This window comes from Lontra canadensis, unplaced genomic scaffold (genome assembly GCF_010015895.1).
Source record: "Lontra canadensis isolate GAN:19392208 unplaced genomic scaffold, GSC_riverotter_1.0 scaffold25, whole genome shotgun sequence".
NCBI lineage: Eukaryota > Metazoa > Chordata > Mammalia > Carnivora > Mustelidae > Lontra > Lontra canadensis.
The window spans coordinates 23,147,791-23,216,598 of NW_022631019.1; the positions used below are offsets into that span (position 1 = coordinate 23,147,791).

At 52.7% G+C, this 68,808-nt stretch overlaps 3 protein-coding genes, 1 long non-coding RNA gene and 1 pseudogene across 5 annotated transcripts; 3 read left to right on the top strand and 2 right to left on the bottom strand.

The window, feature by feature from the left end:
- The first annotated feature begins 340 nt into the window (after window positions 1-340).
- On the top strand, window positions 341-10,241 carry TINAGL1 (tubulointerstitial nephritis antigen like 1). The gene is made up of 12 exons (XM_032864016.1): window positions 341-409; window positions 902-1,225; window positions 2,220-2,283; window positions 6,097-6,189; window positions 6,388-6,502; window positions 7,599-7,722; window positions 7,809-7,959; window positions 8,088-8,277; window positions 8,386-8,431; window positions 8,690-8,813; window positions 9,559-9,604; window positions 9,696-10,241. Exons 2-12 carry the CDS (start codon window positions 910-912, stop codon window positions 9,834-9,836), a joined length of 1,410 nt encoding a protein of 469 aa, XP_032719907.1. The 5' UTR covers window positions 341-409; window positions 902-909; the 3' UTR covers window positions 9,837-10,241.
- Window positions 10,242-28,874: 18,633 nt separating this feature from the next.
- On the top strand, window positions 28,875-29,266 carry LOC116871398 (annotated as a pseudogene).
- Window positions 29,267-37,847: 8,581 nt separating this feature from the next.
- On the top strand, window positions 37,848-47,337 carry HCRTR1 (hypocretin receptor 1). Of its 2 annotated transcripts, XM_032864017.1 has the most exons (8): window positions 37,848-38,013; window positions 39,113-39,437; window positions 39,618-39,796; window positions 41,127-41,370; window positions 41,803-41,918; window positions 43,412-43,644; window positions 44,753-44,874; window positions 46,519-46,709. In XM_032864017.1, exons 2-8 carry the CDS (start codon window positions 39,233-39,235, stop codon window positions 46,707-46,709), a joined length of 1,290 nt encoding a protein of 429 aa, XP_032719908.1. In that variant the 5' UTR covers window positions 37,848-38,013; window positions 39,113-39,232. The 2 variants fall into 2 exon arrangements, with proteins under 2 accessions (XP_032719908.1, XP_032719909.1); XM_032864018.1 differs by lacking the exon at window positions 37,848-38,013 and having other exon boundaries at window positions 39,233-39,437; window positions 46,519-47,337.
- Window positions 39,049-42,406, bottom strand: LOC116871321. Its single transcript, XR_004383369.1, has 2 exons — window positions 41,853-42,406; window positions 39,049-39,139 (listed from the first exon to the last, which is right to left on the bottom strand). It is a non-coding gene; the product is annotated as an uncharacterized LOC116871321 (long non-coding RNA).
- A 2,173-nt stretch (window positions 47,338-49,510) lies between the features above and the next one.
- Window positions 49,511-66,614, bottom strand: PEF1 (penta-EF-hand domain containing 1). The gene is made up of 5 exons (XM_032864019.1): window positions 66,490-66,614; window positions 57,452-57,767; window positions 52,825-52,980; window positions 52,196-52,339; window positions 49,511-50,551 (listed from the first exon to the last, which is right to left on the bottom strand). Exons 1-5 carry the CDS (start codon window positions 66,511-66,513, stop codon window positions 50,322-50,324), a joined length of 870 nt encoding a protein of 289 aa, XP_032719910.1. The 5' UTR covers window positions 66,514-66,614; the 3' UTR covers window positions 49,511-50,321.
- Window positions 66,615-68,808: the final 2,194 nt, after the last annotated feature.

The window sequence follows — 68,808 nt, forward strand, 5'->3', positions numbered from 1 at the left end:
AACTCCGAGCTCTGCCACCTCCAATCTCCCCTTCTGCGCTGGAACCTCTCAGCCCACTGGGAAGTCCTTACCCGTGTCAGAGCACAATCCTTTCAGCTTCAGTTGGAGTTCCGGCGCCACCTAAGGCAACAGCTGTCAGGAGAAACCGACCAGGGCGAGGACAGTCACGTGCTCACAGTTCCCCTCCCTCGTCCCAGCTCGGGAGTGACGGGGCTGCTCCAGGTGTGAGCCTGCAGGTCCCCTCCCCCTGCAGCCCAGGCCAGCCCGGCGGGGCGGTGCTGCGGGCAGGGGCAGGGCGGTACAAAAGGCGGTCCCGCCCCGCACTCCTCCCTTGACTTTCGAGTGTCCCGTGGTGGCAGGAACCTGGAGGTGGAGGCGCGTGGGGAAGCCTGAGCACAGCCGTCACCAGGTAGGGACTCTCTCTCACGTAGAGGGGAGGTATTCAGAAGGAAGGAACAGAGAGGAGGGGGCAGGCGGAGGGAGCAGGGAGGGCTGGCAGAGAGGGAGAATGGAGGGGGGCAGAGGGACACAGAGGAACACAAGCCAGGGGGACCCCTGTCAGGAATGGAGGTTGAAAGAGGGGCAGAGGGACCCAGATGGGAGAGCAGACCGCAGTCCGGGCTACAGGTGCTGGGGTGTGTTGAGCCCGGCACCAAGATCACCACAGTCCCCACCTCCTGTCCTTGAAGGTCCCCAGGCAGGTCAGGGAGGGGCTCCGTTTCTCCCTCAATCCCCTTCCTGCCTGGGGACGCAGGAATCAGGGTCCTGGAACTTGCTGAACCCCCGCTGAATCCCCTTGGATTCACAGCCCCAGGAAGCTGGGAGATCAGTGCCCCGGGTGACAGGGAAGGTCTGCTGCCCACCACCTCTGACCCCCGACATCTGCGCTTCCTGGGCCCAGGAGGCACCATGTGGCGATGTCCACTGCGGCTGCTGCTGCTGCTGCTGCTGCTGCTGGCTGTCGAGTTGGCCCTGGGTGCCCGGCGGGGTCGTGGGCGCCGCGAGCTAGCTCCAGGCCTGCACCTGCGGGGCATCCGGGATGCGGGCGGTCGGTACTGCCAGGAGCAGGACCTGTGCTGCCGTGGCCGTGCCGACGACTGCGCCCTGCCCTACTTGGGTGCTACCTGTTACTGTGACCTCTTCTGCAACCGCACCGTCTCCGACTGCTGCCCTGACTTCTGGGACTTCTGCCTCGGCGTGCCACCCCCCTTTCCCCCCATCCAAGGTGGGCACCAGATGGCCAGGAGGGTGGTTGCTTTGCCAGCCCCAGACTCAGCAGGGCTCAGGAGCAAGGTGGAGGCACTGACATTTCCAGGGGAGGCTTTGTAGAATCTGGGAGAGACCTCGCCCCACTGTCTGCCTATGCCTCTGAGAAGTCCCGCTCTGGTCTAACTTGAATCCCTCCAGCGAGACTGGAAAAGAGAAGATCCTTGGTCAGTGGGATTCCCAGCTCGCCCAGGAGAAAGACAGTCTGCTGCCCTTTCTCCCAGTCCTGTCTCCTTGCCAGACAGGGAAGGTGCCGGCCCCGCCCGCTGACTCACCCCGCAGGCCGATAAGCCCTCAGGGGGGTTAGTTGGGCTCATCCAAGCCATTCCTCTGCCTTTGCTCAGGATTCTCTTTCCGGAGGTGGCTGGTCACACCTGGGAGGTGGGTGCGAATCTGTTCCTGCTTTCAGCCTGCGTCACCATCCTTTCCCCTGCCCTTGTGTCTGTCCCACAGAGGAATCATTTGAATCCCTTCCCCCAGTTCTGAGGGCCTGTGGGTGAGAGATGGAAGACCGGGGTTGTCATCCCAAAGTGCTGTGTTATCTTAGGGGAGTCCTTTGCCTTCTCTGAGCCCTGGCTTCCCCATGCCCCTCCCACTCCCCCATCTCCAAGTTTCAAGTCATTTAAAGGGCAAAGGATCCGAGGAATGTTGTGGCTGGCGTCCAAGGGAAGCAAAGAGGGTCCGAGCTAGGGTCACTGCAGAACTTCCCAGGTAGCTGTTGGTATGTGTGTGACCCTGCAGGAGAGGTCTTCGGAAGTTATAGTTTGACCTTAGCTTCAGTGAGGGCTGGGCCATGCGTGCTTGTGCATATGTGTGTGTGTGTGTGCGCGCGCGCGTGTGTGTGTGTGTGTGTTCGGGAGGATTCGGGATACCTGACTTCTGAGGACCTGGCCCTCTCAGCCCGTCATCTCTGGTCTTTGTTCCACTTCTATTCTCCTCTTCCCTCCTCCCAGGATGTACACACGGGAGTCGCATCTATCCAGTCCTGGGAACCTACTGGGACAACTGTAACCGTTGGTGAGTGTTTGGGGGGCTTGGAGGGAACCTTGCCTTGTGGACCCTGTGGCCCCCCAGATTTGGTTCCAGTTCTTTCCTCGTCGCTTACTTGCAGAGCCTCAGTTTCCTTATCTGTAACATGGGGATTTTTACCCTGACCTTGTCAGCTTAGCACTGACTGTTGTTTAGAAAACACTAACAGCATTCCCCAGGAGTAGGCAGCCACGGATGCCTGGCCCCGGATATGGCTCCTGAGCTGGGAGCCGTCCCCTGTCCCTCCTGGCTCGGGCTGGGCTACTATCCCTCCCAACCTTTCTCCGTGTCATGGGAGAATCTAGAAGAGGGGGCGCCAGGAAGGAAACCTCTGACTGCAGCATCCGCCGCCCTGGACAGGATGAGGGTCAGGGATGACTGAGCTGGAGGCCAGCCAAACTGGAGCAGGGCCTTCCCAGGAATGTGGTCCCTTTCCCTCTCCTTCCCCTCCCTACCATTCCACCTGGAGGATGAAGGGTCAGGGGTGCCCCCCCACTCTAGTCTGGGTCCTGAGATGGGAAGTGGAGAGGGGTTGGATAGGAGGCCTTGAGTGCCTGATTGAAATAATGGGGACCCCGTGGCTTTGAGGAGGTGGCCCTGCACCCACTCCACCCCATGCCCTCTTTGCCTGGGACTGGGAGGCCCCAGAGAGGAGGAAATTTTTGGAATGCATTACACATAAGCTGTTTCCATTGCCTCACCCATATGAGGGGTGCTGGGTCACAGGGAGAATGGGGACTCGTGAGGTTCTGCTGAGAGAATGCATGTGCATGTGTAAGTGGGGTGAGCGTGTGTGAATCATACACGCGTGTTCAGAAAGACTGAGCACGCCTGCATGATCCTGCCGCTCCTGATAGGATGCCTCTGGGCATTGATGGGTTAACCTCTTTCCCACTCCTGTCCCTGGGGCCTGGCCACTCTGGGCCCCTCTGGAATGCTGGGACCTCTGCCACCAGCCCAGTCTAGACCTGCTTGGGCAGCCCTGGGGGCAAAGGGGGAGGTGGCAGGAAAGGAGTGACCAGCCCACTGCCCGCACTGGGTGGCCGGGTTCCCTGCGCCTTGACACCTGAGTGAGGGTGTGGGGCAATGCCTATGGGCCGTCCAGGCTGTGTGAGACCTCGAGGAATGCTTCGAGAGTCAGAGAAGGAAGGGGAAGGGGAGGAGAGCCTCCCCTCCCACGCAGCCTCCTCCAGCCCTCCTCCAGCCTTCCTCCAGCCCTCCCCGAAAGTGCCCCGCCCACTCCGGGGACTGAAGAGCTCAGCCATACTGGGTTCGTTCCCCTTGAGGCTCCTTAAAAGGCAACAGGGGAAGCAGGCAGTTTAGCAGAGTTATGAGCTTGTAAAAGCATCAAAGTCACAGAATTCCCTGTTCGTCGATTAAAGACCTACTATGTGCCAGACACTGCACTGGGGCAGATGGTCCTTGTCCTTGCAGTGGAGCTCTGGTCTAATGATGAAAGAGCCCCCACACAGAGGAACAGCTTACAACCCATGACAAGTGTGACAGGGAAAGGGAATAATGGGGGACCCTGGTTTAGAATGCAGTGGCGGCAAGGTAAGGCCTCTCGGGAAGGGAGATGGTTACGCTGATAGCCGAGAGGTGGGCAGACAAGGAGGGAACAGGGGAGAGCAGCTCATGGGAAGGCTGGGAGGTGGGACAGATCTCACTGCAGCTGGAGCTGTGACGTGGGGACAGAAGCCCCGAGGAGGTGCAGACCACGTCGTCTGTGGGTCTCATAAGCCATGCCGGAGCCACTCAGAGACACACGATCTGATAGATGTCATTGCGAGATCTCTCTGGGGAGGGACTGCAGGGTACACAGCGGATGGCAGTGAGGCAGGGAGCCTGGGTAGGAAGCCATTGCCACAGTCCAGGTGACAGGTGATGAGGGACTGGAGGAGGGTGGTGGCAGTGGAGGCCCGTGGGTCCAGAACCTTCCATGATGCACTGTCCCAGGATCTACTTATGGCGGCGCAGGAGCTAGGGGTACAGCACACGCCTCGAGTTCTGGTTTGAACCCCCGGGTGGCTAAGGTGCCCTGTCCTGAATTGAGGATGTTAGGGGAGGAGCAGCTTTGAGGGAAGGCAGTCTGGGCCATTGTAAGTTTGAGATACACCTAGAGGAGATATGAGGAGGCCCTGAGGGCAGGAGCCTGAAACTCAAGAGATTGGGAGCCTGGGGCTTCCCAGAACGGGAACCCTAATAGCAGATAACGATTCTTGAGCACCCAAGAAGGGCCAGGCCCTGGCTAATGGCTTTACCGGCTTCACAAAAAGCCTGCCATTCAATCCCTGGAAGGGGGGATGATTCCTGTCCTCATTTTTTTTTTGTAAGATTTTATTTATTTATTTGACAGACAGAGATCACAAGGAGGCAGAGAGGCAGACAGAGAGAGAGAGGAGGAAGCAGGCTCCCTGCTGAGCAGAGAGCCCGATATGGGGTTGGGGGGAGCTGGATCCCAGGACCCTAGGATTATGACCTGAGCCAAAGGCAGAGGCTTAACCCACTGAGCCACCAAGGTGCCCCATCCTGTCCTCGTTTTACAAACAAGAACTTCAAGGGGAGAGTCTGAATAAGTTCCCTGAGGTCACATGACTTGTCAGTGAGGGCTTATCAACGAGGGTCTCCTCAGCGAGGGTCGGAGCCCAGGACTTGAATTTCAGGACCCCTGCTCTTAGTCCCCTCACGACCCTGCTTCAGTCACTCATGTATCCAACAAATATTTCGTGGGTGCCTGCTGTGGGCTGGGTTTAGTTTTCTAGGCACCAAAGTTACCAAACAAACCCTGCGGCCAGGACCTTAGTGTCTATGAGGAAGCAGGTATAAGGAGCGTGGATAGCCAAATACATAGTCTGTCAGGTAGCCATGACACGCTAAGGAGAAAATGAAACAGGAAAGCAGGAGAGGAAGGCAACCAAAGCAGATGTCCCTGAGAAGGTGACTTCTGAATGTAGACTTGAACGAAGTGAGAGGGAGCCTCGGGAATGTGGAGAGAAAGGCAGCTCAAAGGCCCTGGGGCCAGAGCACAGCTGTGGCGAACAGTCAGGGGAGCAGCCTGGCTGGGGTGTCAGGAGCCAAGACTTAGAGGAGGGGGTCAATGAGGGGACAGGAGGACAGATCGTGCAGGGACTGTCTTGTGAGCATGGCAGGGAATTTTGGCTCTTAGTCTGTGATGGGAAGCCAAAGGAGGGACTTGGGCCGGGGGATGGCGTGATAGGACTTGGGTTGAACAGGGTCACCCGGCAGCTGTGTTAAAAATATTCTGCCGTGGGGGTGTAGGGCAGAAGCGGGGAGAACAATGGGGAAGCGGCAGCAGAATCCAGGGCAAAGGTGACTGGCCCATGATGGCTGCATGAGGGATGAGACGTGGTTTGGATTCCGAATGTGTTTTTAAGGCAAAGCCAACAGGATTTGCCAATGAAGCCAATCAGCATGTGGGGGAAGGAGTCAAGCAAGGGTGACTCCCCAGCTCTTGGCCTGAGGTTCAGGAAGGACTGTAGGGAGAGCAGGCATGGGAGTAGGGGATCAGAAATTGGGTCCAGGATGTGCTGTTAGCCCTCCCAGTGGTGATATTGTGTAGCAGCAAGATTCTTGGATCTGGAGAGATCTGAGCCACGGATACAAACTTGAGAACTGTGAACTTGCAGTTGACATTGAAAGCCATCAGGCTGAACGGGATCAGCTAGGGGTTCTTCCATAATCGCTAGCACAGAATCTCAAGTCATGGTGACTTCTGAGGCCCCCTCCCTCCCGAGGATGCCCAGCCCCCCCTCACCTCTTCCTTCCCTCCTGCTCTTTTAGCACCTGCCAGGAGCAAGGGCGGTGGGAGTGTGACCAGGAGCCATGCCTGGTGGACCAAGACATGATCAACGCCATCAACCAGGGCAACTACGGGTAAGAGGCCCCGGAAAAGTCCCCACTGGGCACAGACAAATATACCTTCCCGCGAGATGCCTGTGCTGTCAGGCACACCCACACTCAGATCTCATGCATGTGGACACTTGGCCAGTCTGTGTCTCTCCCACCTACATGCACGGACATCCAGAAGCCCTAGTCATGGCAGGTCTGTGACTTCCATCCCTCCTCTTTCAGATGGCGGGCTGGGAACCACAGTGCCTTCTGGGGCATGACCCTAGATGAAGGCATTCGCTACCGCCTGGGTACCATGCGCCCTTCTTCTTCTGTCACCAATATGAATGAGATTCACGTAAGTCCATCCTTGCCCACAATCCTGCCATCTCCCCATCGCTTGGGACCCCAGGAATCCTGGTACGCTGCGTCCTACTCCTCTAGGGGCCTGGGACTAACCCCCTCCAATAGGCTGTGTGTTCCTGAACAAATCACTCACCCTCTCTGGGTCTTAAGTTCTTGCCCATAACAAGAAGTATGGTGCGAGAAGAACTAATGCTCAGATTCTGAGTTTTGTGGTCCCAGCACGAGCCCCTTGGTGGCCTCCCCAGCCTGGGAAAAATGCTATTCCTTCCAGTACAGCTGGGTCAGACCCCATGGGGCCAGGAGGTCACCTTGGTATTTTGGGAAGAGAAGGACAGATAGTCCTCTGGCTAGAGAGCCAGAATTCTCGGAAACAAATACTGACTCTGTGGAATGAGGGAGGAGGGGGCTTCTCCCTTCCTACCAGTGGAATCCTCTGTGGGGAGAAGGGGAAACCAGACCTGGAACAGTCAAAGGGTAAGGAAGGGGAACTTGCGCAGGTCAGGGCTGGGGCACAGGCTGCAGGGTCTGTGCCTCCATGGCGGGCAGCGTGGTGGGCAGGGAGGAGGCCGGCCGTCCTTGGCCAGACCACCCCTCCCCGCAGAGGGACTTGGGCTCAAGGCTAGGATGACCAGACCCTGCCCCTGCCCTCATTCCCCTGGGCTTCTGCTATTTTCTGCCTCCTGCTATTTGCCTTGGCCGCCTGCCCGGTCACAGGACCTTATTCCTTCTTCCCTCCCCTGCCCTTTAGGGCCTGAAGCCCAAGGTCCTGGTAGGAAGAAGGAAGTGTCAGATCAGAAGGCACAGAGGAAGAACGAGGCAGGGGTTAACAATGGAGAGCGGGTGACCTGGGCCTGGCTGCTTCCCTGCTGGCCTCATCTGTACAATGGGACTAGTCACCCCCACCTGACATGGGGGAGGCACTAAATGGTGCTTGGCTCCTCCCTGCGTGGAGCTTGCTGGAATCCCTCAGCAGCAGGGTACTCAAGAACAAACCACAGAAGGCCCTCAGTGGCCCTTCGAAGCAATGGGCCCTGAGGGGTGGGCCGGGTTAGGTGCAGGAGGCAGATGGAGTGACTCTTGCTTTGCAGACAGTGCTGCGCCCTGGGGAGGTGCTGCCCACAGCCTTCGAGGCCTCTGAGAAGTGGCCCAACCTGATCCATGAGCCTCTGGACCAGGGCAACTGTGCGGGCTCCTGGGCCTTCTCCACGGCAGGTATGGCCAAGGGCAGAGACCAGCGTGGCGGGAAAGGACGGCCAAGGCCAGGGCCCCCTGACGTCCCCTCTGCCTCCCCCCACCAGCCGTGGCGTCCGATCGCGTCTCAATCCACTCTCTGGGGCATATGACACCTGTCCTGTCGCCCCAGAACCTGCTGTCTTGTGACACCCACAACCAGCGGGGCTGCCGCGGGGGGCGTCTCGATGGCGCCTGGTGGTTCCTGCGACGCCGAGGGTGAGCAGCAGAGAGGGTGGGCAGGGAAGGGGACGTGTGGCTGGGGCCTCAAGAGGGCAACCTGCAGGATGGGCCAGGGCTGTGCTCATCAGGCTCACCGCCATTGCTCCCTCCTGCTTCTCCTCCAGGGTCGTGTCTGACCACTGCTACCCATTCGTGGGCCGTGAGCAGGACGATGCTGGCCCGGCACCCCGCTGTATGATGCATAGCCGGGCCATGGGTCGGGGCAAGCGCCAGGCCACTGCCCGGTGCCCCAGTAGCCATGCCCACGCCAATGACATTTACCAGGTCACTCCGGCTTACCGCCTCGGCTCCAACGTAAGTTTGTGCTTGGTTGAGGGGGCAGAGGCGGGGGAGCTGGAAGGTTGGCCAGAGGCTAGAGACTCACCCTGATGGAGACTCTCCTCCCCACTCCCAACCCTCCAGGAGAAGGAGATCATGAAGGAGCTGATGGAGAATGGCCCTGTCCAAGGTAAATGTCCTTCATCCTGCCCCCTGGTTCCAAAAGCTTGTGTCTGCTTGAGACTGGGCACACCCAACAGCACAAGTGGTCTGCATTGTACTGGGCAGGGCAGCAAATCCACTGGGGCTGGGAGTCAGGGGAACCCAGTCCCCTCTCCCCAGGCAGCACCCTGTGGGGGCCACTTAGGGTCTTGGTATAGGTCTGGGTGTGCATCTCCAGACCTGTGCTGATGGGCTGAGCTGGCCCTACTCTGACCCTGGCCCACAGCTCTCATGGAGGTGCACGAGGACTTCTTTCTGTACCAGAGTGGCATCTACAGCCACACCCCAGTGAGGCTTGGGAGACCTGAGCGGTACCGCCGGCATGGAACCCACTCAGTCAAGATCACAGGGTGAGGGGCTCAGGGGAGCAGAAGAGGATGGGGGAGCAGGGCTTGCACTAGGAGCTCTGAGCTGGCCTTGAATCCCTATCATCTCTCTCTGGGAAGCCCCATTTCAAAGAGGAGGAAACCAAGACATAAAAGGAGGGGCTTGCCAGTGGTCACATGGAGAGGTGGGGGCCTTTAAAGGTTTTCTAGGAACTGTTCCTTCCTTACACACTGGGGTAAAATAACTCCCTTGAAAGACAAACACAGATCCCAGGGGTGGCTCAGCCTCTCCCCATCATAGCACCAACAACATCATAGCACAGCCTCTCCCCATCAGAGCACCCCAACTCTGCCTGCCCCACTGATTTCTGTTCATCTGATGAAATGTCCTTTGCAGTGGGAGTGTGGGGCCTCCAAAGTACCCATCTTCTTGGAGTCCCTTCCTCCTGGTTCCCGGCTCCCACCCATCCCTGGATCTCCAAGCAAGGGAGGGAGGGAAGGCAGATGTGCGAGGTCCCAGAGAACTGGTCCCCAGGATGCCGCCCCTGCAGCGGGGCCCAAGTTCTCCCCCTTTCTGCTCACCCCCTTCAGTTATCCTTTCAGTGCCCTCCCCCACATGGGTGTGAGTACGCAGACTTCCAGAGGTGGAGACTGAGGGAGGTAGAGAGAGGGGTCTGGAAGGGACCCCTGGGGTTCCAGCCCCTGAAAGCAGGTGGAATCAGCTCCTTTCTCCCTCCGTGGGCTCTACCCCCCCCCCCGCCCCCGCCAGGTGGGGAGAGGAGACGCTGCCCGATGGAAGGACGCTGAAATACTGGGTGAGTCCCTGCGCTGGGTGCCCTGCGACCGCGGCCTCCCTCCCCCTCCCCCCACCCCACGGCCCCCCTCACTGCCCCTCCTCATTCCCAGACGGCGGCCAACTCGTGGGGCCCAGCCTGGGGCGAGAGGGGCCACTTTCGCATCGTGCGCGGCGCCAACGAGTGCGACATCGAGAGCTTCGTGCTGGGCGTCTGGGGCCGTGTGGGCATGGAGGACATGGGGCACCGCTGAGGCCCTGGCACGGAGCCCGGCCAGCCGGCGGAAGAGCCCCTGGGGGGCAGCACCGCTCCGCTCCGCCCCGCGGCTCCCGACGAGGCCACAGGGCGCAGGCGGGCGCCTGGGGTCTAATCCCCGCGCGAGGGGCGGTTCCGCTGATGCAGCGCCCGGCCTGGGAGCCGAGAGCAGGCGAGGCTGGTGGAGCCCCCAGACCTCCCAGTGGTGACTGTGCAGGGCCTGGCCCCGGAGGAGCGGGCCTGCAGATCCCAGGCCGCGGCATCCCCGCTTAAGACCACTGAAGCCAGGACACCCCCAAGTCTCCAGCCCCACCACCCTATCCCACCCCACCCCTGTACTTCTATTCTCCAAAGATATTTATTTTTCTTTTCACTGTTTTAAAAATAAAAAGAGTACTGATCACTGTGGTACCTTGTAACTTTGGGGAGTGGAAAGCCAGCCCAGAGATGGTGTGGCTTACTGCTAGACAGCAGAAAGTACCGCCTGAGGCCTTGCTGTTTGGCAGGGGGTGGGCAGATTAGAAATCTTAGCCTCCATTCAGCCCTAATTGCCAGGGGCCCTGGGCGCTGACCCACTTGGAGGTGGGGCGTGGATGGCATGTCCTTTGGCCCCCAGAGAGACATGGGCCCGTGGGAACCACCTTTCAGACGCTGAGTCAGCGCTGCCTGGTGGGGGGAAGCCCTACCCACCCATCAGCTGAACTGGCGCCGGTGCCCAGCAGGCAAGGGGGGCACAGCCCCACAGAGGCTGGAGCCTCTGTCTCTGCAGATCAGCCTCTCCAAGCCACCCAGGCAAAGCCTGCCTCCCCACCCCCACCCCCACTGCGTTCCCAGGCCGGACTGGATGGGCCTCTCTGAGCCCTCTCTCTACCCCACTTCCCCAGGCTCCCAGTGCCAGCAAAATAAGCCCAGTCCTCAGCCCACCTTTCAAGGCCATCAGGACCCACAGTCCCAGCCTCCTCGCCAGGGCTTCTTTACCCTGTATGCGGGCAACTCCGGAGTCCTCACTGCTCCCCACATGTCTGGCACATGTGCACACCAACAGGCATTTGCACATGCTGTTCCCCAGTCTAGATGCCCTTCCATTCCACCCACCCCTTGTCCCACTGCTTCTTAAAAGCCAGCTCCAGGATTCCTTCATTTGGCCAGTAGCCTAGGGGGCTGCTCATGTGCCAGGTGTTGTGCAAGGGACCCATGCTTTCCCAAACCACCCGCTGCGCCTCTGCACCCTGCCCCCAGCAGGGCCTCCGCACAGCCACCCTGGACTCATCTGGCCCTGCCCTTCACCCAGTATTTCACTTATCTGAGCACCTTGCCTTCCTCCTCTGGGCTGTCAGTTCCTTGAGGGCAGGGACTGGGTCTGGTTCACCAGGGGTCCCAGTACCCACACCTGGTAGAAGGTGGCATTAGCGTTTATGGAATGGTTGAGTGACTATGTCCTGTTCTTCCCCCTCCACTCGGCTCCCAAGACACCCCCCCCACCCCCCCACCCCCGGCCCAGTCCAGCCCTCCCAGCGCTGACATCCCTTCCTCTCCAGGAACCCCGGGAGGCTGTGCCTGGTGGTGGGGGCTCCTCGGGGCCTCCCAGTGGTCCTCGGCCCCCAACCCCAGGGGACCGGAAGGCAGGGGGCGCCCCCCAGGGGGGCAGCGGGAGGTCCTCCTCCTGGGCAGGCAGCCCCTCAGGGCTGGCCGCGTCCCGGGATCACCTGAAAAGAATGCTGGGCTCCCGATAAGCGTCCGCCTTTGTCTCATTTCCTGTTTGCCAGGACGTCCCGAGCCGGCTCCCCTGGTCGGCCCACCCGTCCCCTCCCCGAGGAGCCAAGGCCGGAGGGAGCCCTGGGACAAGGGCGCGCGAGGGCGCGCGGGGAGTCCCGGGTAGTGGGGGCGGGGCGGCACCCACCCACCTCTCCCCCTGTGCGGCTTCGGCCTCCGGGGACGCGCCAGGCTGCTCCCACCCCACTGGAAAATCCCCCGTCCAGCCTGGAATTTTCTACAAGGACCTTTGGCGGAAGCAATGCGGGGTGGAGAAGGGAGGGGAACAGGGGCGCGGCCCCGTCCCGAGGCTCCGGGTCTGTCAACCCTGCCCGGAGGCGCGGTCCAGAGCGGGGGGGCCGGCCCAGCCCTTCCTCAGTCCTGCCTGTGGCCAGAGGCCCACCCGGCCACCCTGGAGCTGGAGAGGGTGTGGGGGAGGGCTGAGCGAGTGCCTCAGTAACCTCCTGAGCGAGTGCCTCAGTAACCTCCATCAGCCACCTCTCTGCGGTTGGGAACAGGGGAGGAAAGCAACTTCTAGGGCTCCCAACCCACACCTGCCCTTGGGTGGTTCACGAAGAAATCCTGGCTTCCCAGTCCCTTGCTTTGTGTCCTGAGGCTAGTCCCTTTCTCTCTCTGGGCCAAGGGCTCAGGTCTTTAGACCTGGGTTTGAACCCCTGCTCTGTTGGCCATGCGTAATCTCACCATCTCAGAGCCTCTGTTTTTCTCTTTAATGGACAGTACTCATCTCCTGGTGGTGTTGGGAGGATCACAGGAGATGAAGGGTGCCAAGCATTTATCACAGTGCTTGGAACTTATTAAGGGCTCAATAAATGGCAAGAGCTATAATCATTTTAAGGATGTTGGGCTTGATAATGCAAAGGCTTTTCATAATGAGCTCAATAAATATCGAGGGCTTAACCACAGCCTTCTGTTAGCACATTGTTCTGAGTGCTTTACATATATGATCTCATTTAATCCTAGAAACAGACGAACTCCTATTTCCTTATTTTGCAGATAAGGAACAGAACCATAGGAGAGTCTGAAGGTTGGTCACCGCAGGATTCAAACCCAGGCGGTCTGACTCCTCACACTAATCCTTGTATTAGTAGTGTGGGGGATTGGTGGTGATAGTCCAGTGTCCCTCCCAAGTCCCTTCCCTGTTTGGAAAACTCTCATTCATCCTTTAAAACTCCGCTGAAATATTCCTCCTCTGAAAAGGCTCTCCTGGCCCCATCTTCCCGCCCATCAGGGACTCCAGCATGCATCCTTGGCAGAGACAGAGTACATGCTGACAACCTTTGCTTCCACAAAGGGATGAGGGAGGACATTTTTTTCTTAGCCCCATCCTTTCTTATCTACTAAACGTCCGGCTTGGCCATTCATTCTGGTATCTTGTGGGGCTCTGTGGGCTCTCAGGGCACCTGACCATAGTCTCTCCCTGGAGCTGCTGAGTTACATGGCTTCTCCAGTCCGGATGCCTCATATCTTCCTGGTATCTTGCCAAAGCCCTGTCCTTGCCTGGTGCCCATTAAGGGAAAGGAATTCATACTTACTGAGCCTGCTGTGGGCCAAGCGTTGGGCTGGGCTGGGCATCTCACAAGCTTTAGTTCATCTGATGCTACACACATCTCTGGGAGAAAGTATATCTTTGGATATACTCAGTGCCAACCCGAGGTGACTCTCAGAATCTAAGGGAGAGGCGAACTTCTAGACTGTGAGCAGAGCTCACGGGTCCAAGCACAGCAGGAACCGGGGACCCGAGTACTGCTGGGACTCCTGACTGTCCCTCTCTCTCCTCTGCCTTTCTCTCTACAGACTAACGGCCATGAGGAAGGACACAGGGCCAGTGACAACTCCTGAGCCTTTCCGCCCAGAGGCATTTTCTCAGTTCTGATTCAAAATAGAACAGAACAGGGAAGGCTTCTGATTGGCCTGGCCAGAGGCAAGTGTCCACCCATGGGACAGTCACCGGTGGCCGGGGGACAGGATCATGGGAGCGGGGACTGTCCTTGTGGCAACAGTGTTTGGAGAAGTAGGAGATCCCCAAAAAGGAGAGGGCTGCTGTTCCAGGGGAAGGGAGCAAAGCTGAGCAGATAGCAGAACACTGTCTGCCACCACTGGGGAGTGCTGTTACCGGTATTCGACTGACAGGGAAGTCGAGGCTGGGGTCGGGGGTGACTTGTCAGGTCAGGCAGCAGAGAAGTGGTTGAGCTGGATACAGACCACACCGCCTTCCAATGGATTTGTAGATCAAGCTAGAGAGATACACTTTGTAGTTCAAAGAGGGATTCCTACCCCTCCTTCTCCCTCGCTGCTGAGCCCTAGGGGGTAACTTCTAGAATTCCACCCGCTTACTGAAAATTCTGTGACACTAATCTAGGAGGCAGTCTCTTCCCAAAGTGAAGTAAGGCTGAGTTCGAACAGCCCCTCCAGAGCAGGGTCCTGCCCCCTGTTCCAAGGGGCGCAGCCTGGCTCACACCTCATGGCAATGAGATGGTTAACAGAATATGTCACTTTGTAGATCAGAGTGCCAAGTGAGCCATGCTGGACATGGGCACAATGGTAAGGACTATTATTACCCCCATTTACAGGGAGGAAACCAAGGCTGGGGGCCGGGTTGGGGGGTAGGCAGAGGGAAAGTGAAGTGTCTCGGCCAAGGACACATTGCTAGGAAGTGGCAAAGAACTTCATTTGTCAGGGTTTTGCCTGACACCCTGTCCTTGTGCCCGCTTCATCTCCTACCCAAGCAGGCTCTGTGGCCTCCAGCTCTGCACACATGATGGGGACATGAAGTTTGGGGCTCACAGAAGCTACTGGTCAGGGGCTCCTGGAGGGAGGAGAAGAGAAGCGGGTCATGAACACTCAGGTCGGCTTGGCCTGGGGCTGCGGGGAGGTGTCAGAGTCTGCAGAGTTGAGCCAAATCACTGTCCATCCTGGAAAGTCAAGTCCAAAAGCTTCCTCTGAGAAGCCTTCCTGGCTCTGTGCAGTCTCTGAGTTCCCACCACCACCCCATTTTCTCCAGCACAGTACCCCTTCTTGACTGTAGGCTTCTCCAGAACAGGGCTGTGCCTTGCCCTCTGTGCTCTCAGTATCGCCCCAACCACTACTGGGCACGGAAAAGACCCAGGAGAGTGAAGGAATCCGTGAATGAAGGGATGGACACTGGCAGGGCCAGGAGGTCCGGTCACCCTTGACAGCAGGGCCCCCTAGTGGCTGAATCCACACATTGCCCTGCCACAGCCCAGAGAGGGAGAGAGAGTAAAGAAAAGGAGGCCAAGCAGACTCCTGGAACAGAGCAGCTGCTGTGTACTGTGTATTTTACATACATTCCCTCATAACTACCCTGTGAAGCCTGGAGACTGGCTCAAGAGCACAGAGAAGGAAGGGGCAGAACTGGGAATGGGCCTCAGTCTTGTTGGCCTTCTGCACCTCTCCCCCAGATGCTGTGCCCCTACCTGGCCAGGAGAGGCTTTGGCTCTGAGGGTTCCCTGACCTGTGGCACCATCCTCCCCTCCCGTCTCCACTCAGGCCATCCTGTCTCCCCCCAGCAACACACACCTCCCTTGGAAAGCCTCTAACTCAGAGCCAGACAGACCCAGGCTCAAAGTCCAGGTCCCCTGGACTCCCTGAAGTTCACTTTCCACTCTGAACCTCAGTTTCCCAGTCTGTACAATGGGAACAGGAATCTGTGCTATCCCTGTGACCCCTACACTGAGACTTTCCCTAAGATTAAGGAAATGAGGGAAACAAGCTAGGCCCACTGAGAGTCAGACAGAAGAAATTGGTTTGTCATGAATCAGGGCAGAGATACCCGAAGTCACCATAAAGGGCCAGGCTGATGCAGTCCTGCCCCAGCCGACAGGCATTAGATGAAAGTATTGACCAATCTAACGTAGTAAAGCATCCTCAGACCAAAGTGAGTCCTCATGACCTCAAGATACTGTGTCCAGGAAGAGGCAGCTCTGGCCATTGGAGCAGTAGCCACACCCCGCATGTGTTGAAATGGACAAGGTGGGTGTTACCGATGGGCTTTGAGTCGCTCCTTTCCCCACGGCAGGGCAATGCTCTGGAGACCTGGATGCCATGAACCCAGGGTCTCAGCCTCCATCGTCCTCAAGAGTAGGCAGATGGACCAGTGAGCTAGGAGTGGGAGAATAGGGAGAGAGGCGGCCTATGTCCAGCACGTGTCAGCGAGTGCACGCCTGCCTAAAGGTATTCCCAATCAATGACTTAAAACAGGATGCCAGCCTGCATCACTCAGGGCCCCAACAGGAAACAGATGGCATGCTCTAATTAGGGAAATTGGGCAGAGCTTATTTCCAAAAGGACGAATGACAAAGCAGGGTTTAGGGGAGTCACAGGAGAGAGTGGAAGAGCCTGGGGGAGCAGCAGGAAGCTTTCACCCTAGTACAGGTCAGAGGTGACCAGTACTCAAGTGGAAAGAACTTCTAGAGCAAGGGTGACCTCAGGCAGAAGGAGCTGGGGAATAAATAGGCCAAACCCACTCTCTTCTGTCGGTCTCATCCCCTGCTGGGGCCCCCATGTACCAAAACCCCACAGGACTCCCAGCTGTGGACTTTTTTTTTTTTTTTTTTTAAGATTTTATTTATTTGACAGACAGAGATCACAAGTAGGCAGAGAGGCAGGCAGAGAGAGAGGAAGGGAAGCAGGTTCCCTGCTGAGCAGAAAGCCCGATGCGGGGCTCGATCCCATGACCCTGGGACCATGACCTGAGCCGAAGGCAGAGACTTTAATCCACTGAGCCACCCAGGCGCCCCTCGGCTGTAGACTTTTAAATGAACAAAAATACACCTCTCTCTTATTTAAAGCACTGTTTTTAGAATCTTTGTAAGATCAGCCCAACCCTAACCCACACAAGCATAAAAGAAAACATTTGCCAAGAAGATATAATAATCGTGAATATATGTGTATCATGAACTTCTATTTATTTTGGTGAAACATATAGAGCAAATATGGTAGAATGGTCAGGAGAAAGTCATGAATCTATAAACAAAGTGATAAGTGTTAATTAAACTTTCATAAAACCAATGGCTCAGGGAGCAAAACATTAGTAAGGATATGGAAGTTTAAACAATATAATTAAGGAGCTTCCTCTACTGGGTAAACAAACCGTCACAGCCCCCCCGCCCCCAATACCCATTGTTTTCAGGCTCAGATGGAAGATTTAAAGAAATACCACATAGTTGGCATAAAGAAAGTTGACAATGTTTTCAAAGAATCAGTATCACTACCTGTTCTCTAATCCCAATATCATAAAATCAGAAACCAACAATAAAAAGTTGGCCAAGGAAATCCAATGCGTTTTGTAAATTAAATGCTCATTTCTACATAATTCATGAGATAAAGAGAACCTCATAATGGAAATTACAAGATTTTAAAAACTGAATAACAATAAGGCTAAAGTGGAATTTGGAGGGAAAATTCTAGCCTGAAATGCATTTATTAAAAACAGCAAGGATTGACAACAATGAAATAAGTGTCTGATTCGAGACTTTAGGAAAAGGACCATCAGAAAACTCGAAGAGAGCAGAAAAAAGGGAATAATAAAGATAAAGCAGGAAGGACAGCTATGGAAACCAACAGAAAGTCAAATTCTTTTAAAAAGGCTTAGTAAATTCTTCTCAAAGCCTCAATATAATAAGGAAATTATTAGCACACACTATACAATATTGGGAACAAAAGGAAGGATGGGACTGGAGATGCAAACAAGGCTTTTTTATTTTTTTTAAAGCTTTATTTATTTATTTGACAGACAGAGATCACAAGCCGGCAGAGAGGCAGGCAGAGAGAGAGAGGAGGAAGCAGGCTTCCCGCTGAGCAGAGAGCCCGGATTCAGGACTTGATCCCAGGACCCCGGGATCATGACCTGAGCCTAAGGCAGAGGCTTTAATCCACTGAGCCACCCAGGTGCTCCAACAAGGCTTTTTTAATTTAATTTTTTTTTAAGATTTTATTTATTTATTTGACAGACAGATCACAAGCAGGCAGAGAGGCAGGCAGAGAGAGAGGGGAAGCAGGCTCCCCGCCTGAGCAGGGAGCCCGACGCGGGGCTCGATCCCATGACCCTGGGATCATGACTTGAGCTGAAGGCAGAGGCCTTAACCCACTGGGCCACCCAGGCGCCCCTAAGAGGGCTTTTTTAAAAAGCACTTAAAAACACCATGGGGAGCGGGCACCTGGGAGCAGGGAGCCTGCTTCCCCCTCTTTCTCTGCCTGCCTCTCTGCCTACTTGTGATCTCTCTCTCTGTCAAATAAATAAATAAAATCTTAAAAACAAAAAACACCATGGGGATCTTCAGTTCTGGCAAGATCTCAAATGAAGATAATAGGAAAAACCCAGGGAATGAACCCAGGAGGAAGAAGTAGCTTGTGAGAAGTGGAGAGCAAAAGGAAGACAAACAAACAAACAAACAAACAAGATTAGACATGAAAAATTCAAATGACCATGGACTTTATAAGAACAACTTTACAGGCTGACTTGAGGAACAGAATAAACAAGGTAAGACGGAAAACGAAGGAACAACCACATCATAGACAGGAAGCTGTGATCAGGGTTCAAAAGTATTCTAAGGTCCTTGATTCTTCTGGAAGAGGAGAGTGATTAACTTTAGACTTTATTAAGCTGAAGTGTGCATGTTAAAAACCTGAGCATGACTAATGAAAGAACAGAAATAGAATGTATTCTAAACCCGCCGAGAGGAAACAAAGGGAATGAAGACAGTCCGATCCGTCCACCTCCAGGCAGGAAATGACAAATAAAAGAAGCAAAGGAAAAGCTTGGTGTGGCTGCCAGTTTCCAAGATGGTCCCCGTGATCCCTACCTCCCAGGACCTGTGACCATGTGAAGTCCCCTCCCATAATGGGCGGGTGAGACTCAGTGACTTGTCCCTGTGTCATAGAATATGGTAGAAGGGCTGGTATGTCAGTTCCAAGCAGGACTGGCTTTCTGGGAGTACAACCCATGCTCTCACAAAGGACACTGTCCCCAGAAGGTCTCCATGCTTAGTTTCATGTTCTGCTCTCGCTGACTGGAAATTCCTAGTAATTTTTTAATGAGGGACCCTACGAATGATGTAGCCCATTTTGCTTCCAAGATCAGGTTATAAATAGGGCTGCCCGATAAAATTGAGGAAGACGGGTCAAATTTAAATTTTGAACAAGCAATGAGTAATTTTTTGTATAAATAGATCCTGTGCAAATATTGAAATATTATCTGAAATTTAAATTTAACTGGGCATCTTGTATTTTTATTGGCGAGATCTGGCAACCCTAATAGAAAAGAACCACGGCGTTCATGACCCTAAGAAATGAGGTGAGATGATCAGTGTTGTTTGTTTTGAAATGCTCAGTTTGGGGGCTAATAATACACGTGGCCAATGGAAAACACAAGAGGATTTAGAAATAAAATTTTAAATGCCGGTAATCACAACAAACGTGAGTTATCAGAGGGAAAGAAAACACATAATCGAGCTCTACACACGATGTTCATGAGAGACATGTCTAAAACAGAGCTATAGGGATGCCTATAAAAGCCTATAAAAGCCTCTGCCTTTGGCTCAGGTCATGATCCCAGGGTCCTGGGATTGAGCCCCAACTCGCCTCAGGCTCTCTGCTCAGCGGGGAGCCTGCTTCTTCCTCTCTCTCTCCCTGCCTCCCTCTCTGCCTACTTGTGATCTCTGTCTGTCAAATAAATTAAAAAATTTAAAAATAAATAAAAATAAAACAGAGCTATGGAAATACTGAAAGCAAAGATATGAAAAAAGACACCAACAGTGCGCCCGAAACCTTTTGCACTTTGCTACTGAAGCCCAATTTTTTTTTTTTTAAAGATGTTATTTATTTATTTGTCAGAGAGAGTGAGCACGGGCAGACAGAGTGGCAGGCAGAGGCAGAGGGAGAAGCAGGCTCCCTGCTGAGCAGGGAGCCCGATGTGGGACTCGATCCCAGGACGCTGGGATCATGACCTGAGCCGAAGGCAGCTGCTTAACCAACTGAGCCACCCAGGCGTCCCCCAATTTTTTTTTTTAAGGGACTAAGCAGAAATCTTTTGGTCCCGGAGAAGCGTCTGTCCCCCATCCCCAGTTTATTTCTTGTGATGTCAAAGTACCAGCCGCAAAGGATGAATCATGATTTGGTCGAAGCCAATCGTAGAGCCTCTTTTCTCTCTGTTGGTGATTAGGGAAAAGATGCTCATGGGCCGCAGATCTGGAAACTGGGATGTAAAGGGGAATCTGGGCACTGCTTTCTTCCTTTCTCCTTCTGCCTCGTGCATGGACACAATGCCTCCGCGTGCAGCAGCCCTTTTGCAATCTTGACACACCCATGAGCACAAAGGTCTGCAGGCGAATGCTGATGGAGATTAGACACTGAGCAAGCCTGGGTACCCGACGGCATCATAGGGCAGCTGAGACAATGCTGTCAGCAACCTGTCTTTGGAATTTTTTTGTTTGTTTGTTTTTTAAAGATCTTATTTATTTGACAGAGAAAGATCAGAAGTAGGCAGAGCAGCAGGCAGAGAGAAAGGGGGAAGCAGGCTCCCCGCTGAGCAGAGAACCTGATGCAGGGCTCCATCCCAGGACCCTGGGATCATGACCTGAGCTGAAGGCAGAAGCTTTAACCCACTGAGCCACCCAGACGCCCCTGGAATTTTTTTTTTTTTTTTTTTTTAAAGAAAACATACCCCAGTGTGTTTCAGCCACTGTAGCTGTGTTTTGTTACGTGCAGCCAAAAGCATTTCTAATAGGCACCGCAGGCAAATACTAAGCTGAAGGGAGCTGGTGTAGTTTTATAAATGTCAGACAAAATGGACTTTAAGTCAAAAGGCATCATCATGGAAAAGAGGGTCATTACATAATGATTAACAAGAAAAATGTTATCAGGGAGATATAATTCTGAAATTTTTTGAACCTAACAGTCTAGCCCTCAGATTATATAAAGCAGAGTCTGGGGAGCCTGGGTGGCTCAGTCGGTTAAGCGTCTGCATTTGGCTCTGGTCATGATCTCAGCATCCGGGGATCGAGTCCCAAGTCAGGCTCTCTGCTCAGCAGGGAGTCTTCTTCTCGCTCTTCCTCTGTGCTCTCTCTCAGATAAATAAATAAAATTTAGATAAAATTAAAAAAATACATAAAGCAGAGTGAGCAAACTTCTATAAAAGGACAGATAGTAAATATTTTAGACGTTGTAGACCATCCTGCCTCTGTCTCAACTACGCAGCTTTGCCATTGCAGTAAGAAAAAAGTCACAGAGAACACATCAACAAACCAACATGGCTGTGTTCCAATAAAACTTTATTTACAAAAACAAGGAGTGGCCCAAATTTGGTTCACAGACCATATAGTTTGATGACCCCTGATAGGAAGGGAAACTTGAGACAATTTCAAAGAGACACAGATGGACCCACAATCCCCCTGAGAACCTTATCTTTCCTTTCTCCATAGTTACTAAATCAAGTGGCCGTAAGATTAGTAAATGTGTAGAATATTTGAATAACACATTTAAGAAGCTTGATCAAACAGAAAAATTGGCATTCTCTTCATCCAGTGTGAGAACATTTACAGAAATTGTTCCCATACTAGGTCATGAAGCAAGTCTGCCAAGGAGTGAACGGATGTCATAGAGACCATTTTCTATGACCACAATCCACTGAAATGAGAAAATGATAACGAAAAGGTAAACTTACGTTTGAAAATTAAAATCAAGCCTCCAAATACTTATTGGGACAAAGAAAAAAATACAAGATATGAGAGTGTTACATTTTGAAATTTCAGTGCAGCTGAAACAATCCTTGAGGGGAATGTGTATTCTTCCGGATGCCCACATTAAAGCTTGCACCTTAATAAAAAATCACGCATTAGTGACTTGAGCATTCGGTTTACGTTGCCAGAGAAAGACAACATAATAACACAGCCCCCCAATAGCAGGAAATAATAAAGATAAGAGAAAAAAAATCAATAAAACAGAAAACAAAGAACCAACACAGATGATCGATAAAGCCAATGACTAATAAAACAGATACATCTGTAGCCGGGCTGATTAAGGAAAAAAGAGAAAAGGCCCAAATAAATAATGAAAAGAGGGAGTTAATGAGAGAAAGATTTTTTTCAGCATAAGAAACAACTTTGTACAAATAAATTGGAAAATGAGGATGCAGTGGGTAAGTAGCTACAAAATAAAACTGATCCAAACTGACTTAAGGAATGGAAGTGAGAAATAAAACATTAAAGAAATAGTTGTTCATATTATTCTTTCAAATCTCTCCAGGATCTGTAGTGATCGTATCCTTTTCATTCTTAGTATTTACTTATTTGTGTCTTTATCTCTATATCAGACTCAGAGGTTTCACTATTTTATTAATCTTTTCAAAGAGCTCACTTTCGGTTTCAGTAATCCTCTCAGTTGTATATTTGTTTTCTGCTTTATTCCGTTTTGCTCTCATCTTCATCATTTCTTTGTCCTGTTTTCATCAGGTCTGATCTTTGGTTCTTTTTTTTTATTTCCTAAGTGAGAACAAAATAGAGACTTTTTCAGCATCCTTATCCGTCATCACTCCCACCATCCCACTATTTTGACTTCTGTCCTGGTAGATTAATTTTGTCTGCTTTTTAAATTTTTAAAAAATGTTTCATTTATTTATTAGAGAGAGAGAGCAAGCGAGTGAGACAGAGAGAGTGAGCTGGGGTGAGAGGCAGAGGGAGAGGGAGAAGCAGGCTCCCCTCTGAGCAGGGAGCCTGTCGTGGGACTCAATCCCAGGACACTGGTATCATGACCTGAGCCGAAGGCAGATGCTTAACCAACTGAGCCACCCAGGCGCCCCAATTTTGTCTGCTTTTAAGTTTCATGCAAAATAGAATTATAGAGTATTCACTCTTTCTGTCTTCTTTCACTCAACACTCTGTCTGTGAGCTTTCTCCGTGTCGTCACCTGTTATAATAGTGGTGTGTATGAGCTTGTGTGTGATGCGTTTTGGTGTCTAGCAACCCATCGTATGAACTTACTACAACTTATTCTTGCATTCGACTGCTGGTGAATGTTTGGGTGGTCTCCAGAAGTAATTTTTTAAATTTCCAAACTTGTGGGAATAATTTTTTGTTATCACTTCTTTTTTTTTTTTTTAAGATTTTATTTATTTATTTGTCAGAGAGAGAGAGGGAGAGAGAGCGAGCACAGGCAGACAGAATGGCAGGCAGAGGCAGAGGGAGAAGCAGGCTCCCTGATGAGCAAGGAGCCCGATGTGGGACTCGATCCCAGGACGCTGGGATCATGACCTGAGCCGAAGGCAGCTGCTTAACCAACTGAGCCACCCAGGCGTCCCTCTTGTTATCACTTCTTAAAAGCATTTTGATCTGAGAATATGGTGTGTGTGACTGGTGTGTAAGACCTGCTTTATGGCCTGGAATGTGGCTCAATGTTCGTTAAATGGTCCACGTGTGCTTGGGAAGAATGAGCCTTGGGGATTGGCTTCTCTTTATGTCAGTAAGTCAAACTTGTTCACTCTGTTGTTCAAACCTTCCATGCCTTTCCTAATTTTTTATTTGTTAATTTTATTTTTTTAAAAGATTTTATTTATTTATTTGACAGAGAAATCGCAAGTAGGCAGAGAGAGAGAGGGAAGCAGGCTCCCCGCCGAGCAGAGAGCCCAACTTGGGACTTGATCCCAGGACCCTGATATCACGACCTGAGCTGAAGGCAGAGGCTTTAATCCACTGAGCCACCCAGGCGCACCCCCCCCACCTTTTTTTAAAAATTAGAAACAGTACTCAAGGGGCACCTGGGTGGTTCAGTCATTGAGTGTCTGCCTTCGGCTTGGGTCATGATCCCAGGGTCCTGGAATTGAGCCCTGAGTTGGGCTCCCTGCTCAGCAGGAAGCCTGTTTCTCCCTCTCCCGCTCCCCCTGCTTGGGTTCCTTCTCTTGCTGTGTCTTTGTCAAATAAATAAATAAAATCTTAAAAAAAAAAAAAAGAAACAGCACTCAGTAATAAAAAGAGGTGTTTTAAACTATCCCACTTAGAGGAACAGCGTATTGTCGATTTATTTTTACTGCTAACACATTTAGCTTGTCTCTATCCCATTATATATCACCTGTGCTCTGCATTTCATTCTCCTTCCTTGCCTTTTTAAAGGTAGACCATTTGTTTTCTTTTTTAAATTTCATAGAAATATATGTATATATATACATATATGTATATGTATATATATACATATTTACTTAGAGCAGTGAGAGAGAGAGCAGGGGGAGTGGCAGGGAGAAGGAGAAGCAGACTCCCCCCTGAGCAGAGAGCCCAGTGGATGCAGGACTGGATCCCAGGACCCTGGGATCATGACCTGAGCCCAAGGCAGGTGCTTAACCCGCTGAGCCACCCAGGCGCCCTCTGCAAGCTTTTGTAACTTCGTTCCTTTTGCACATATACTTGAGCAGTGGGTAGTACTGTTTTGCCTGTTTTAAAGCTTCCTATCATGCATCCTATACTGCTTGTCTCTCTGCCTTTTCTGTACAATATCACGTGTGAGTTTCAAGCTTGCTAACACAAAACACCTCTCTTAGACTGGGACCCTGGACCCCGCCCAGGCCCTCCTCCATGGGTTAAGGAGTCAAGACCCACCCAGAAGCCTTCTCTCCTTCTAAACCTTGAATCCTGGATTTCCTCTGCCACCGGGGCCCAGAGCCCATTTCAAGGCCAGGGCAGTGATTTCCCTAGAGTATTCTTCCTGAGGTGACAGCTGAGGTGTCCTGAGGCGACAGCGATACCCACCTTAATCCTAAGGGCTGGCCAGTGTGGCATTGGTGGGAGGGTGGGGTTAGCGGACAGAGTTCAGACAAACAGACTAAAGTGTCCACAAGCATGTGTGCGTGACGTTCCTCACTGTGGGGGATGGATCCCGAGTGGGAAGAGAATAGAGGAGGGTCCTCGGCCCCCAGATTCCCCTTGCCCTGGGCCTCCTAAACGTTAGGGGCAGCCTGTCAATCCATATACATCTCTCTGATGCACTCATCTTAACTGTCTACTTTGTAGCTCTGACAAGATTGACTTGTACATTATTCTGTTGTTTCCAATTTTCCACTCTACATGGTGTTGTAATGAACATTCTTGTACTTGTCAAGAGTTGGGATTTATTTCCAGAATTGAATTGCTAGGTTGGAGGATATGCACATGCTGGACTTCACTAGATTTTGCCAGATTGCTTCTCAATGTGGTTATGATCGAAGCTCTCTTTAGCATTAACAAGAGGGCCCTTTGTCCCATGTAGTGCTCAACACTTAATATAGTCGGACTGGAAATGTTGTTTGTGTTACCATCTTGAGGTCTAACATTTCATCTCGTTGTTGTGTGAATTTGCATTCCCGAAATTACAAGTAGGGTTCAATGTCGTTTCCCATATATTTGTATTGTTTACTTATGTACATCTTATACTTGTTTTTCTGTTGAGTTGTCTGTAATCTTTTTATTGATCTATAGAACTTCGTGATGCAGCCTGGAGACCAATACTTTGTCTGTAATGTTCATTATCTGTGTATCTTCTCCCAACCTTGTGGCTTGGGTTTTGTTTATCCTGTTTTTGCTATACGATACTTTGGAATTTTAATGTAGGCAAATCTATCAATACTTTCTTTATTGTTTATGCTTTTTAAACTTGGTTAAGAAATCTTCATATCGTGAGGTCTAGAAAAGATTTGTATTTAAAAGTTTTCTTTTTCATATTTAGTATCTCTCTGTACTGATTTTGGTGATCAAGAGTGATATAGGAGTGCAATTCTCTTTTTTCCACATGGAAAACCAATTTTCATGACACCATTATTGGAAGGAAGTGGTTTAACTATCTTTTTTTTTTAAAGTAATCTCTACACCCAACGTGGGACTTGAACTCATGACCCTGAGATCAAGAGTTGTAAGCTGTACAGACTGAGCCAGCCAGGTGTTCCCTAAAAGGGACTGGTTTAGGGGTACCTGGGTGTCTCAGTTGGGTAAGCATCCGACTCTTGATTTCAGTTCAGGTCTTGATCTCAGAGTTGTGAGTTTGAGTTCTGTGTTGGGCTCCATGCTGGATGTGGCACCTACTTATAATAAAAAATAAAGAATAAAAAAGAAGGAAGTGGTTTAAATGTCATTTCTGACTTAAGTCGAACCTCCAGTCTGCACATCTCTGTCTTTGAGCCCTCAATTCTGTCCCATTTATTTATTTGTACACCCCTCTGCCAATATCTCCCTGTCTCAATTACTTGAGTTGTGTAAGTCCTGACGTCTGAAGGGCGAGTCTCTTCACTGTTCATTTTCTTCAAGGTTGCTTGGCTACCCTTGGCTGTTCCTTCATATGACTTTAGGATAATGTTTCCAAAAACATTAATTTAAAAAATACTTTATTTAATCCTTTGACATTGAAATTAATTTATAGATTAATTTGAGGGAGAATTCACATCTCTACAGTCGAGTTCCTCCTTCCACAAGCAAGTTATACCTCTCCATTTCTCTGTGTCTCTTCAATGACCATCAGTCAAGCCTTCTAATTTTTTCTGTAAACATCTTGCATATCTCTTAGATTTATTCTTGGACACTTAAGCATTTTTTGTGCCTCCATTAGTGGTACCATTTATAAATAGCACTTTTTGTCTGTTATTGGTATTTAGAGATGAGATGGCTGAACCACTGACAAGGTAAAGGGTCTGGGACTTTACCCCAGCTAGATTCTTAGCTACCACGGTATCAGGGATGCTGCAGAAGACACGAGAGTTCCGGGTCAGAGACAAAGGACTTCACTGTTCACGTCTCAGCAAGAAGCATGTGCCTCATGTTTGGGCCAGCGGCTCCTCTGGCTCTCCAAGTCCCCCAGGGGTGCTGCCCATGAAATCAGCAGGTTTGCGTAGTCCCTGAAGAATCCTGAGCTCTATGCTACAGAGGGAGACATTATCTTCAATACACTGGACAATAAGCAAATCTGCCTTCTGCTCTGGAGGGAGATAACTACTCTATGTTCCAAAGATGGTTGATATAAACATCCTTGAAGAGATTGTCCAAATTAAAAAAAAAATAGTACCAAACAAAAGGGCAGTTGGTATCTCTTCAAAGCATCCAGAAATGCAACTGACCCATGGAAAATTGTCTCTCATCATGAATCTTCTCGATAATTTTAATAGCTTGCCTGTAGACTCTCTTTGATTTTCTAGGTAGACAATCACATGATCTACAAATATATGATGTCCATTTTGTTTCTTCCTTTCCAAAGTTTTGTGCTATTAATTCCCTTTTGTTTCCCTCATTGCACAGGCTAAGGAATCCTGGATAGCTTTGAATAGTAATAGAGATAGTGAATATCCTTTTTAGGTTTCTTACTTTAAAGGAAATTCTTGAAGTTTTTATCATTAAGTGGTACACTTACTGCAGGTTCTAGAAAGATACCCTTTACCAACGTATCGCATTAAGGAAGTTCCTTCCTACTCCTGGTTTGCCAAGAATTTTTATAAACGGCTTAATTTTATCAAATGCACTTTCTCCCTCTGCTTTATGTGATCATAGGATTTTGGGGATCAAGATTTTTGAGATTTCTGAAATCAAGAGTTGAGGCTTAAAATACTAAGGGCACCTGAGTAGCTCAGTCCATTAAGCGTCCAACTGTTGGTTTCCACTGGGGTCATGATCTCAGGGTTGGGGGATCAGCTCCACATTGAGCCCCCGTCAGCCTCTATGCTCAGCGGAGTCTGCTTGAGATTCTCTCCCTCTCCCTCCTCCTCTGGCCTCCTGCTTGCTTTCTTTTTCTCTAAAACTAACAAATCTTTAAAAATAATAATAGGGGCGCCTGGGTGACTCAGTGGGTTAAAGCCTCTGGCTTCGGCTCAGGTCATGATCCCAGGGTCCTGGGATCAAGCCCTGCATCGGGCTATCTGCTCCGCGGGAACCTGCTTCCCCCCCTCTCTCTGCCTGTCTCCCTGCCTACTTGTGATCTCTGTCACATAAATAAATAAAATCTTTAAAAAAATAAAAATAATAATATTTTCTTTTTAAAATGATTTTATTTATTTATTTATTTATTTGAGAGAGAGAGTATGTGTGAGCAGAGGGGAGGAGGAGCAGAGGGGGAGGGAGAGGGAGGAGGGGACAGAATTTCAAGCAGACTCTACACTGAGCACCCCCTGTTCTCATGACCCTAAGCAGAAACCAAGAGTCTGACACTTAACTGACTGAGCCACCAAGGCACAGGGACTTAAAATAATAATTTTCTAATGTTGAAATATTCTTGCATTTATGGAATAAACCCAACTTGGCCATTATGCATTTTTAAATATGTTGCTGTGTTTCATTTAGCAACTTTCTATTTAAGATATTTGAAACTGTGTCCGTAATTGAGATTAGCCTAAGATCTTCTTGTCTCCAACTTCCTTGTCTAAGTTGAATATTAAAGTTCTACTAGCCACATAAAATGCAATGGGTAGTTGTCCCTCTTTTTCTACTTTTTGGAGCAATTTGGATAAGATACGGATTGTCTGCTCTCTGAATATGTACCTGAGCCCAAGGTACTTGATTGTAATAGCCACGTACCTCCCCAAGGGGACCAGAGAGGCAGGACTGAGACTGTGAGCCACTCCCTGTGGGAGGAGGGCCCAAACATCTGCTCTCATAGACAGTGATGGAAGGTCAATTAGCAGGTCCCACCACTCCTACCCTAAGCTAAGACCTTTGCAGTCATCACTTTACATCATCAATAAGAATTACTATTTTATTTTATTCCTAGCATGTCAGAATCAGGACAAGGAAGAGAAGGACTATTGAAAGGAGACCCCCTTGGAGGTCCAAACTGGCAGAAAGCTCAGGCAGTTGATTGGCTGGTAATCAACACAGTACTTGAAGAGAAGTATTTTGCAAAGTATGGTGTATGCCCCATTGCTGTGAATGCTATCTGGTGGCAAAAAAAATAAACTTCTGTTATCTTAAGAATGATGTATATGGATTAGAAAATAAAACTGTATAATTACAAACAACAAAAGATACAACTATAACATTGGGGCACCTGGGTGGCTCAGTGGGTTGAGCCTCTGCCTTCGGCTTGGGTCATGATCCCAGGCTCCTGGGAACGAGCCCCGCATCCGGCTCTCTGCTCGTCAGGGAGCCTGTTACCGCTTCTCTCTCTGCCTACTTGTGATCTCTGTCTCTCTGTCTGTCAAATAAATAAATAAAATCTTTAAAAAAAAAATTGCCTGCTATGATGTAGGACTAGCGTAGTCAATTTAAATAAAAATAATACCATGAGTAAAAATTCTTCCTGCTGTAGGCATGAGATGGGCAAGTTCATGAAACCCGGGAAGGTGGTGCTGGTCCTGGCCAGACCCTATTCCTGGTCATTGTGAAGAACATTGATGATAGCACTTCAGACTGTCCCTACAGCCATGCTCTGGTGGCTGGAATTGACTGCAAAGTGATAGCTGCCATGAATAAGAAGAAAACCATCAAGAGGTCAAAGTTCAAGTCTTTTGTGAAAGTTTAAAACCACTGTCACTTCATGCCCACGAGGTACTCTGTGGACCTCCCCTTGGACAAAGCTGTCATCAGTAAGGATGTCTTCAGAGGCCCTGCTCTTAAACACAAGGCCTGACAAGATGCCAAGCTCAAGTTCGAGGAGAGGTACAAGACTGGTGAGAACAAATGATTCTCCCAGAAGCTGTGGTTTTAGGTCTGTTTTGTTTCAGTCATTAAAAATACAAAAAAAAAAAAAAGTACATATTAACATGGGAAGTAAGAAGATATGGCAAAAATTGAGATGGTGATATGAGAATAACCAAAGTTAGGAAATAATTCAAGGAAGGGCCTGTTTAATGAATAACAAGCCAGCAGCAGCCACTAACAATCCCCTACAAAACAGTCCCCTTCACATCAGGAGCGTACAGAGAAGGGAAAGATTCAAAAGTGAGGGGGGACGCCTGGCTGGCTCAGTTGGTTAAACATCTGACTCTTGATCTCGGCTCAGGTCATGATGTCAGGATCATGATCTCAGGGTTGTGAGATCAAGGCCCACCTTGTGCTCCATGCTGGGCGTGGAGCCTGCTTGGGATTCTCTCTCTCCCTTTTCCTCTACCCCTCCCTTTCTCAAAAAAAAAAAAAAAAAAAAGAGAGAGAGAGAGAACCACTTTCTAAAGAAATTAAGTGATCTTTTTCAAAAGGACCAAAATTCCCGCTTAGAGCATTGGTGTCTTAGAGTAAATCTCTCCTTATGTTGGCACAGGGTGGAAACCGGGTGCCCTCTTGCCTGTCTACCCCCTTTCCACATGTCCTAAAATGGAGCCTGCAGATTGATCTCCCCACTCAGGAAGAGTAGGGACAAATTAAGAACACTTCAGGTTCGAAAGGATTTTCTTCATGCGCCCCCTTTAAAAATGTTATTTGAGGGGCACCTGGGTGGCTCAGTGGGTTAAAGCCTCTACCTTTGGCTCAGGTCATGATCTCAGAGTCCTGGGATCAAGCCCTGCACCGGGGTCTCTGCTCGGCAGGGAGCCTGCTTCCTCCTCTCTCTCTGCCTGCCTCTCTGCCTACTTATGATCTCTGTCTGTCAAATAAATAAATAAATAAATAATCTTAAAATAAAATAAAAATGTTATTTGAGGGGCACCTGGGAAGCTCAGTTGTTAAGTGTCTGCCTTTGGCTCATGTCATGATCCCAGGGTCCTGGGAATGAGCTCCACTTCGGGCTCCCTGCTCTGTGGGAATTTGCTTTTCCCTCTCCCACTCCCCCTGCTTGTGTTCCCTCTCTCACCATCTCTCTGCTTGTCAAATAAATAGATAAAATCTTTTAAAAAAAATGTTATTTGAAGATATACTCCAGCAAAACAGAGAAAAAACCCAAGAAAGAGAGACCAGACTCACCCAACAGTAGAACTGACCCACAAGTGTAATGAATAGAAATACCAGAGTCCATAAAGCCATCAGTCAAAATTAGAACAGGAAGTCAGAGTGTTTGGAGAAAAGTGTCTTCAAGAAGAAAATAGGCTTCATTCAACAAATAATGTAATTAAGAAGCTGGCAGATTTTAATGACCTGATGAAAAAGGCATATGTTTCTTTTCTCAAGAAGAAAAGAGAAAAACAATTAGAAACTCCAGGAGAACAGAAACTCGTATAAGAAACTCATGGTCCAAATATGAAACAAATGAAAATATAACAAGACTTCGAATACTGAGGGAGCGTAGGAAAATACATTTGAACTTGAAGCCTGGAGCATTTCTCTTCAGGCAGCATTTAAATCATAAGATTATAGTTCTTCTGTACGGGTCCCTGGATGCTAGTTAGCTCTGCGAGAATAATGTTTACATAATCATAATTATTTTTCAAAAACACTTTATTGATTTTCAATTTTTGAAATTCAGAGATGGACAGCACATCAAACCAGAACGCTTTCACTATGGCTACGGAACTAAATTCAAATGTAGTGGTTTAGCAAGAGGACTTAGGAGGAGGGAGGGCAAGAGTGATCAAGGATGTCTCATCTTGCACCGTGGGAGTCGGGAGATATTTCATAAAATTAATGGCACAAGAAAGAAGAGCTGGAAAAGGGCATCTAACCAAATACTGGAGGCAAGGTACCTTTGCTAAACTTCTCATCTTTCATAGCTGGGCATGGTGCCAGACATTGGCAGCTCAGGATCTACCCGCCCTCCTTCCCTTGTTCCTAGAATCCTTGCATCTCACGGGGGCACGTGGCTACCCAGAGAAACGGTCTGCTCCCCAGGCTCCATTGTAGCCTCATGGGATCCGGTGAGCCAGTTCAGGACAACTGGATGCAAACAGAGCGGGCATGCCTCTCCACCAGCTGGACTAAGGGTGTACTTGGCCATCTCTGACCCAGGCCACGAGTTTACCCTAGACAATAACAGCAAACGCGTACATGCGTATGCTAACTCTGCCCCGCGGTTCTCTATGCGCTTTGCATATGCAAACTCCTTTAACCTAACAAGGATGTGCATTCCCTTTTCGATGTCTACTGAAGCAAAATACCACAAACCTAGAGTTTTAGAATGACACAAATATATTCTCTAATGGTTCTGGAGTTCAGAAGTTGAACATCAATGTGTTGGCTAGACTACTTTCTGGAGATTCAGGGGAGAATGTATTTCCTTGTGTTTTCAGTTTCCAGCGGTCCCTGTGTTCCTTGGCTTAGGATCCCTTCCTCAGGTCACTACAGTCTCTCATTTCCATCATCGCATCTCTGATTACTGTTTCGATTCCCTGCCTCCTTCTTGTTTTTTTTTTTTTTAAGATTTTTCATTAATTAATTAATTAGAGTTAGAGAGCGCGTGGGCAGAGGGAGGGGCAGATGGAGAGGGAGAGACAGAGTATCTCAAGCAGAGTCTGCGCTGAACAAAGAGCCTGATGCCAGGCTCGATCTCATGACCTTGAGATCATGACCCTAAGATCATGACCTGAGCCAAAACCAAGAGTCAGACGCTTAACCAAATGACTGAGCCACCCGGGCGCCCCTCCTGCCTCCTTCTTCTAAGGACCCTTGTGATTACATCGGGTCCACTGGAGCAGTCCAGGATAATATCCCCATCTTAAGACTCTTCACTGAATCACTTCTACAAAGTCTTTTCTGCTATGTAAGTTCCCAATCACAATTTCTAGGGATTAGGACACACACATCTTTGGGGAAACATGCTTCCTCCCTCAGATGGGCACTATATTATCCCCCATTTTACCGATGGTGAAACTCAAGCATGAAGAAATGAAGCAGCGTGCCCGAGGTCACACAGCAGCTCACAAGCAGCAGACCCATAATTTACACCTGGGCAGTCTGGCCCTAGGACCTGTGCTCATGATCATGATGCTCTCCTACCCGGGCAGAAGTCTGGCTTCCCGATGATTACGAGCCACCTGGCCAGGCCTGAATGGCCTACGGAGAGAACGAAACTTCTATCTTTCAAAGGCATTGTCATTTGGGGATCTTTGTTACAGAGGCTATATTCTAATACCGAAGTCGATATCTACTCTACTTAATTTAAAATAATGATTTTACTCGATTTTATTCTGAGTGGTTTGAATCTATTACAAGAAAGATGTATTTTTTATTCATTTCAAATGTGGTTAGGTTGGAGGGCGGGGATGCCAATCAGTCCACATCACAATCTTGCTAAAAACCCTTCAGGGATCCCACTGCCTTTGGGATGGAATCCAAGCGCCTTAGCCTAGATTCAGGACAGCCCTTCGCCCACCTTTCTATTTCTGAACAGACCTTTGGCCATGTCTACCCCTTGCCTTCGCTCATGTTATCCCCTCTCCCTGGAATCCCAACCCTTCTTTCTCTCCCACTCCTGCCCAATATGTCCCACTCAAAGCCCATCTGTAAACCCCTATTCATCCCTCAAGGCTCAGCCCAAGTTGCCTCTGGAACGTTTTTTCTGTTTATCTTGGTCTTTCTCTGTCCTGTTAAAGATTTTCCTCAATGTCTGGTGACTGAGATCATAGTTAAACAAAACAAAACTTTCCAGTCTGCACACACACCTCCTAGAAAGATCAGATTTCTCCTTCTTTACCTCCCCCTTGTGTTCCTCTGTCAAAATAACCACACCAGCACATGTTTACCACGATCATTGTTTATAACTGATATTATTCCTAATTTTAGGATTTAAATTCATTAGCGGCCTCCTGAACCCATATGGGACTCAAAATAAAAACAATACCAAATGACAGGATAAACACAAGGACATCTGACCAACAAAGCCCTGACTTTTCTCATTATGACCACTCTGATTTTTTGAAATATTAAATTAGTTTTAAGTGCAGGTGTGTATGAATGTGTGAATCTCCGTTGCTCGGCACCCCTGCCTGCCCTCAGCGATCCTTACACAGCTCTGCAAGGTCAAGGTTCCTATTGGTCGCATCTTATAACCAGTGAAATGAGGCCCAGAGAGGTTGTGTTAGTTTCTTGTGGCTGCCGTATAGATTACGGCGAATTTAGAGTCTTAAAACAACACATTTTTTTCTTGCTACAGTCTGGAGGTTAGAAATCCAAAATGAGTCCAGCGGGGGCTCCCCTCAAGGAATCGGTAAGGAGAATTCCGTCTGGAGGCTCAAGGGGAGACTGTTTTTTGCCGGCTTCAGGAGCCCGCCCACCTTCCTAGGTTGTGGCCTCTCGGAGCACTGCTGTCACCTCCCACCTCTGCCACCACACCTGCTCTTTCTGTCCCTCCTCTCTCCTTAGGACAAGGCCCTTTTTGATTATACCAGGCCCACCTGGATAACCCTAGATCGTTTCCCCATCTCAAGAGCCTGAATTTAGCCCCATCTACAAAGTCCCTTTCACCAGGCAGCATGCCACCAGTTCCCGGGATTAGAACGTGGACCTCCTCGGGGTCCACTACCCAGCCTATCCCAGAAGTGAAGTGACCAGTCCTGGATCACACAGCAGGACGCAGCAGGGCTGGAAGTCTGACTCAGTCTTTCTGGCCCCAAGCCTGTGCTTCTAACCACATTTCAACCCAAGGCTCAACATCCTGGGAGGGGTGACAGTTATTTCTGGGCTCAGGGACACTATCACTGCTGACCCCAGTCCTATCCAGTCGCCCACCCCCGATGCCACGATCTCCCACTCTAATGGATGTGATACCCACCCCCACCGTTTGTCCCCCTGGGGGTTCTCCCCAGACTAACCAGCAGGGCCCCCCTCTTGATAGCTAACTCACCGTCCGTGTTTGTTGACTGAATATATGAGCGAGGGAGCAGAGACTGCTGTCTCTAGCCCCTGTCCCAGCTGGAAGATGATCAGTAGCTTATGAAGCCAGCAAGGACGCCTGGTTGTAGGTCCTAGGCCCCCTGCTCTCTCAGTGGATGTCCATCCCCTTCAAGCCACCCACACCCTGAAGGAGGGTCAGCCCTTCCCGAGGGGAGGGGGCACAAAGACTGAGCGCCTGGCCTGGAAACAGAGGACATGAGGCCCCTGGATCCCTCCCATGGGGTGGCACTTTGCTAGGAGCTCCCAGAGGCCAGTGCTGTTGGTCCCGAGGACCAAACCCCACAGCCTCCTCAGTGGCCTGCCAGACTCAGCCCTCAGAGTCCCCCATTCTGGGCCCACAACCCAGCCCCTGCTGGCTTGCCCCGAACCCCTCTGCATCCCTCTGCTTGTCTGATGATTTCTGTTCTTCTAAAAGGCACCCCTGCCCTGTTCAGAGTGTTCCCATGCACAGCCCAGGCCTTTGGCAGCATTAGCAAGTTGAAAACCCAATTATATTTTGATTATTCTAGTCCTAGCCTGACAGAGGTCACACTGGAATTGGGAGGGAGGGGGAAGCAGCACCTGGGGCCAGTGCCGGGGATTGCACTTAAAGATGGATGTGACAGGGACCTGGGGCTCAGAGGTCCAGGATTAGATCAACCAGGCCGGGACTGGCTGGTTCCAGGAAAGAGGTCATGTGGTCACCAGTTGACGGAAAGCTCAGGCAAAGCCGAGTCTCCGGGGCTGGCCTCGCTGGGCCGTGGAGGTCCTAGGGCTGAGTGCCCAGCCTGGAGATGGATGACATGAGATCCCCTGACGACTGCCCTGGGCCTGGTGCTTTGCCAGGAGCTCCCAGAGACCAGTGCTGTTGGGCTCAAGGACCAAATCACCACAGCCCCTGTGGGTCTTCCAGAACATCACTGACCCCCTCTTGGGATCCCAGGGTTTTCTCGAAGCATCTACCCAAACCAAACAATTGTCCTCTCTTGCCCTCAGGCCGTGAGTGAGGAAGCCAGACTCAGGACCAGGGGTACCTGGGGGCCCAGAGCCTCCTCTCTGGTGAAAGTCTGAGCAGGAAAAATATCTGTTGCCTCAGGGTAGAAGGAACCACTCCTGATCCTTTGTCTTGGAGGGCAGCCATCTCTGGGGGACCGAAGGATGAAGGGGGAGTTGGCCATTAGGATCCCTCTTCAGGAGAGATGGGACTGGCTCTGGGGAAACTGAATTCTCAGCCATGACTCCTTTCCCCCCCCACACACATGCACAGACACATGCACTCCACGTATAATGGCTTGGGGGCCTGGGGAGACCCTTGCTCACTCCAGCACTGGGTGTCTGGGAGGCCCAAGTATCCGGAGCTCTGGGCTGGGCTCCGCTGGCGCCCACCATCCTCGCAGACTCGTGTGCCTGTTTATTAGCAGCTGTGGCTGTCTCCTGAGGGTCCCCACGCGGTTCACCCTCCATCCCAGCCCGTGCTGCAGCCCCCTCCCCAGCCCTGACATAGCAGACAGTCCCAGCTCTAGCTGGGGGGTGGGGGGGGTTAAGAGTGAGGGATTAGATGAGTCATCACTGCGGGGGCGGACAAACCAAGTCCCACATTCGAACAGTGGCAGGGCCGCAGACACAAAGGCGTGCCCACACACACATTCCCACGCTCATAGGGGCGCACGCCAGGAGGCTGATGCTAGTCAAAGCCCAAACTACACATTCAGACACACAGGGAGACAGACACCCCCTCCATACACACACACACACACACACACACAAACACGCACACACTCCTTGTGTACACAAACACCAATGTACACAAAGTAAGCCCCATGCAGACACAGCCCACTCAGGGTGACATTGGTCACCAACCCAAAGCCTATCTTCTGCTCACATGCACACTCAGACACACACACACACACACACACACACACAGTGTCACAGAATAGATTCTCTAAACACACACTCACAGCCCTTCCTCTTAAATACAGAAAAACATAGACACACACGTGCATGTGCAAGCACACATGCATGCTCACGCACACCCATGCACACGTGCGCACGCACACCAGGTGCTCCTCTCTCGAGTCCCCTCATTCATTCCCCTCCCACCGCCAGCACCCCAGGCAGGCAGGACAGAACACTGGAACCACACGGATGCTGGGACCCATCACCTGTCCTGCCCAGGGACAGAGTTGTGCCTTAGGATCGGCTTCGGTTCTCCCTTTCTGGAGAGGCAGGGGAGGTCACTGACCTGTCCACTGTCACCCCAGCTCCACTACCAAACACTGTGTTTAATGGCCCATCACCAGCTCCTCTGAGAAAGGACTTTGGCTGCCACAGAGAACATGGAGTGTTACATCTCAGGAATCTTCCCAAGGAGGGAGGGATTTTGAGTCACTGGGGGTGAGAGGACGTTGGGACCAGATGTGCCAGGAAGGTCCTGTCCTGAGGCAGGGCATGGCCTGATGCCCAGGGGGTGGCTCATCACCTCACTGTGGTTCCTGGAAGGCCCCACCTCCCTACCTTTACACCTGCTGTTTCCTCTACCTGGAAACCTCTCTGTGGCTACCTCAATCCCCCTTGCAAGGCTACCATCTCACTTTGCAGGTCCCTGTGTTCCTGCTCCAAGAGGTCTGTCCTGATGCCCTGGTTGAATCAATCTGTCTTTCTGGGCCACTTCCCAGCCCTCCTCATGCTATAGTCACTTGCTGGGCTGTGAGCCTCCTGTCTCTGGCCAGCCTGGGCGTGTCTGAAGGACGGGGAGTTTCTGCCTGGCAAGGAGATGGGTAAACCTGGAGAGGATCACAGGTCGGAATCCTAACTCTGCCTCTGCTGTGTGGCCTTGGGCAAGTTCTGAACCATGTGAACCCAGTGTCCTCATCTGCAAAATGGGGCAATAGTGACTACCTCCCTGGACTGGTGGGGAGATTAAGTGAGATCCCGCATGGTGGGGGGATGGGGTACACTTGGGGCAGCCCTATTATTCTAGCTCACTGCCTGGCACACAGCTTAGTAATTGTTTGTTGAATTAGTCAGGCCCTCTGGCTCCCCTCTTCCTGCCTCTACTTACCATCCATCTTGGGAGGGGGGAAAGCAGGTATGAAGAAAAAGGATTGGGGCGGAGAGAACGGGGGGGGGGGTGCGCTGGGAGATGGGCACCCCTGTGACCCACCTGTGCCATCCTCCTCAGCTAGGCGCGGCCGCGGGAAGTGGAGCTGGGATCCCCGTCTGCGCTGGGGCCCCTCCGGAGCTGCCTAGGGCCCGCCAGCACACAGTAGGTGCGCTCTGAACGCTCAGCGGCCGGAGGCACAGAAGCCGAGTGAAAGCGAACGTATGAATGAACGGATGGACGCATGAATGGAGGTGGGATGGAAGCATGAAGTGGCAGGCGAGGAGGAATGAGCGTCTCCCCCGCCCTCCCGGTCTCGGGCTGGGCGACATGAAGCGGAGACCGGCTGGGGGCTCCCCTCCCCGCCCGCCCCTCCCGCTCGTCCCCCCTCCCCGCGACGCGCAGCCCGGCTGAGCCCGCGCCCAGCCAGAGCCGGCGTTGGAGCGGCGGCTCTCGCCCAGCCGAGCGAGCCCAGGCAGCGCGGCCTCGGGAGGGGGCTGCCCCGGACCCCTCCCCCGGCCCGGGCCCCTGAAGCCCGGCCTTCGGGCCAGGGAGGCGGAGTCCCCGGTGCAAGGTCCGGGGACCAGCAGCCGAGGACGCCGGGGTCCTGGAGCCAACAGGTGCGGGGTTTGGGGGATTCCCCCAGGCCCGGGGTGGGGGTTCCAAAGGACCCTCGGCGGGGCATAACCTGGGTGCTGGAAGGCAGGGTCCCCTGGAGGCTCTGCCCTCCTCCAGGCAGGTTTCTGCAGAACCTCTAGCGCCTTCGTTCCGCCACCTTTCCCCGCAGCCACCCCCCCACCCCAACCCAGTCCCCGAGGTGCAGGGAGGTCCCGCTGAGGGACTGGGTCCGTCGGCACTTGGAGGGGGTATGAAGAATGCCCCTCAACCTCCCCCAGTGGTCTCCAGGGACCGGCAACCCTCCTACACACGTCCGGGGTCGTCCCTGCCTAGCCGCGGGAAGGAGGGGTCTGAGCGAGCGAGGATGGGCGGGGAGGGAGGCCCGATTTATGAATGGAGAAAGCGGCCTGCGCTCCAGCCCAGCGACCCCTGGCGGTCGTCGGGGAACATCGCGGCCGCGGGGATTCAAGCGGGGAAGATCCGGGGGTCTGAGCGGCCTGTCGCTGGGCCTGGGGTTCTCCTCTCTTGCAGGGAGGTCGTCAGTTCCTTCCTGCACCCCTGCCGCCAATGTGTGTCCTACCGGGGAGGGTCCAGGTCTGGAGGGCGGCGCCTGGGTCCCTAATGCTTCCCTTGACCATTTTTCAACCAAAAATCCAGGCCTGTGAACTGACTCAGGAGAGAACATTGGCAATGGGGATGGCTTCCAGTCACAAATCCATGGTGTTTCGTGGATTCAGACAGACCTGGCATAGTAGCTTTGTGGCCTTAAGCAAAGGGCTCATGGTAACGGGAGCCGGCCCTGAAGCCGGTTTCCTTGCCAGCATCTGGGTACGTATTAGTGCTCATTACACCTCGCTGCGGCCCTGTGGGGTAGGTACGGTTATTACTCCTTTGGAAAGATGGGGAAACCAAGGCTGAAAGGGGAGACGTAAGGCATCCAACAGCACCTAGCATGGAATTGAGATGTAAGCCACATCTGTCTTTCTCCATCGATTTTGGGCTCACCGTAACCGACGCACTACGAGAACGGAGGGAGCTTACCTGCAAAGTGCCTGGCACACTCCTAGTGTTCTTTCTTCCTTCCTCCCCTCCTTCTTTCAGGAGGCTTGGGGCTGGGACCCCAGAGACCTGTGTGCAAGAGAAGTGGGCTGAGACCTGGTCGGGGCTCCCCACGCCCTGCCGGGCCCAGGATGCCCCTAGCCATCAGCAGCTCCTGAGCTCATGGAGCCCTCCGCCACCCCAGGGGCCCAGACTGGGACCCCCACTGGCGGCGGGGACCCATCACCATCCCTGGTGCCTCCTGACTACGAAGACGAGTTCCTGCGCTACCTGTGGCGTGATTATCTCTACCCAAAGCAGTATGAGTGGGTCCTCATCGCTGCCTACGTGGCTGTGTTCCTTGTGGCCCTGGTGGGCAACACGCTGGGTAGGTGTTTAGGTCCCCGCGGTGCTGCGGACTTCCCCTGGGCACTGGCAGGGGTCCTGGGCCTGGCTTCTCTCTCTCTCCCTCCCCACCTCCCCTTAGCTTGACAGTGTGGGGGCTGGGTAGCACGGCTCTGCCCACCCCCGCTTCACATCCCCTCCTCTTCCCACCCCTGCCCTGCAGTCTGCCTGGCTGTCTGGAGGAACCACCACATGAGGACAGTCACCAACTACTTCATCGTCAACCTGTCCCTGGCTGACGTGCTTGTGACAGCCATCTGCCTCCCGGCCAGCCTGCTGGTAGACATCACTGAATCCTGGCTCTTCGGTCATGCCCTCTGCAAGGTCATCCCCTATCTACAGGTGAGCTCCACCCAGGCGCCGTCTGTCACCCCTCTGTCACCCCAAGTACAAAACACCATGGCCTTGCACAGACCTCAGCGACCCTTGGACTTGCCTTTCAGACGGGATGTGGTGGCTCAGTTCCTTTGCTGTGTCGTCCTCTCCTGTCATTAGGGCCCGGCCACAAGGCCTGACACTTGGAGACACAGGCCTGGCCCCACACACTCATACAGAGATCCCCACCTGGTCACACCCGCAGACCCACACGCACATAGCCACTGGACACACGTGCAGTCACCTCCACTCACCATGAGAGGGGCACAAGCCCACGGTGACAGGCACAGATGCTTGCTAGGCCTGCTCCCTGGTTCCCAGGGGGCTGGTGTGAGGAGACCACCTTTGGCCAGGGCCTTCCCTCCCCAGCGGCAGGGATCAGGTTGTAGAGATGTGGTGGGGGTTGGAGGAAGAGACCTGGCCAGAGGCCAGGATGCACCCCAGAGGGCAGGGTTCCCTCCCAGAGGCAGCCTCCACCTCCACTTCTGTTCCTAGGCTCACGTCTGCCTCCCTGAGGGAGGCTCTTTCCTCACAGCCCCGGGGAAGGAAGGCATCCCTACGCAAAGAGAAATGCCTCTTGGATTTTTTTTTAACGATTTTATTTATGTATTTGACAGACAGAGATCATAGGTAGGCAGAGAGGCAGGCAGAGAGAGGGGAAGAGAAGCAGGCCCCCTGCTGAGCAGAGAGCCTGATGCAGGGCTCGATCCCAGGACACTGGGATCATGACCGGAGCCAAAGGCAGAGGCTTTAACCCACTGAGCTACCCAGGTGCCCCGCCTCTTGGATTTTTAAGATTTTCCACTCAACAGATTAATGCTGCAAACACTGACAATAAAGACAGGGTGGGGAGGAAATGCACCTTAGGCAAATTATTTAACCTTCCTGTGCCTCAGTGTCCTCCTCTGTAACGTGGGGTGAGAGTACGTAACGTGGGGTGAGAGTACGCACCATGGGGCTGTTGTGAAGATAATGAGAACAGTGCCTGGCACGTAGTAGGTCCCATTAAGTTACTATTCATGGTAGGGAAGCACCCACTATGGGCCAGGTCTCAACCTGGACATTTCCCACCCATGATTTCATGGATTCTCACAAGAATCCTGAAGGTGGAGGACATGTTCCCATTCCTCAGACGAGCCTCAGAGAAGGTGAGTGATTTGCCCAAAGCTCCATAAGCCGTGAGCAGTGCAGTGCAGTCATCATGGATGCCTGGCGTTTCGGGACTCCATGCCCCATCACCCACCCCATGTCTGTGGGTGGCCCCCAAGGGGATTGACACCGTGTGCCCATGGGGCAGGCCGTGTCTGTGTCGGTGGCAGTGCTGACTCTCAGCTTCATCGCCCTGGACCGCTGGTACGCCATCTGCCACCCGCTGCTGTTCAAGAGTACTGCGAGGCGCGCCCGTGGCTCCATCCTGGGGATCTGGGCTGTGTCCTTGGCCATGATGGTGCCCCAGGCTGCTGTCATGGAATACAGCAGCGTGCTGCCTGAGCTAGCCAACCGCACCCGGCTCTTCTCCGTCTGTGATGAACACTGGGCAGGTAATGGTGGGGGCCTCGAGCAGGAGGCCCTGGAGTGGGTGCCTCCGGGACACGTACCCCTAGGACAGGCATCTGTCAGTATACTTATGGGGCGGGCACTCCCAGGGTGGAGCCGGCTTCTATAGGGTTACCCTCCCAGGGCGGGTGACCCCTTGATGGACGCCATCCAGCAGGCATCTAGCAAGGACACCTCCAAAGCGGGTATCTCCTCTAGTCTAGACACCTGTGAGGGCTCCCTCCAGGATGGACACCCATCGGCTGGGCAACTGCAGGGTCAGAGAGACCCTCTCTGTCGTGGTGTCTATAAGAGGCCCAGCTGCTTGCTTTGGCTGTACGGCTCCAGATGGGGCAGGGGGGCTTTGCTAAGTGGAACAGGCTGGAGGACCCCAGAAGGGGAGCGTCTCTTGCCCTTGTGTCTCTTGACCCCCACAGACGACCTCTACCCCAAGATCTACCACAGTTGCTTCTTCATTGTCACTTACCTGGCCCCACTGGGCCTCATGGCCATGGCCTATTTCCAGATCTTCCGCAAGCTCTGGGGCCGCCAGGTGAGGCCCACTCTGGTGTCCCTGTCTGGGCTGGTGGGGAGGAAAGGGGTCCTGGTCTGAGGGAACAGAAAGAATCTGCCATCCCAGCTGCCACCGGAGAGAGGCAAGGCCCAGGGACAGGTCAAAGTCCAGGCCAAAGCACTGCGGCCGACCCTGCAACCGAATGTTAACTGACACTGGCTTCAGTATCTAAAACCTCATCATCGTTCTGAGCCCAGTAGCTGCCCTTCATTGTACCCGGTACTTCCAGCTAGTCTCGCCTCCCCTCAACCCTCGTATATTGTCCCCAGCTGAATGTATGAGAGAACGGAGTCCCAGAGAGGCAAAGCCTCTTCTCCCAAACCCCTCAGCCAGCCAGGGGAAGAGCAGTGGCATTCTAATGCCCACGTTGGCCCCACAACAACATTATCTCTGCGTTTTTGCCAAATTCGGCACTTGGCTCCCAACGTCTTCACAACAACCTAAGCACAGAAGCAGTAGAACCCCCATTGCCAATGCTGACGAAGGGCGGCCAACTTGCCACAGCAGATGGGTGGCAGAAGCTTTCCGGTTCCGGGGCCTGCCTGCTGGCCTCTGTTACAGACCCACCAACAGCAGGTTCCAGGGGGCAGGGGGTCGTTGTGGGGGGAGGGGAGTGCTCAGAGGTTCTGGGTACCAGGGGGCTAAGTTCTGGGTCCTGTGCCTGGGCAAGGCGAGGATGAAGACCAGAAGGCGACCAGCCTGCAGTCCACCAGCACCTGCCCTCTGTCCAAGAGCCCCCCCCCCCCCCCGTCCCGATGCCAAGAGTCACTATCCTCCTCTAATAGATGAGAAAACCAAGGCTCAGGGCAGGAGAGTGGGTTGAGTGAGCTCACACAGGTCATGAGCAGCTGAGCTGGCCCTAGCCCCTAATTTTCCTCAACTGTAGCCCTGTGCCCCTCTTTAGGGGGGTGATTCATGTGTCCAATGGTGTGAGAGGCTTCAAGGAGATCTATGGCTGCTCCCGAAACCTGGACCCCTCCCAGGTTTCTGGGCTGTGACGGAGGCAGGGACTGTGCTCTGAGGCTCCCAGCCATTCCATGCCGCTCACCTGCTCACCTGCTCTGCTCGCTTTCTGGGGTCAGGCACAGGTGAGGTGGGGGGCACAACTCACCCCACCACCCCTCCCCCCACGACGGGAAGCGATGGCCTAAGGAGGATGGAGGGGTAGCTCGGGAGGATGTTCTAGAGTCTCCTGCCTCTCTGAGGTTTTGTTCTTTCATCAGTAACTGAGGGCCGGGAAGCCCTTCCCCGAAGGCACACCGTGGGGAGTTCACAATGAGCTCCTGAGAGACTCAAGTTCACGGGGCCCCTCCAGCCTGGAGTGTCGGTCGGTCTTCATCATGAATATTAGGTTCCTTCCCTTGGCCCACCTCCAGCCTGCCCCAGGGTCCTCCCGGAGCAGCATGCAGAGGAGAACGGCCCTCCCGAGGAGCCCCACCCACCACCGCTCTCTCTCATTCTGTGCCAACCAGATCCCCGGCACCACATCGGCCCTGGTGAGGAACTGGAAGCGGCCCTCAGACCAGTCGGACGACCCCGGGCAGGGCCTGAGCGCAGAGCCCCCGCCCCGGGCCCGGGCCCGGGCTTTCCTGGCTGAGATGAAGCAGATGCGGGCGCGGAGGAAGACGGCCAAGATGCTGATGGTGGTGCTGCTGGTCTTTGCCCTCTGCTACCTGCCCATCAGCGTCCTCAATGTCCTCAAGAGGTGAGAGTGCGAGGGGATAGCTGGTGGCCTCTCTCTGCTTCGGGGGAAGAAGGACCCTAGTCCTCACCCACTATGTGGCCTTGGAGGCAGGTCATTTCCCTTCTCAGAGCCTCCCAGCCTCATTTTCTTGCCTGTAAACTGTGAATAACGCCAGCCAGCCGTGGCCTGCGAGGGGATTATGAAAATTCCTCCATCTCTTCTCTCAACCATCAGCTCCCGATGGGGGTGGTGGGCAGGGAGCACAGTGACCACGTGCACAAGACAAAGTCTCTGCCTTCTTGGAGGCGACATCTAGTGAGACAGAGAAATAAGTCTCCACTGTACGGGCAGGGAGGGATACCACGATGAAGACAAAATAGGGAAAGAACACAGAGAGTGAAGGTGACGAGTTAGTGGGGTTTTGTGTGTTTATTTTTTCATCTTTTTTTTTTTTTTTTAGATACAAGGGTTAAAAAAAAAGTCTCATCTGAGGAAATGACATTTGGCAGGGACTTGAAGGAAGGGGGGAAACCAAGGGACCAGGCCAGCAGGTGTCTGGAGGAAAGCACTGGAAGCGGAGGGAACACGGGGTTCAGCAAGTGAGGGGCTGCGGGGCACCAGGAGAGAGCAGCGGGCTGTTTGTCAGGAGCCAATCTCAGTGTGAGTTTGTGCTTGGCCATTTCCTGGATCACTTCCTGTGATCTCGGGCATGTCATTTTGCTTCTGTGCACCTCCCTAACTGAACAATGGGTGATGTCTTGCTTGACTCCTCATGTCGCTGCAAGGGTGGGTGAGGAAGTGGTTGGGGGTCCCAGAGGATCTGAGAGCCGGTGAATGAGCAGATGGACCCTGGTCCCTGTCCCGAGAGCCACCCTGGTTACACTCTCTGTGCTCAAGACCTCAGACCTAAAGGCCCAGGAAAGGGCCACCTGGGGGAACAGAAGGGGCAGTGGGAAGTCTTCCACTCGATAGCCACTAGTGAGCTGTGTGACCTTGGTCAACTCACTTCCCCTTTCTGAGCCTTGGCTTTCCTGTGTTTTAGATAAGGACAGTGACTCCCACCCAACAAAAATGGGAACACGTGCACATACTTCTACCCCGTTTCTGACTGTCCTCCCACTGGTCCTAGGGTGTTTGGGATGTTCCACCAAGCCAGCGACCGAGAAGCCGTCTATGCCTGCTTCACCTTCTCACACTGGCTGGTGTATGCCAACAGCGCTGCTAACCCCATCATCTACAACTTCCTCAGTGGTGAGCGGGCTGGAGAGGTAGGGGGATGGGTGGGGAAGGGTGCGGCAGTCTTCGGGACAACAGTCTGCACACCCCCAAGCCAGGCTGAGTAAAGGGATGGCAGGAGGGGATGTCCCTGCTCCCGCCTGGGGATCTTGAGCTGGCTCTGGGAACTCCCATTTGGGAGAGACCTGGCCCTGATCAGGAGCCCTGGTCTAAGGGGGAGACAGGCCACACACCAGAACCTCTAGTCGGCCCTGTCTGGCCAACACAGGCTCTGGGGGAGCCAGGCCTATGGGAAGAGGGCCCGGGAGCTCCCACCCGAGAGGATGACTGTATAACCAAGTCATTTGGGTAAGGGAGGATCACCAGTAGAGGCAGCCCAGGGCCGGGGAGGGCTTCCCCATGCCCAGCTAGACACGAACTGGCAGAGCCGCCAGAATGTGGGGGACTGTCCCTGGACCCATCTGTCTCCAGTACCAGCCTTCTTGCTCCCCTGTCTGGAAGTCCAGGCATCCCCAGTCCCCTAGCCCCACCCCAGGCCGCTCCCCTCTGCTGTCCCACTGTGTGCACCTCCTGCCCCAACCTCCCAGGCTCCGGGTGGTAACACCTCTGCCCGCGGACCCACCTGGGCTCAGCAGAAGTGTGGCTCACAGTGAGGCCTCTGGCTGCAGAACTAGGCCTAACGAGCTGGTCCAGATGCCTGTTCAAGCCTGGGAACAATGATCTTTGGAAAAAGGCTGAAGGAGGGGCTGGGGGTCCATATCCTAAGCCTCATTGAGACTAAAGAATTAGTCACTGAAGGCTAGTCAGCAGTCTCCAGCTCAGTGGGGAGAACAGAAGATGTAAGGGCTGCCACAAAGGCAGCAACCAGACTTCCTGCCAGGCATTCCTGTCTTGTGTCCGTTTACTGAGCACCTACTGTGTGTCTGGGCCTCTGCTGGGGCCCGAGGGAGGCTTGCTGGCTGACGAAGCGTGGTCAAGGAGTTTTCTGCTCCAGACACCGTCTGTTTCCTTGGTGTCCTTTGGCTGACCGAGCTGGCTGTGGTAGTCCCTTCTTCCCTACTCTGTTGTCCCCTTCAAGAGAAGGGCTCCGGAATGAGAACTGGGCCTGACTTTTGGCTGGGGGACCCTGGGCAAGTCTCTGCACCTCTGTGCGTCTCACCTATGAAGTAAGGATAAAGGACGCCAGCCTCTCAGTGTGCTGGGAGAAGCAGGGGAGGAGCGGTGTGTGGGGCAAAGCAGAGGTGCCCCTCACAGGGCCTCATGCAGGCTGCTGCTGTCCTTCCCGTCACTGTGGGGCACGGGTGGGGATAGCCTAGCCATAGCCATGAGTCCGAGCCCCTCCCCATACCCACCAAGGAGGGCAGAGGTGGCCCCAGGCCCCGGAACCAGACACCACGTTCTGAGCCGGGCTCAGAGCCAGAGTGCAGTCAAGGAATCAGATGAAAATTGCATTTCTCCTTGGGAACTGCTCCAGGGCCTCTGTCCTCACTCTCCCTGGCAATGCCAAGGTCGCCTTTGGGGCCTTCTTCGTCCCAGCTCTCCCCTGCCCTCCCGCCCCCTCACAGGCAGCTTGGCTGGAGCTGCGTGGGTGTTCCTGGGCCCAAGGACCTTCCTGCTTCATCCATCTCCTTATGGCTGTGTCTTCTGTCTCCAACCAAGGCAAATTCCGGGAGCAGTTTAAGGCCGCCTTCTCCAGCTGCCTGCCTGGCCTGGGTCCCTGCGACTCTCCGAAGGCCCCCAGCCCCCGCTCCTCTGCCAGCCACAAGTCCTTGTCCTTGCACAGCCGGTACTCCGTCTCCAAAGTCCCCGAGCACGTGGTGCTCACCAGTGTCACCACGGTGCTGCCCTGAGAGAGGTCGCCCTGGTGGCTCCCGGTGGGGGAGGTGGTACGAGCTGCTTCCTGCCTGGGCTGCTCCCCTGACTCCTTGTGGAGACTGCTGGATGCAGTGGGAGGCCACGGCTCCAGACCTGGTTTTCTGCCTGTTTAACTCTGGGCAAGTGACTTCCCTTCTCTGAGCCCTGTCTCCTAAGCAGGATTGATGGGAGGATTAAGCATGCTCGAGAAAGCGGAAAGCTCGTTGTAGATTGTGAAGTGTTGTGGACGGGATTATCCTATTCCTCCCACATGGCTGTGCCCCACGGTCTCATCCATCCCTATCATCCTTCCGCAGCTCGGCCTTCCTCCCAAAGATCTCTCTCCCACCCAATTACAGGCCTTCCCTGGAGTCTGTTGTAAGGGTCCTGGCGGGCAGTGCCATCTGGTCCAGCGGCTCCAGCGGAAAGCCCAGCTGCTCTGAGGCCCACGTGAACGAATCGGGGTCCAGCCTTTCCCTGGTAGGAACACAGCCCCATCCTGGCCACGTGCCGTGTGCACCGCAGACTGGACCCTGTCGGCTTTCTGGTGTGCTAGAACACTCTCCGTGTGGTCATTTGGCATGGAGGCCAGCAGCCTGAAGCAATTGTAATTAAAAGCCTGGCACTGAATGTTCCTTTTCCTTGTCATTGCACAAAATCTGTGCTGCTGAGGTGAGGAGAGAGACGGCGGGGAAGCTTGGGGTAGGGGAGAAGACCAGGCAGCACTGGAATGCTATGATCTGCTGACCACCGCCCACCCCTCCCAACACCCTGGATCCCAGATGGGCTCCGAGCCCGGATTCAGAGCCCATGCAGCGCTGCCTCCTGCAGGACCTGGGTCCTGGACACAACTGTCTGCTGTGACAATTCTGGTCCCAGTGGCCTACAGGAGGTAAGGGAGATGCGGGGGCAGACAGCGGGGTTAACAGACTGATTTACTATTATCTTCACCTTCTTGGAAGTTAGGCTTGCATTTATTTTCTATGAACTCACAGGATAAAAAGAGCCCCAGACGTGCTCCATCTGCCACCAAGATGATTAGAGGGCTGCCAGAGGCCCTGCCCCTCGTTGCCAGGGCAGGAAGTGGAGTGCGGCCTTGAGGAGGGTTCCGCTGACGGGCGGGAGACATCTGGAGGGGGCCAGCTCAGCTGTGCGTGGCCCCTGGCTCTGCTTGATTTGATGAACTGACCTCCCCCACCAAAAAAATGGGGCAAAACCATGGTCCTGCTGGGGCCCCGGCCCAGAGATGCTTAAGCGCCCCTCCTCTTAGGCATCACACTTCTCCCAGAGCAGGTGGAAGTTATGGCCTAAAGATGTTGTCCACTCTCTGGGCAACTCTCCAAACCAGTGCTTGTGGTCATTTCCACGGACGCCCGGGTGCTGCCCGGTGGGATAGGCCACCCTGCTCCTTCCTCACTCCTGTTGGCCTTGTGATCCCAAGCTGTGGGCCAAGTTTCATGTAGCCAGGCTTGGAGGTGCAGTGTGCAGAATGGTGTGTGACGGCAGGCTCCCAAGCTTGGAACCAACCATACCCACGAGGACCAACCCAGGTCTGGGGCTAAGGAGCCTGGGCTGAGCACGAGGCTGAGACTGTGATTGGTGCCATTCTAGAGACATTGCTGTCGACACCTGGCTCGGTGGGATCGAAGGAGAGAAGTGTCCTGTAATGGTTTCATTCTAGTCTATTCCGCTGGCTGAATCCAGTCCAATGGTGGGCTCAAGGCTCCACTTGGGGAGGTTCAGATGAACTGGAAAAAATTCAGAGGACGAGGATGCCAAGGTGAGCAATGCTCAGGGAAGAGTTGCGGAAGCACCCCGGAGCCACCCAGCCCAGGGGAGGGAGTTCCCAGGGGAACATGGCAGTTCTAGGTGTCTAGAGGTGGGGCTGGCAGGAAGGGGAGAGAGAGCTTCTGGGTGACCCAAGAGAGAAAACGCTAGTCCAGGGGTAGTTTTCAAGGTGGCAGGATTTGGAATCTCATCAGGAAGAAGTGTCTGCTGGTCAGAGGAAGCCTGCTTCCTGGAAGGGCACTGAGCTCTGTCCCTGGAGGCTGGTAGGCAGAGGCAGGACTGACCATGGGGCAACAGAGAGGATTCTAGCCCCGGGTGGAGTTTGGCCTCCGGAACTGGGTTCCACCTGGGTTGGGGCCAGCATTCTAGCATGTTGGCAGCCCAGAGAACAAAAGGGCTGAGCCCCACATACCTGCGGGCCTCACTGAGCTGCTTCCAACCACCACCTGCTGGGCCCAGAGCTTTCTTCTCTTCATCCCCAAGAGGAAAAGAATTATCACACCAGTGCCCATGATCAGGTCCCCCCCCAGCAAACCAGAATGTCTGGTGTCTTGGCTTTTGATTGAAATTCTGTCAGATCACTGTAGACATTTGGTGTAGACGGATTATCACGCTGATCTCAAGACCCAGCTAGCAAGGACAGATGTCTGTGCTTAATAAAAATGGGGGAAAGTTATGACTTAATAAATGCAGTTTGTCTGGAAGATCAAACGAGGGCTTGAGATAATAAAAAGGCCATGCTGTGAAGTCTGGGGTGGTGCCTGTGGCCCAGAGCGCAGTCCTAGAACAGCGACGGTCCTAGAACGGTGACAGAACACACGAACCTGGCCAGCCCCTGCACTGGAGCTCCACCCTGGTAAATGGGACCGGCCCCATGTGGGCCATGTCCCCATGAGACTCCCCGTCCCACACCGTGCAGTGTGCACTTCGATGTTCGCTGAATGGATGCGTACGCGCAAATCCCGCAGATAAACCCACAGCTAGGAAGGTGGGATGGGACGCATGGGACTACAGAGTTTTGTCCTTTTATTGAAGCTTACAGTTTCACTGGACTTTTGGCCCCGAAAGAAGAAAAAAAAAACACACACACAAATAAAAAAAGAGCATTGGCATTGGGAGGAGGCAACTGTCCCCTGGGGATTGAAGCCAAGCAGAGAATGGCAGGCAAGGGAGGGGTCCAAGCTGCAGAGGGGGAGCCTGGCCGAGGATGCCCAGAGAACAGACCGTCTGAGCTCCCTGAGCAGGGACGGCACCCAGGCAGCTAGAAGTCAACACGCACGGATTTGGGACGTGGGGCTGGTGGAACCCAAGCCACTTGGTGCCGTGGACAAACCTCCCTCCTGCTTGGTTAACGTCCACTTTGGAGAAACTGGGTTCATTGGACAAGACGGTGAAGGTGAGGGGGCTCAGGTGCTAATGGCAAGAGCTGATGAACAGTTACCACTGGTGTCAGGGCGCAGAAGGAAGAGCCAGAGGCTGGAGCTCAGCTGACTGGGCACTACTCACTCCACTGACATCTCCTGCTCCTGGCACAAGGCTGGGTCATTTAAATGCTTAGGGCTCAGGACATTAAATGTTCAGGACATTCAACTTCAGTCCTCTCTTAGGTCAGGCCACTACCTGTGTGGCCTCAGCCCAGGTCCCCACGATTTGGTGACAGGGACACGGGACTCCCAGCCCTCTTCGGAAACAGTGCTGCATCAGGCAAGGGAGAATCTTTTTCTAGAAGGGGCAGGAAAAGAGGAGAGCCCCACATGCCTCTCCCACTCTCAGGAGCCAGGAAAGGTCCCTGGTCCACTCTGCTCTCCCCAGAGGCCAGCTTAGAGCATCCGAGAAGCTGTCATGGTGACGAAGTCCTCAAAGCTGAGCCGAATGTTGCCCTGCACGGCTGTGTCCTTCTCCCGGAAAGCCTCAGTCAGCACCTGCAGCTGGGTGCACACCTGGATGAAGCGGTCTAGCTGCATGGCAGGGCTGGCGGAGCGTGGGCAGTAGCGGGTGACCAGGAGCTGGGTGAACTGGGGGCTCAGGTTGTAGCCCATCTGGGACAGAGCTGCGGAGGAGGGCACAGGGAGCAGACACAAAACCCCACCGTGAGCACGGCTGTCAACTAAAGCTGGGGATCCCAGCAGTGCACGGGACTTTGAGGAGATAAAAACCAAAATGGAGAGAGGGCAGACATCCCTACGGTCTGTCTGAGATAGCGGGAGCCCCAAAGGGGCTCTCTCTGGATGCTCTCCTTGGCTGGAAAGCCCCAGTCCCTTTCTCCAAATCTCCGTTACTCTTGTTCAATCGGGCCCAGAGGGTCCCAGAATGACATGGAGCTAGCCATGCTCCTCTGGGACTCGTCTGCGTTACAGAAGGAACCCTGAGCCGCCAGGACCCCGTTGCCCAGGGCGGACATCAGAGGCAGTGTGGCACAGAGGGAGACATGACAAAGGCCTTCTCTGGAGTTAAGACAGCCCCTGGGCAAATTACTTAACCTTGCTAATCCTATCTTATCCTCTCTAAAGTGGGGCTAATATCACCTTGTAGGTCATAGTAAGGACTGAGAGAAGGGATCCTGCAAAGCACTTGGCACAGTGCCTGACACATAGTAAGCCCTCAGTGGAATTTGCTGAAAATAATAAAATCACCATCTCCCCAGGCAAGGCTGCTGGATGGTTCCAAGGTCATGGCCTACATGCTACCCTGTCCCCAACCTGGGAGGCTTCCTTTCTTCCTTTCCACATATCTACTAGCCCAGGCTAAAAGCTCCCCTTTTGCTATGTGGCCTAACTCAGCCTCGGTTTTCTCATCTGCCAAAGGGCAAAAAAGAGAGTGCCCTCACGTGAGGGTGGGGAATAACAAACACTAGCTGTCACCCAGGGAGCGTGAGTGACGTTAACACTGCTTATTACGGTGCCTGGCCCTTAGCAAGCAGTCAATAAACACGCATTTTGTTGTGACAGTATCACCCTTACCAACATCCATGAGAGGACCAGGCAAAAGAGACGGGATCAGTGCAGGTCATGTCCTTGTCCTTCAACCAGGGTGCAGACCCGGTGAGCCCACCCCCACCCACAGAGCTCCTCGGTCTTACTGAAATCCATGCCCAGGGCCAAGGGCCCGATTCTCTGGGGAGCCCTTTCTCCCTCCCAGGTGGCAAAGGTCCCTGTCAGATTCTTATCAGCTCACTAACCACCCATCTTCTAAAGTAAGACTCAGAACCGGACCTGGAGCTATGGCCTCAGGTCACCTGAGCTGACTGTCACTTTTAGTGTGGTCTGGGTCCCAGAGTTGGGAAGGAAACTGCTTTCGAGCAGAGATGGCCACAGAAACACCTCTCTGAGCTCCCATACAGGGCTGTTTCCATTCAGCATATTAGCAACCAGAAAGGAAGGAGCCACACCAGCCACTGGTCCTGGTCTCCAGGTGCCCTGGGCTGCTGAGTTCCCAGCATTAGCCAGGAGTGCCATCCCGAGGGGAGTCCAGCCCTCATCCTGGAACCGGGTGCTCCCCCTGCCCTGGATCTTGGCTCGGTGTCACAGCCAGACCACAGACGGGATGGAGAGCGCACCTGTGCCGAGAGCAGCATTTTACCATGCAGATGGGTATCTGGCAGTCAGAGGCTAGAGAAAACCGGCTCCCCCGGCACAGGGACTGAGCGGAAACGCGGGGCTCTGCCTCTGCGCTGAGCCCCTCCCACAGCCCTCACCTTGCTGCAGCTCCGTGTAGCTAATGGAGCCGGAGCGGTCCCGGTCATACTGCTGGAAGAGGTTCTTCCACTGTTGGATGAACTTCCACAGGGCTGAGAAACCATAGACGTCGATGCGGCCTGACTTCGTTTTGTCAAACATGTCTTGGGTGGGGAGGGAACGGAGGGAAGAAAAGCTTCAGGACGGAAGGCCCAGGGTCCTCAGGTAGCACCCAGGCCAGAGCAGGAAACGCCACAGAATCACAGGTCTGAGGCCCAGATGCCTGTACCTCAGACATACGCTCACCAAATGTGGGCCAGCCCCCGCCCCTGGCCACCCTCAGCCCTGGCCCTTCCAGAACCACATTTTCCCTGCCCAGCTGGCCGCCAACCCCCTCGGTGCCATTTGCAGGGAGTCCCATTCTGCAGAATGGAAAACTGAATCTGGGGCTCAAAAAGTCTAGAACTTGAGGACAAATCTAAGGGAAAGAGCTCTCAGTCTAGAGGATCTCACCTTGAACCCAACTTCCTGCCTGAAGTCCTTCCTGGCTAAAAGATTTCTCCCCCGAATGGCTGCCCACCTGCCGTCAGGAGTCAGGTGGCTCTGCCCCACTCGAGCCCGCAGCCCCCAGGGAAGGGCTAGGACTCACTGATCATCATGAGGCATGTCTCATCATTGAAAGAGGACCAGTTAGAGTTGACCAGAGCCTGCTTCAGCTCCTTGATGGAGATGTAGCCACTGTGATCGGAGTCCACTGACTGGAACCAGGAGTAAGCCTCAGGATCCACATTCGGAGGAACGCCACCTGTGAGCAGGCGTGCAAACCAGAGAAGTCAGAAGCAGGTCTCAGAGCCAGTCTAAGGACGTGCTGGGAAGGGCCAGCCTTGGTGCCTCCCTGGGGGCAGGCGTTCCTTGCCCACAAAGCCTCACAAGGCCACCTACCCCATCTTCCATCAAGGCAACAGCCTTACCCTGATGGAAGACTCAGAGTAGAGTCTCTGAGCATAGACTCAAGGAGTATCTGTAGCAGGTGTCTACTCCGTGAAACTGCTGGGCTTTTCCTACAGTGTTCCAGTCATTTCTCTCTTTGATCTTAAGTTTCTAGGGAACAGGGACTTTCCAGCTGACTGAGAATGCTCTGAAAAGAAGGATTCTCTCTTCTCCACAGACTGGGAATCCAAAAGCGTTTGCTGAGCAGTTGACGTGCAGAGCCGAGAAACAGGTATTTTGAGAGTCACAGCAGCAGGGGGCTCTCTGGTGTGAGAACCAGGTCTGATCCACGTCTGATTTCCCTGACACGGTGACAGTGGACACATTCCATCAGGAGTCACCAGAGTGTATTACGGCCATGGAACTCTGCCTCTTCTCATGCCCCATCAGCTCCCACGCATGATCCCCGTCCCCAAACCTCCCTGGAGACACCTCTGAACCTCCTCACCCCCACGCACCCAGAGAGCTGCCTAGTTCCGTATCCCCTCTCCGTTCCTACGCACCGGCCCTGGTTTAAACACCTCTCGCGTGGATTGCTATAACAGACCAAAAAGCCTAACCAAATCATCCTCTCCGCCACTCTTCACTTGCTATCAAGGAATCTCTAAAATCCAACTCGGTTCTAACCCATTTCCCCTGGCCTCAAAACTCTTTCAAGGCTCCACTGCCTACAAAACAGTCCAGCAGCCTTAATCCGGCATTCCAGTGTGGTCCACTCCTGCCTACCTCTCCCATTCTGTCCCCCTCACGGCTCTGTTCTAGCCCAGATGAAGCATCAGACTCGCTCTTAGCCATCCCTGCTTATTCCCACCAGAGGCTGTACTCACTGTTCCCTGCCATGGACCCCTTCTCCCTCATCTCTCTGCATCATTTCCTGTCCCCCGGCAAGACCCAGATAAAACACCGTTCCTTCCATAGGGTCTTCCCTGTCCATCTCTGCACAGGCTTCCTTCCCCTCTCCTTTGTACTCCTTCTCTCTTATGGCCGTGTGCATGTTTTCTTCTATCCTCTTCCAGGTTGGAGCTGGAGTAAGCTGTGGGCAAGCTCCCAGCCTAAAACTCATCTCTGAGTGCCCAAGGGCTAGCATGGAGCCAGACCTAGACAGGGAAGGTTCTGCATTCATGCCGGAGCTGGCCTCATGGTTTAAGTCGCAGCTCCCCCATTTGTGGCCTTGGCTTATTAAATTCTCTGTTTCAGTTTTCTTATCTGTAAAGTGAAGACAAGAGCATCTACTTCACAAGGTTACTGTGAAGTCAGCATCTATTACAATCTAAGTTCTATCTAACTGCTGATTACTGGTGCTGCTGAGGTTCAAACAGCTTTGCGTGTCTGTAAGCAGGCAGAGGAAAGGATCATTCGTATGGAAAGCCATGCAGGGTGAAGGGGTGGGAGATGACAGTGGGGAGGCACACAGGCCTTCATGTTGGAAAGCAGACTGAGTGAACTGGCCACCAAAAGTGATCCTTCCCACAAGGCAGCATCAGAGGCAGCCACAGGCCACAGTGGCACGCAGAAACCACCCCCTAGTCCCAGAGAAAAAAAGGTTTGCTTGACTGAGGGCCTAGGTGACCTCCATGGATGGGAAACACGGGCAGGTCCCACAGCGCCTTCCTAAAACAGCAGCTGAGCCACAGAGAGCAAGGGCTGTGGCCCCAGGTGAGAGTGTCTCTGGGACATGTGGTCCAGGCGGTCTGCAAAGAAGAGCCCAGGCTCTGGAGGCAAAGAGCTCTGAGCCTCACCAGCTTGTGGGACTTCAGACAAATGGTGAGTTGTCGGAGTATTGATCACCCCATTCCGAAAACAGACCGATTTTCCAGGGCCGTGTGATGAGTAACTGAGGGAAAAGCAAAATAAAGCTGCAGCAAAGGGTCTGCCAATGTGTGCGGGCACATCTTCCTAAAGGAGAAGCTGACTGAACGGAGGGGAAGAGAGCTTCGATGGGGAGAAGGAAAGCAGGCGGCAGGGGCAGAAGGTGTTCAGAGAACTCCGGCGGGACTCAGGTGGACAGCGGGGACAGTCCCCGGCAGGTATGGAGGCTGGAGAGGCCCGCTGGGTCTTGAGCACCTGGGGGAACGTCCCTGAGAGCCGTGGGGCACCTTTGATGGGCAAATCTGTCTTGCAGAGCAGTGGCGCGGGCATTCTAGCTTCTGGATTCATCCGGTGGGGCTGAGGCAGGGCCTCCCAGGTGACTCCCGTGCAGGAGAGCTCCAGGGAGACACGAGCCGCACCGGAGAGGAGGCAACGGCAGCCACGTGAGTGGAAGCTGCAGATGGGGAGCAGCTCAGAGTCGGAGGCACATCTCTCCACTCTCTGCAGCCCCAGAGATGATCTCAGGCCTCGGGCCCTAAAGGACTGAGCCTCACAAAGAGGGGCTCCTCGACCTGCAGTGACCTCACGTGGGCTCACAGACACAATTTTAGAAGGTGGAGGAACTCCCCCACGAAGCTGCTGAGCTGAAAGCAAACAGCCAGAAGCTCAGGGCTCTGACAAGATAAATGCCACTGGCTCTGTTTAGAACCGCCAGTATGTGAGCTCTCCCTCAGGGCCACCTGTCTGAGAAGGTGCGGGAAAGTGCAGCAGCTTCCCCGAGGGGCCACTCCCAGGAGGCCTTGCAGATGCACCAGATGCTTCCGGGCTGCATGCTGCTGCTTCGTCTCCTGGGAATAAGCATTCTGTGAAGGGGCCGATGGAAGAGTCCGGGAAGAAAGAGGAGTCTAGGTGTTCACCTTCCCCGACCCCCTGCCTGAGGTCACACAGTCATGTTCAGAGTGCCTGAAGGCCCCACCAGGATTCCCTGCCCCACTGACTCTCCAACCCCAACCTCCACCTTGTCCAATACATCACTTCCAGCACCTCTGCTCTTTACCCTCCCTGCATCCCATCATTCTCCTGCCTGCCTCAGTATCTCTCACGTGACACCCTCACCACAAGTGCTGTCACATTACGTGTGGCATACGTCTTTGCTGAGAACGTCCCAGAATGAGTTAGCTCACAGAATACTGAGTATTAAGCCCTTCCTACTGTACCCAGCATTTACCTGCACCTTCTCATCAAACCCTTATTAATAAACTTGCCAGGTAGTGTATCTCCCCCATTTTACAGATGTGCACATTTGAGGCATAAAGAGATGAGTCATGGGTGCCTGGGTGGCTCAGTCATTGGGCGTCTGCCAATCCCAGAGTCCAGGGATCAAGTCCCATGTCAGGCTCCCTGCCCGGCGGGAAGCCCGCTTCTCCCTCTCCCACTTCCCCTGCTTGTGTTCCCTCTCTCGCTGTGTCTCTCTCTGTCAAATAAATAAATAAAAATCTTTAAAAAAAAAATTATCGGGAGCCTGGGTAGCTTAGTGGGTTAAGCCTCTGTCTTCGGCTCAGGTCATGATCTCAGGGTCCTGGGATCGAGCCCCACATCGGGAATCTCTGCTCGGCAGGGAGCCTGCTTCCCCCTCTCTCTCTTCCTACCTCTCTGCCTACTTGTGATCTCTCTCTGTCAAATAAATAAATAAAAATCTTTTTTAAAAAATTATCATTAAAAAAAAAAAAAAAGAGGTGAAGTCATTCAATCAGGTCAGCACGTGGCCTGATCTCAAAAGCCTAAGCTTTCAACAATTCCACCACCTTCCCTTTCTATATATAGTGGCCAGTCTTCTCACACAGACATGGGTTTTCCCCATGGTCTGCTGCTTCCGGTTGTTTGCTGATCCCCTGTAAGGGCACAGCACAACCTCTCCACTGCCCAGTGGCCTGCAGAGCCCCTGCAGGACAGCACTGTCCACTCCCATCTGACTGATGTCAGGCTTGACCAGGGCATGGGGTTTGGCCACCAGAACGAATAGAAGTGGAAGAGATGTAAAGTACTTCGATGCAGAAGCGTTTCAGAGGCACCAGGCATTCCTGCTAGCCCTCCCGATCTGTCTTGCCACGAGAACAGCCTATCTCAACTAAGGGCTGCTCCCTCTGCCCAGATCTGGAAGGAAAAGACATGTGGCATGGAACTTCAGCAGCCAGAGCCACAGCTGCGGACACGTAAGCAAAAGTAAGGAAGTGCGAGTAAGCAATGGAAATAAATGTTTGTCGTCATAAGCCCAAGTGACTCTGGAGTTGCTGTCCCCGCAGCAAAGCTAACTCACGGACTTCATGTTCTGCTGATGCAAGCGGGAGCTACAGGCAAGATGCTAGGGCGCCAGAGACCAAGCTGCCTGCACACCCACAGGAAGGGCAAGGATGGGCCATGGAGAACTCAGAACAAGGTCAGAGATCTTGGACCTGGAGCCCAAGATCCCTACTTACCTGGAGGAGGTCCCTGTCCGTAAGGCCCAGGATGCTGGCCCCCATAGGAATTCGGAGGCGGCTGACCATAGGGGCCCCCTGGGGCCGCTCCACCATACAGTCCTCCTGGAGTTCCAGAGGGGGGTCCCCCAGGGTTGGGGTGTCCGTAGGGTCCTCCACCAGCTGGCGGTCCATAAGGCCCTCCGGGGGCAGGACCTCCTCCATAACCGCCACCAGCGGGTACCCCACTGCCATATTGCCCTCCACCATGCGGGGGTCCAGGGTAGTAGCTGCCCGGAGGGGCTCCGGGCGCTTGTCCTCCAGCTCCTGGGCAGCCCTGCAAGAACAAACCATCAGTCAGAACGGTAAGGCCGGAAACCAGCCACAGCATGACCCTGTACTGTCACAAAACCCAGCCACTGCCAGTCTTTCCCAGAGGCAGGGCTGGAATTGTGCCCTCATTGCCCAGATGGACAACCTGAGGCTTCTAGAGAAGACCTACCCAAGATCACACCACCAATGACATGTGGAGTCAGGGCTAGAATCCCGCTCTCCTGGCTCCCCACCATCACACCAAGGGGCTCCGTGATGGCTTGGGATCTTGTCTGGTTGGCCACGTTCTCCCCCGCCCCCAGTGTTGACTGCAGGCTCAGTAATTACTGAACAAACAAGGAGGCAAAAGAATCCAAATCCCACCCCCTCCCCCGTGCCACTTCCATGGCTACCTGAGGACTGACAGCGCAAACACGGTCCCCACCCGCTGCTCTTCAACCCCGAGCAACATGTCCCGGGCGCGGGCTGCAGCACATCTTCCTCAGCTGAAAATAGCTTGAGATACGAGAGCATGTCCCCTTCTCCCTGGTGACTCTGGGACAGGCCGGGGAGACCCTGCTCCTCAGGCACTGGAGGGAGCAGAATCAGTAAGAGTCAAAGAAAACCAGTCTGAATTCGGGTTCTGCCATTTACTCACCAGACTGACTTCGGGTTCTGCCATTTACTCACCAGACTGACTTCCCCTCCCTAAGCCTCAACATCCTTTGTTCTAAACGGGAATCAACAGTGCCTACCTCCCAGGCTGGTGTGTGAATGAAAAGAGACCAGGTGTGCGAAGCGCTCTGACAGAGGAGGAAACCCCAGTCCAGAAAAACTGCACCCAGACTGCGTGGAGGGGCTGGGGCCGGGACCCAGGCCATCTGTCCCTTAGCGCAGACGAGGGGGCATTCCCTCTTTCGTCCAGGTCCCCACACCACTAGCCAGGGATCCCCAAACTCAGTGTTTAGCTGTAACTACCTACATGGCAGAGCGCAGCCCCAACACAGCTGTGGACGGGCTGGGCACAGGGGCCCGGGGAGCAGCTGGGCCCAGCTCTGAGGGGGGTTACCATCTAGACACGCCGGAGATAAACCTAGAAGGCACACTAGTGGCCTAGCCGCGGAGAGCTTGGACTTGCTCTTTTTATCGTGTTTGCTAGCTTCTGGGACACTCTCCCTCGAGGCTGAGGCCAAACTCACACTTCATCTAAAGGAGGTCTGCTGGCTCAAGGTAGGGGGGCTTCTTGGTGGGGAGCAGGAAGCAGGCCCTTCCACCTTCCCCACTCAGCACACTGGGAGCTCTGAGGCTTTGGAAACCGCCAGAGCTGGCGGCAAGACTTCTTTCTCTACAGTGAAGTCACACACCGATCCCGACTCAGAACTCCACTTGCCAGCGGAGCTCTCACTGCGGGTCCCAGGCTTCCTCTCTCCAAGCCTCCTCCTTCACAGGTAAAACACAATCCTCTCTCCCTTACTGGCCGCTCTGCTGATTACAAGACATAAATGCAGCAGAATTTTGTCAGTCTAACTTTTAGCTAAAGACTCTTTTGATAAAACAAAATTTTAAAAACTGACAAAAGAAAGTGGTTTTGGCTGAAGCACGGTGGGGGTGCCAGAGCCCCAGCCAGGCAGGCCCCCTCCTCTCTTAGATTCTGAGGGAGCTCTGCAGATGCCTCATAGTGACTCAAAAAGAGAGTCTGAAAACCACTGATATAAGAAAACAAGTCCTTACAACAGTGCCTGGCATAGAGCAAATGATCTAGAAATCTTGGCTGCTGTTACGTTACTCATCATCCGCAAAGCCCTGGGCCAGGTAAATTCCTGGGGAGGGGGTGTATAAAGGTGAGAGCCGGTGGGAAGGGGCTCCCAGTTGACAGCAGAGGCGCGGAAATGCTCTTCATAACATCTAATAAAAGAGCACAAGGAACCGGGTGTTTCAAGTGCATGCACAAGCCGTGAACCAGAAAGGAGAGAGGGTGAAGTCGAGAGAGTTTCCAGGAGAAAGCAGTGTTTGAGCCGGGATGAAAAGAACGAAAAAGATTCCGAGGGCGCTGGAGCAGTGTGATGGGAGGGGTGCGCAGAAGGTGGGGGTCTAACCCCTTCAGTTTCCCGATGGTGAAACTAAGAAGAGGGAAAGGGACCTGCTCAAATCCCATGGAACTGGAGGCAGAGATGGAGCCGGACCACCTCCCACCACACCCAGGCCCGTAACTCCCCTGGCCTAGGGCACCTGAGGCCCAGGCCTTCCGCCTGGGAAGTCCCCCGCCACCCCAACAAAGCAGGCACTGCCAGGCAGGTCTTCTGACCCTCCCAGTATCACAAGCCAGGGGCCTGCTGGGTCTGGCACAATCTGGCGACTAAACCCTCTGCTCTCTGCCCTGGGTCAGAGCCCTCACCTTTAGAGAGTACTTTGACAAACACGCAGATGCTACCACAGAACCTACCGACAGTCCTCAAACAGAAAACAGGAAGCTATTAGTAGGCTGCTTTTCAGATGAAGAAACTGAGGTACGCAAGCACAACGACTTCATCCAGCGAACACTTACAGAGTGTATCGTACTAGGCCTGGGGCGTCAAACTAAATAGGACCCCGAGGGTCCCACTGGTGATTCAAGTACAGTTTGATCGGTGCCATCAGAAAAGTCCACTTCAATGCTATCAAGGAGGCACAGACAGAGGAATTTGTTCCGTTTGTTGAATGATGGATGAGGAATCCAATGAAGCAATGTGTGAAGTGAGTCAAGGAAAGCTTCCTGGAGGAGGCAGGAGTGATACTGGAGCTGGCCTTGCAGGATGCCTAGGCATTCCCCAAAGCAGGAAAGGACATTCCAGACAGGAGGGAGAAGACAGGCACAGGCCTGTGAGTGAGCACAGAGAAGTGGGGGGATGGCTGGAAAGCAGGGGCGGGGGCAAGGATGCAAGGTGAACTCAGAGGCAGTCTCTTTACACTCTCCTTGGCCAGGCTCCCCTCCTGCTGCATTTCAGTGAGCGGGTGAGTTACTGGTGTCTTAAGGAACTTTCTGTCTATCTGCGTCTCCTCCACGCTACAGTGGGTGCCCCAAGGGCAGACACTGGGCCTCATTCATCAGGGTACCCAGGGTCCAGCACAGTGCCTGGCACCTGCAAGCCTCCATAAATATTTGAGCACATGAATCCCGCTCTGAAGAGTTTGGGCTTTATGCCTGAGGAAACAGAGCGCCATAGAAGGGTTTCCAACAGAGGAGGAACGTGATCAGAGCCTTGTTTAGAGAATTAACCCACAGTGGGGTGGGGGATGAGCTCGAGGGGGAGGCAGCAGCCCAGGTGTTAGGCAGGCAGGGCTTGAACCAGACAATGGACTTCAACATGGAGAGAACAGGATGGATTCTGAAGCTATTTCAGAGATAGGCTAGACATGACTTGACGACTAATTCAATTAGGGAGGAGATGGCGGGGGAAGGAAAGGGAAGTGTTCAGAATGACTCAGGTTATCCCGCGTGTACAGATGAAGCAGAGCCACTGACTGAGGCAGAACCCAGGCCGGGGAGATAGTCCGGGGACGATGGTTCCCAGGGTCACGGAGTTGTCCGTGAAGGTCTGAACCAGACATGAGAACCAGAGTCCCTGACTCCCTGTTCTTTTATGCTACTCCACGCTGCCAACCCTTTTGAGACTTTTTCCAAGAGCATTTCATGTTGATCAACACAAGATTGTGAAAGAAAAAAGAGAGAGAAAGAAAGAAAAAGAGAGAGAGAGAGAGTTCAGCAATCACGATCTCTGAAACATTATAGAAAACTATCCGTGGGACTCTTTGGGCCCCCAAGATTTTATTTTTAAGCAATCTCCACGCCCAAGGTGGGTCTCAAACTCAACCCTGTGATCAGGAGTGGCAAGCTCGGCACATGCCGCCGCCAACAGAGCCCGCCTGGCGCTCCTCCCTGGGTCTCTACCGATCGCGCATAAACTCCATTTGCTATACTGGGGTCGGGGAGCGGCAATTAACATTTTCCGGAAGCTCTGCCAGGTGCTTCCGGTTCAGCGGCTCCCACTCATGCTGTCTCCTTAGGGAAGTGCTATTACCCCCATGTCACAGATGAGAAAGTTAAGGCACAGTTTCCCAGGACGCCTGTGATGATTGACGCAGCTGGAACGGGTGACCTGGGAGTTAAAACAGGGCCTCTACTCTACCACCCTCCCCTGTGTTCACTCAACCGTGACCGAACAAGGACTGTCTTCAATGTAACTGTCAGACATGATGCATTTCTACAGTGGACAGGGCTGAAGGGGGAAGGGCTGGATTAGGCCATCTTTCAGAGGTTCTGAGCCCGGGAATCAGGGAGAAGCGGAGGAATCGTACTCTTTTCGTACCGCAGCACCTAGACCCGATCTGAGAGCCACAGGACCGTGAGAGATCCGAGAGCCTCCAGTCCGGCCGCTCAGGAGAGGGCGGAACCTCTGCAGCACCTTCTTGAATCTGCTTGCATGCCTGCAAGGGGTGGGGGGCTCACCTCCTCCTCAATAACCCACTCAGGAAGTTCTCTATTTTCTTTGGGCGCAAGAGGTCTTCCTTCTGCCCCCAAGACCTTCGTGAGGTTCAGAGGTATCAAAGGTCGGTCTGTGCGGAGTCCTGATGGGGAAGGGAACAGGCCATCTTGCAAAAAGAGGCCTGTCTCTGGAGCTGCCCCTCAAGTTTCGGGTGGAGGAGGCTAACACACATTTAAGGGGTTAAACGATCAAGAAGACAGGCGAGGCAGAGCCTCCTAAAATATTTAAAGGCCAGAAACCTGCAGCCAATAGACAGTGGGCCAAGAACTGCCCAAGACTTCAATTACCGCCTGATGCTGACATCCCGAAATCCTTCTGTCCAGCCTCATCTCTCCTGAGCTGCAGACCCACATATCCAACAACCTCCTGGACCTTCTCTCCAAATCTATTCCTCCCTCTGTGTCCCCATCTCAGTGAGTGGTACCTCCCACCCAGTCCCCCAAACCTGAAGCCCTAGTGCCCTCCTGGGCACCTCTTTCTTCCCCTCCATCACCCCAATTAGGCACCAAGTTCTGTCAATCCTACCTCCTAAATGCTTTTCAAATCCTTTTTCACCAGGCCCCCGTACTCTCTGATCAAGGGTACTTCATCAGCTTTGAGACGGGTCTCCCCGTCTCCAGGGTCTCCTGCTTCAGTCCATTCTCACAGTGCCCCACGGTACCAGCTCCAAAGCACACATGAGACAAGCGTCTTCTACAACTCCCTCATTAGTCAGGATGAAGTCCACACTCCCCCGAAAAGCATACAAAGTCCTTGAGGGTCTGGCCCTTGCTTACCATTCTGGTGTCATTTCTTAGCCCTTTCCCCTTCTTCACTCCGTTTTGATCTCCTGAAATTCCTCTAAAATACTGGGCTCCCGTCTGCTGACCTTTGTGCGTGCTCTCCCCTCTACTTTCTTCACTCAGCTAATGCCTACCGGTGATTCAGCTTTTGGCTTATGTCACCTCCTTTAAGAAGGCTTCCTCCCCGCCAGACTTAGTCAGGCATCCCTCCTGTGCTGTCCTAGTACCTTACACTTACTCCCATCTAGCATTTATCACATTGATTCCACGATTTGTCTATCTGTATCATTCTTTCCTTGGAGTATCTACTATATGCCCAACACCACGCCAAGCACCTTACATGGGTTATCTCCTTTAATCTACAATAACTCTTGAGGTAGGTACCCTTATGACCCCATTTTAAAGAAGGGGAAACTGAGCCTTGGACTTTGGCAAGAAATTTCTGTAAGAAAGTGGCAGAGCAGGGACGTGCAGCCAAATCTCTCAGTCTCAGAGACCAAGCTCTCAATTGCTGAAACGCATCGAGCTGGCTCTCCCACCCAGGACCAAAGGTTACTCGAGTTTCACTGCTCCAACCCTCAGTCCGTGCTCGAGGACTCCAGGGCTGGAGGGAGTGGAAAGTTTGAGTTTTGACTCCTAACAGTAGGTTGCAATCCTGCAGGACTATGTTCTGGGTAGAGAGGAGGCAACGCTAAGCCTTTGGATGCTTTGGAACAACCCGGTATTTCCTGGGAATACACTGGACCAGGAGCTGCACAAGCAGTCCGGGTATGTTGTGGGGGGGGGGGGGAATAAAAGCATTTCTTCTTCTATTCTAGACACCTTTCTCTCTGTGCTTCTTTCCAGTATTTCACTCTGAGCAGAAGCCCAGGCCATGTGGCCTAACAGCCATCAGAGCAGCAAGGGCCGCCACTAGGCACTGGCACACACTTGGTATCAACAATGTGCCAAGCTCGCTGCAAGCTTTATCAGCCTGTCTTCATGTCAGCCCTACAAAGTATTACTCCTCCCTTTTTAAAGGTGAGGAAACTGAGGCTCGGAGCCCATAGATGGTTTGTCCAAGGGCGTGCAACTGTTAAGTGCTAGAATTAGGATATTGTCCAGCAGCATCCAACCTGGAAGTTCAAGTTCTTAATTTCTATGTCACTGCCTCTAAGATGCATACAAAATACCTGTGGAAGCTTATAATGATGTAGATTCCTGGGCCCTTCCTGGGTATAGAATAGGTCTGAAGTAGAACCAAAACGTGGTTTTTTTGTTTTTTTTTTTTAAGATTTATTTATTTGTGAGAGAGAGAGAAGGAGAGAGTGAGACAGGCAAGTGCAAAGGGAGAAGCAGAGAAAATCCCAAGCAGACTCTGGGCAGAGCGCAGAGCCCAGCACAGGGCTCGGGCTCATAACCCTGAGATCATGACCTGAGCCAAAACCCAGTCAGACGCTCAAACGACGAGGCCATCGGTGCCCCCAAAGATGTGCTTTTTAAACAAGCTCCTAGGTGATTCTGATACAGACCATCCAATGCACCATGGCAATGTTTTCCCAAACTATGTTCCTCAAGAACACTAGTGTTCCCAAAAAATGACCAGAAATTTTAGAAAAAGGGGGTTGGGATGGGAAGCAGTTCCGTGGTTAAATAAGTTTAAGAAATACCGCATATTCTACCCCTCTCTAGCAGATTTACAAAGCATATTAACAAATTAAGAATTTTGAGATGCCTCATGTTGAACGAACTTACCCAGCTGTATTTCACGGAGTATTTCCCAAACTTACTTAATCACAGAATCCTCCTTTATTAGCGATACCTATTAACATTTCATAAGACCCAACAAATGCAATGGAGCTTCAGAAGCCCTGCTAGGCTGTACTTCCTTCTAACCTCAGCCCGTGCTATCCTCTTTTTGTCTACTCTGCTAAGTATGCAACGAAAGGAGTTCTAAGTTCCAGTCCTAGCCTCACTCCCTCACTTGCTATACTGTGACCTTGGGCAAGCCACTTAACCTCTCTGGGCTCCTTCCCCAGCTATAAATTGGGGATAATAATCTCTGCTAGCATGTTTATGGGGCCTTCCTCACTGAGATTAAAAAGGTCCAAATCCAAAAGCCACAAAGGGCTTCACTCCCTCACCATTCTTATGGCATGTGACTATACTCTGTTGAGCACTTTCTAATATCCCATATAATTTTGCTTTCCAATTTTCCCTGCACGGGTTTTATCTCCTAAATTAGTACGATCTTGGGCAAATCAGGAGCCCTCCCTGGGCTTCAGTTTCTTAAAATAAAGGTACTATTTTGAGGTCCCTCCTGGCACTGACCTTCTAGGGAGTCTAGAAAAAAATCCAAATACTAAAATACTCTTACACTCTTAGAAGTACCAAATGCGGGAGCCTGGGTGGCTCAGTGGGTTAAAGCCTCTGCCTTCGGCTCAGGTCATGATCCCAGGGTCCTGGTATTGAGCCCAGCATCAGGCTCTCTGCTCAGCAGGGAGCCTGCTTCCTCCTCTTTCTCTCTCTCTCTCTGCCTGTCTCTCTGCCTACTTGTGATCTCTGTCAAAAAAAAAAATCTTAAAAAAAAAAAAAAAGACCAAATGCTTTACAAGTGTGACGTCATTACTATTCATGACAGCTCTCTGAAGTAGACCCTATTATTGGGCCCAGTTTTCAAGAGGGGTTGAAACTTAGGCTCACAAAGGCAAAATACCCTGTTTAATGGCTCATAACTATGGAAGTGATGGAGCCAAGGTGTAAACCTTCTTCTGACTCCAAGCCGAACTTAACCACTCTACCGATCTGTCATCCAACAAAGGATTCAGGCCACAGAATCACCTTGCTGAGGTGTTCTTGGCTGGATCAAAATGGGCTCGGGAGTGGGGAAGAGGCATTTGCTGACGGCTTCCGGGTTCTGCTGCCTGCCCGGAGACTTCGGGTTAAGTTCGTGTCTTCTCTGGATTTCACTTTTCTTATGAGTGAAACGGAGGTGTCAGTCTAAGTAAACAAGGTCACTCGAGGAACCTGCGGAAACCACAGATTCTCCTGATGATTCGCATGCAGTATGTCAGGGGCGTATTTTTATCAGACGCCCCGAACGATGCAGACGAAACGAGTGTTCGTAATGTTCTGTTGACTTCGGTGAGCCCGCCGGGAGCCCCCGCGGGAGTCCTGAGAAGGTGTGGGGTCCCGGCGGAGCCCAGCCTGATTACGTGGGGTTCAAGGTCCCCAAATCCCCGCGGGCGCGACGTCAGAGGGGGCGCGACGCGACCTCCCAGACCTGTAGTCTGAGTGACGTGAGACAGGCGCGACCGACCAGCCCTTTCGCTTTCTCTGCGGCCCGAGACCTCGCTGAAGGTGGGAAGGGCTCGGAGAATGCCAGGAGAAAGCAAAGCGGGGCCCAGGCCTGGACTCGGCAAGGTCCCTACTTGAAATCGCCCGCCGCCCCCAACACACTCACCTGCCCGTAGGGGTAGCTGGCCATGGCGACTCGACGTCACACGTCGGCGAGGGGCGGGGCTTCCCAGTCCTGTGCCTGCCCTGCCTGGGCCTGGGGTGTGGGCCCGCTTATGATTGGATATGTACCGCTGTCAATCCTGGACGCATGGGTCGACGGAAGTGACGTTTAGGGCGGTGGTCGGGGCCTCAGGGAGAGACCCGAGGTGCCAAGGGTTGGGTGAAGGATTCCGGAAATCTCCTTCGCTTACTGGCGGGGCTGTTCCAATGTGTTGCCCAAGCGTAGGCCCCCAGGGCTGCTCAGGCCCGGGTACTTAGGGAGAAGCTTGGGTCGGTTGCTGTAGCGGTGGCCATGTTTTAACCTGGCAAACGGGACGCCTGATAGTGGGTAGTTACAGTCGTCACTGTAAGTTTCCGCCCGCCGGAGGAGGGCCCAGGCGGTTGCCGTGACAACCGGGCACCGATTTAGGCTTCCTGGACAGGAACCAGGGAAGGACGGAAGTACTTCGCTCTAATGTCAAGACACCGGTTAGTAGCTTTAGAGTGAGATTTGTGGTCTTTGGAGAGGAAAATCCCAAACATCAGATTGGGAGGAAAATTAGATCATCTGGGGTATCTTCTCGTAAAACGCGGATACTGTGGTCCAGAGAGGCAGTGATTTGCCGTAATTCACAGTAGTTTGGGGCAGAGATGGCCTAGAACTGGTGTCAGTGGATGTCCATTTCTCAGTACGGAAGTCGACTAGTCCCCGAAGTAAGTCCAATTCTGGTTGCTGAGTGGCCACATAGAGTCATACACTTGCTCTTGGTTCAGGCTCTGCACTTGTTGCATGCTTATCTAATTTGTTAAGTTCTTCCTTTGGGGCGTACATTGTATGTGGTTTTGCTGGTCATATCCCCTGCACCTAGTACAGTACCTGGCCCTGTATTCAACAACAACAACAATAACAATGAATAGTGTTATGAGGTGTTATCCATTCCAGACCATCTATGTAACCACTTAACAAGACACTTTCCAAAATTACTGTGTTCATCATGCTACTTGTCCATTGGACAGTGGCTACAATGGCTCCTCTTCATCTGCCTCTACAAAAAAAAAAGGCCCAACCTCTTCATTCTGGCACTCCAGGCCCTTCACAATATGACTCAACTTTACACTGGCATTTGATACTGTTACTGTGCTATATTCCAGCCTACCTCATACAAGAGTTCTCTTTGGTATTTTCTCCAAAACTGATTTCTGTCTTTCATCTCAGAAAATTCACCCACTCTCTCAGGCAGAACCTAGGATTGTTCTAGTATGGCCCCTGTTCCTTCAAATATTTTCCCACCTCTATTTGCTCTACTTCAAAAGTGGACCCACATCTGCTCTTTTCTCCCTGTTTGCACTATCACCCTAGTCCAAGATTCCATCCTCTGTGGCCTGGATCATTGCAGTAGTCTCCTGATCGTTGTCCCTGCTTTCGCTCTTTCTTCTACACTCTATTCCTCACGGAGCAGCTGAAGTACTTGTCTAAAATGTAAATTAGATCATGTCGTTCCTAGGCTTGCTTTCCTTCTCATAACTCTTACAATAAAATCTAAACTCAGCCTTATGACCTTCATGGTCCTATGTGACCAAGACTTGCATCTCCAGCCTCACTTCCTGACCCTGCTGTTCCCTTCAGTTCACTCCGGCCATGCTGGCCTGGTCTCTACCCCTGGAACTGAACTCATTCTCACCTCCAGATTTTTGGATTAGCTCTTCCCTCTTCCCTCTCCCTGGAATGCTCTTCCCTTGGCTCTTTACTGGCTGACTCCTCTTTGCCATTCAGGTTTTGGTTCAAATATCACCTCCTGGGCGGCGGAGGTGGGCGGCAGCATTCCTTGACACCACATCTAAAGCTCTCCCACATTCCAGTCATCTATCATATTACAAAGTTTCATTTTTTCATAGTACTTGTCACTACTTGAATTGCCCTCTTTAAAATTTGCATGTATATTGTAGCATTGTCCTCTCCTTTTTCACTCTTATATCCCCAGTGCCTAGAATAGTGTCTGGCATGAATTTAATAAGTGTCATTAGATATCATCATTGTATAATACTTACTAGGTGCCCGATGTCATGCTAAGTACAATGTGTTGTTTCATTTACACCTCAGTGCTTTGAGATAGATATTACCACTCATTTATAATGAGAAGTTGAGGCTGACAGAGGCTAAGTGACTTACCTACTAGAAAAAAAAAAAATGGAGAAGTCAGGATTTGAACCCAGGTCCACAGCTTTTAACTACTCAGTAGTTTAACTACTTAGTAGTCTTGTCTTTACCTTTGTAAGCCCCTAA

Excerpts from the sequence above, each read along its gene's own strand:
- TINAGL1 (XM_032864016.1), top strand. The coding sequence starts at position 910 with ATGTGGCGATGTCCACTGCGGCTGCTGCTGCTGCTGCTGCTGCTGCTG. Across the intron at positions 6,503-7,598 it reads CCAATATGAATGAGATTCAC|ACAGTGCTGCGCCCTGGGGA; the intron begins GTAAGTCCATCC and ends CTTGCTTTGCAG. Across the intron at positions 7,960-8,087 it reads TGGTTCCTGCGACGCCGAGG|GGTCGTGTCTGACCACTGCT; the intron begins GTGAGCAGCAGA and ends CTTCTCCTCCAG.
- HCRTR1 (XM_032864017.1), top strand. The coding sequence starts at position 39,233 with ATGGAGCCCTCCGCCACCCCAGGGGCCCAGACTGGGACCCCCACTGGC. Across the intron at positions 41,371-41,802 it reads CTGTGATGAACACTGGGCAG|ACGACCTCTACCCCAAGATC; the intron begins GTAATGGTGGGG and ends TGACCCCCACAG. Across the intron at positions 44,875-46,518 it reads CATCTACAACTTCCTCAGTG|GCAAATTCCGGGAGCAGTTT; the intron begins GTGAGCGGGCTG and ends TCTCCAACCAAG.
- PEF1 (XM_032864019.1), bottom strand. The coding sequence starts at position 66,513 with ATGGCCAGCTACCCCTACGGGCAG. Across the intron at positions 52,340-52,824 it reads GACATGCCTCATGATGATCA|ACATGTTTGACAAAACGAAG; the intron begins GTGAGTCCTAGC and ends TCCCCACCCAAG. Across the intron at positions 50,552-52,195 it reads CTACACGGAGCTGCAGCAAG|CTCTGTCCCAGATGGGCTAC; the intron begins GTGAGGGCTGTG and ends CCTCCTCCGCAG.